This window comes from Zeugodacus cucurbitae, chromosome 3 (genome assembly GCF_028554725.1).
Source record: "Zeugodacus cucurbitae isolate PBARC_wt_2022May chromosome 3, idZeuCucr1.2, whole genome shotgun sequence".
NCBI classification, from domain to species: Eukaryota; Metazoa; Arthropoda; class Insecta; order Diptera; family Tephritidae; genus Zeugodacus; species Zeugodacus cucurbitae.
In genome coordinates this window covers 75,059,750-75,115,975 of record NC_071668.1, presented here as the reverse complement: position 1 = coordinate 75,115,975, position 56,226 = coordinate 75,059,750, and the positions used below count along the sequence as shown (strand labels likewise).

Genomic DNA, 56,226 nt, shown 5'->3' with positions numbered 1-56,226 from the left:
GCATTGTATTTGTATTGTGGCAAGCCTACGCACTTTGTGGCAAAGAAAACGCTAGCACACACACACACACAAACATAGATGGCTTGTCCACTTTCTGCTTAAGTATTAAGAATGCATTTGCAGATGCGCCTCAGCGATAGGCAACGAAAAATGTGCATATCTGTATATATATAATTATGTAAATAAAGTGTAGAAATTCAAAGGGCGAGGGATATAAATTGCCACATGAGCGACAATAAAGAAAATGTTGCATTTGTGTACGTACGATTGAGCCTACCGCACACACACATATGCATATCAGTAGCCCTCAAAAGTAGGCAACGCTCTTAAAAGGGTGGGTGTGTAGAGTTTTGCATATTACAACTGGAGACTACAACACTCAACAACTCGACGATCACCACACACACATGCATATGCTTGACTGCACTCATACTCTGCCTGCAATAGTAAGCCAAATAAGCGGCGCACCATTACCCGAACCCTTTCTTTATATGTATGTATGTACATAACTATATACAAATGATTGCTTGCATGTATGTGTGTGTGTGTTTGTGTGAGTTGGTTTTAAGCATCGATAGCCGCATATTTACTCAACTACGCACTGGACAATACGCGAAATTGACAGAAACCTCGCGAACTCTTCGTCTTAACGACAATCGCGCACTCAAACACACACACATACATATATGTATACATAAGTATATATGGAAATTTACTCAGGCTCTTCACTCCTCTCACTCCTCTGCAACTCCGCGTTTCGCGTGTAAACTGTCATGACAAATTATATAATACAACAATTTATATACACATGTATATAAACATGCAATTGCTTGTTCGCGCTTATTTACACATACATACATATGTAGATATGTATATGTAAGCACATAACTGTTTGTGCGCTGTCATATAATTATGTAAATATATTTGGGCTTATATATAGCGATTGTGTGCGTGTGTTTGCGTTAAGTATATAATTTTCGTTGGTATATAAGCGATAATTATATACTTTGGTAAAGTGCAACCCCCAAAAGTAGGCAATGCATTTGTGTAATTATGTATGCGTGAGTGTGTGTGTTGGTGCATGGTAGGTGCGAAAGCGCGCCTACAATAATACAGCTAGCTGTAATAATAACAAAAACAAAAACAATAACAATAACAAAAACAATAACACTAACAACAATTCCGAAAGTTACTGCAACAACAAATACACCAACAACTGCACATTGCAAATTTCGCGCGTTGCAACAACAACAACAAAAGCCTGCCAGCTTTGTAGTTTCAAAAGTAATAACAACAGAAAAGAACTCGAGCTGCAGTGTTAGCCCTGTAGAAACAGCTGGAAGTTGAATTTCGATCCGAGGCTTTAATTAGTTCATCATTATACCCACTTTAAGTGCAATTTTGTATTTTTCTTCAATGAGAACCTGTTTTTTTATTAGAGGTCTTATAGATATCTTACATTATTCAAAAATCAACATTATTTTTCAATTGAGAAAGCTTGAAAATTTAAATATTTGTAAATAAAATTCGGGATCCCGAATAATAAGTCCTGAGTCCAGAAATTACGATTTACATTTTTTGGTTATTTAAGGAAAGTCTCAAAGAAACTAGGATCCGTAATTTAAAATTCGAGATCTCGAGTTATAAAGTTCGGGATTTTTAGATACTAAATTCGGGATCCCGAGATTAAGTATTTATTATACCCAACTTTTGTGTTAATAAAATGGGTGAGGATCGAAATCCTTATACTGTAATGGAGTCGAAATGCTTTGGTAAGGTTTAATAGCATTTTTAGACAGGAGCTAATTGATCAATTAACCGTCCTCTGCTCGATTAAAATGCTTATTAAGATCGATTTATCTTACAAAATAAAAATCTACATTTATTTTTAATTGAATTTTAATCGACTTGAAAATGAAATGCAACTCTGCGACAAAGACGTACGATATGCGTACTTTGTCTGCGATTGGCTGAATTTGTTGATAAAAAAAAGCTTCGGTAGATGTCGCTACTAAGAATATGAATCAGCTGATGAAACATGCCAACTTCTTATGAAAAGCAAAAACAAAAATGTATAACAGCTGATCGGTTATCGAGTAGCCGGCAGTGTGAAAGGCAAAAAAGGGTTTCTCAATAAAATTTTAATTAATCAATTAATTTGGCTGTCTAAAAAGGCTACAAGGCTCTAATATTCAGTGTACATACAAATGGACTTGAAAAGGGTGTCTCAGGTTGTGTAAATGTTGTTGTTGCGGATATTATTAATTTTAAGCGGATTTCTGCAGAGTTATAAACTCTTTTTAAAGATGTTTACAGTAACAATTTTAAGCTGATATGAGCAGCCAATTCCTATAGGGTTGCTCATGTTACAACAAAAGGGTATGAGAGAAGGAAGGAAGTACGATTTTGGATACTTATTTTTTATAATTTGTAGTGCTGTGAGATCTAGAAACTATTTTTTATATAAATTTTAAGTTTCTCAAGGCTTTGCATATGCTTTTTTCAATGTGACATTCACACACCTTTTGCAATAATAACAAAGAAAACTCACAAGGAAGAGCAAATATATGAAATAAAATCAACAACAACAAAAAAAAGTTAATTTTATTTTTTTTTACAAAAATAAAACAACAAAAACAAAACTGTGACCGTTGTTGTTGTAACGTTGCCCCACACTATGCCTCTTAAACGCAACACAATAAAAGTATATAAAACCAAAAAAAAAAAACGATTGCAGCGAATGTCAGTAAAAGTAAATAAAAAAAACAACAACAACAAAAAATAAAAATAAAAGAAAAAGCATTGCCACCTCTTTTGTTGCTGTTAAACTCTTTTTACTCATTAAATTTTTGTTTTCTCCTACGCCACACTCCCCTTCCCACAACAACTACAGCAACAATGCACTCTTTCGTTTTTCTATAGTTATTGTATTTGTTGTTGTTGTTGTCGCAGCACATTTTCCGGTTGTTGTCGATTTTTTTAAATTAAAAATTTTTGCGGTTGTCAAACAGCTGGCACACACAATACCTACCACCCACCACTCCACTCTCATCGCTACTCCTTCGATAGCAGCTCTCATAGCATTGCAGTGCGTTGCATTATGCGTGCAACGCACATCCTTTATCGTTGGTTGTTGCTGTGCTGGTGGTGGTGGCGGTGATGGCTGATGCCTATCTTTAGGCGCTTTGGGCCGTTGCGCCACATATGGTGCGTGGGTTGGGCGGAGAAGGGGTGCGGAGTAAGTGGTGAGGGAAGTTGCGTTGATTTTGTGCACCATATTTTTTGTTGTCATAGTACCGCAGCGCGGCTGCATTTTATTTTTTGCTCATTTACATGCACACACTCACACACACGCACGCACACGATTGCTTCTTTTTTGCGCTTTTTGCTTTATTTCATTTTATTTCAATTCATTTCATTTATTTTCCAGCCGCCATATACTGGTAGCCGTATCATTATTGGTTTTGTTGTTGTTGCTGCTGCTGTCGCTGCAATTTTATTTATTGCTCGCATTGCACGCACTTTTCCCCGCCACGGATGCAACTCCCCTACGCGCATGCAAGTATGCAGCGCAGTTTTTGTTTTTGTTGGATTTTTTGCTTTTATTCGCAGCGACCTGCCCCTCCACGGCATTTACTGCGGCTTTTTTATGCTTTTATTATGGCCGATGCACGGGCAGAGTCGGCAGTTGCTGGACGCCAGCTGCAGCGGCCATTTTTGTTTGCTTTTTTTCGGCATTTGCATTGCAGGCAGTGTGTTTGCTGTTGTTGTTGCTCATTATTTCGGTTGTTGCTGCTGCTAGTGCGTGTGTGACATTACGCTGTGCTCGTTGTTGTTATTGTTGTGCGTTTATTTTTTCCCTGCTTATAGCGCTAGCTGTCAGTTACTAAAGCATTTAATGCTGCGTGTTTACTTGCTGCACAGCTGTTGTTGTTATTCTTGTTGTTGTTGTTGCATCATTTTATGCCCTGACAGCAACATAAAATTGGCTCTTTGTGCCTATTGTTGCTTATGTTGTTGCGATTCATTTGCTTTTTGCACTTAAAGCCGGTGTTGTTATCTGTTCTGTTGATATTTTTTTGCTTTCGGTTTTTTTGCCTGGCAATGAATGAGCTTTTTGTACGGACTAATTTTTCAAATGAGATTTTTTCCGATTTTCGCCATTAATGTGCATTGTTTTTGTTATTGTAATGCATTGTAAACACATTTTAATGACGCGCTTTGGCATAAGATTAGATTTTATTGTTGACATTTTCAAATTTTATATAACGACTTTTTTTTAATATTTAGCATACATTTAGGGGTTCGAACTAACAAATTTTTTTTTGTTAAAACACAGAAATTTAAAGTTCGTTGCTTTTAAAATATATATATTTTTTTTAATTTGGCTAGTTTTTAGTATATTCTTGAGGCCCCAAGCATTATCTTTAAAAACGATTGGAGAGTTATATATTCAGTAAACCGACACTCAGTTTGTTAGTCCTCCAATGAATGATGTAAAATATGATTTTGAAGTGGTGAAATTATTAGACACACAGCTTCTTATAGCTTGTGAAACAAAGTAAACTGATTTAACAAGGCTTACAGTAAAAAAGTATTTAAGGGTTGCTACCTGTTTTAAAATTTTAAATTCAAAATAATTTTTAAGACATCCAAATTATAATAAAAAGTAAGCTAAAGATGTTTTTTAAATAATTAAAGTTTAAATAATTTGTAAGAGCGTTGCCACCTGTTAAAAAAAATTAAATAAAGAAAAATTTTAAGATACAACTGTGGTAACAAATTAAATATTAGGTCTACTTTGCTTCCGCCGTTTTCCAATAGATGTCTCTAGGGTCAAGCACTGGTCGATTAAATCGTTTTATATCGATCTTGTACATTTGTGTCAACATTAACCCAACAAAATATTTGTTGAGATCTGTTTGCATCCCAAACTTATTCTCAACTGAAAATGCCATTTTTTGAGCCGAATTCTCGACATTTGCACGGAGTACGCATGCTGCCAGAATGATGGTCAAAAGTAGTAGCTAGCGACGGCCAATACTTTGATAACATTTTTATAACCGTTTATATACAAAAAAAGCCTTAAATTTACAAAAAAAAAGCGGCGGAAACAAAGTTACGCGTTTTTTTTTTTAAATTAAAGTCGAAATTATTTGTAGCAGGGTTGCCACTTATGTATTAAAAAAAATTTAATTAATAATAATTAAAAAATACAACTTTAGTATTAATTAAATATTTTTAAAAGATTTACGGTTAAAAATTTATGCGAAGACTTGCCACATTTTGAAATCTAATAAATAAATTTAATTTATTTTTTGAAATTTTGTTGTGACATAAACCGAAAACTCATCTCTATCTTTATAAAATTATTTTCTTGCGTCTAGAACAATTAATTCTATGGATCTTTGGATCCCTCTCAACACACAGACTTAACAATTTTCCCTATTTCATTACAGTTATTCAAAAGCAAATTTAAAGGCAGGTTAACTAGCCAAATTAAAATCAATCAAACTTCATTATTAACTACTCAGTCGCACACATCAGACATGCAAAGACATTATGGTTTTGCAAAACGTCACTTTTTCTTCTTTCACTCTACGCTGTACGTTTTCGAAAGGGTCAAACTGGAAATTAGCAATGAATTAAAAATTTAAACGGAGCATTTGGTGAACTCGAGGTTGTTAGCAACGATTTGATGGTCTTAGTTTTGTGCCAATCGATTGGCAATTAGGTAAACAGCGAGGTGATAGGAAATGGCAGATAAAGAGAGGAAAAAGTTTCGACACAAAATATATACAAAAAATATATGAGTAAATGAAACGACGAAAAGTTTTGTATTAAATTAACTAAATGAAAAGCCTGATGACCGTTTCATTGTTATTATTGAATAAATTTGTTGTTGTAAAAATAACAATAACAAGCAGCACTTCGGTGACCTTGTTTCTTATATTTTTGTAGAGCGGACAATATAAATAAGGTTATGCATTTGTAAATATTTTTATAATCATTTTTATTGACCCTAACCTCAGGCTTCTCGATGGCATGATAGTGGTAACAGGTATTGCTTAACTCAACAACTCTTGGAGTGATATTCTTACCTAATTGTTGTTGGTAGAAAAGCTGAGTGTCTGAAAGTCTCTTTAGTAGCAATTGTAAGTGAGATATTATGGGTAGTCCCTGATATAGACTTAGGTGCTTGTAAGTGCTTCCCTCTTATGCCTATTTTCCGAAAGCAGAACCTAAAATAACGACTTTTAATTCACATCATAGACTTTTTTTAATAAGTCGAACTTTGTTTCTGAGAAGACAGATGTCACTAAATGTAAAAATATAAACAGCAAGATCTTCGCAGTATTATAATCGAAGTATTTTGCTTAGTTGCAATCTAACATTCAACAGGTTCCTCTCCTGTGGTGGACTACCTGCCTTCACAAATAGAAGACTCATAAGAAAGGGAGCTACGAAGTTGCCAGGTATCCAAAGTGTAACCCATTGTCATTAGGTTAGAAGAGAAAATTTCATCTCAAAGACTAGCTACAAGGCTACTTATTTCAGATCTCCAAAAGCTCTTGGTTACCTTCTTGTCCTCATTTATACCGATATGAGCTCGATCTCGATCGAGGTGATACTAAGGCTCTTATTGAATTGGGCTCTGAGGAGACGCGAAAGTTCTGCCGACCCAATTCTGAAAATATCATGTTTCTTGTCTTATCAACAGAAGTCGATAATAAGCCTGATAAATTGTAAATTTACTCCTCTGGGAGTAAATTGTAAATCAGCTCAAAGCTTGAGATCAGCGATCTCTTACTGCATTATAAGTGTTTTTGTTATTGTTGTTGTTGTAGCGGTTACCCAGTCTTGCCTGAGATGACAAGTCTAGCCTAATTGCCATCGAAATAACGGGAGGCACAGGAAACAAGCCGTTTCGATGGGGTCGGACCAAAGGGAAAGGGGTGGTTAGTGTCATGTGGGGACTCTTTGAATACAGGACAGGGTCTAGTCTATAAGCTTATAGAGAGGCATTTGAGATGAAGGACCACTGATTTTGCTACTCAAGGAGACACACTTATTAAATATCACCTTAGCTAGCCTGACTAATATATCTATGAATCCATTGATCGGTTTTTTTAGTTGAGTGTACGTTTTTATTGAAAGAAAAACTACGATCAGTAAGGCCCATAGAATACTATGAGCGCGGAGAGTTCATTTGTTCGGCAAGAGATCCATAAAGAAATTGCTTTCAGTCTAATACCTATAAGGCGATCAGACCAGATAAGAGCTAATGTTCTGAATCTGTGAATATTTAACCATAAATTATGCGGAATCAAATATTTTCACAGAATTGAAAGTTTTATTTGGAGTCGGGATAATTAAAAGTTTTGGCATCTTAAACTTTTCGATATGTCAGTTTTCTGTTAATTAATAAAATTGTCAATGACTTCAACCCACACATATAGAGACGTATATAAGTATATATAGGGTTGCGAATATTCTCCCAGATTTAATAGTATCCATTAAATTTCAACTTTAATCAGTTCCGATTTCCGATGTATAAAAGTTGTGTAAGTCGAGTGCGGAGCGTAAGCGACAAGCGGATGCGGGTGCCAGCGCCGGTGAACGGACACGCCAGTACCACCAACAAGCACTCACACACACACACAAACACGCACATAAATGCGAACAAAGAGATGGACAAGGCGACGGAATACAAATGCATTGCTGGGCACATTTTAATGAGCTCGCAATGAGCTGAGACTGCACGCAGGTGTGGGGGGCGAGAGCAAATACGAGGCGCCGAGCAAGGGGTAAAGTAACGCTCGAGTGTCAGCTCGAGAGTGCTGAGGCGTGTACATTTAAAACAATGTGAGACGAACATAATTGTTAATGTTGCATGAAAATGCGTAGGGTGTGAGTGCGAGTGTGTGTATGTTTGAGCGCCGATTGCTGTCTTATTCATGCTGCTGCTGCGGCGTTGTGTGCGCTACCTAACTATCGAACACCGATTGGGGTATGCAAATGCGCCCGAGTATATGCGTGCGTGTGCGTTGGCTGTTACGCGTCACATTATCATCATCCATCATGGACATGTACAAGCGCTCACACCGCGCACATGCAATTACACCACACGACGCACTCTAGCTACACACAGCCACAAACGCGCTCACATACGTAGTGCTTAAAATGTAGCTTTAAAGCGCGCGCGTTTGTGTGTGTATTTGTATTCTTACATTGCTAATGCTTGGCGGCAATAGGGAACACCGCGGCCTGCCGCCGCGTAACGCACTCACGTCTGTTGCCGTCGCGCATATGCGGGCATGAGCGCACGCAATACGCGTTACCGCGTCAGCCAATCCGCTATAAATTTTATTTTATTTTGTATATACCCTACGCGTTGTTGTTATTGCAGTTAGCACTCCTTACATCCTCAAAAGCGCGAAACACAAAAAATACAGTAAATATATACAACGGTGCAGCGCCTCCATGCGAACGCCTTGCCAGTCACAAACAGCAACGGTGAAGCGGTGCCCTTACTGTCTGCTGCCTACAGATCACATTGTATTTTTTCAAGTCTCATCTTCTCGCACTTAATTTGCTTTTTGCACGCTCGCTCCACATACGACGCCGCGCATCTGCCACACATCAGCCGCGCGGCAATGTACACCAGCGCGCTTATTTATTTATTTATTTGCATGTGCTGGCAACCGAACGAAAATCAGCAGCTCATTTACTCAGCCTCGATGTTGCGCGCCTAAAAGTATATCTCATTCTTTTTATATTATTTACTGGGCTCCTATAGTGGCGCGCGCTGCTGTTGCCAATACAGCGGTGCCGCGGCACATATAGCCGGACCCAAGTGAACGCGTTGCGTTCCGCTGGCTGTTCAATGAAATTGCCTGCTGTTGTTGTTGTTATGGTTGTGTACGCTGCAATGTCCGCTGTTGCATGCGTATTTTCGTGCGTTTCGCACATGTGCATTTTTGTGTCCTGCCCTTCTCTTTTTTATCTTATTACAGCGCACACACCGCCTGGCGTTCAGCTTATGTGCTTTCGTTGTTTGTTTTTTTGAGCCGCGCTGCTTCTTTTTATTGTAATTTGCGCAATTTTTGTTGTATTCATTTTATTTCACGCTTTTTTTTTGCTGTACTATTTTTCGTTGCAGTTTTTTCGTGTAATTTTTATTGCATGCGTGAGTGAGTGAAAAAATAAAATGAAACGAAAAATCCCATTCGTCCAATACGATGCGAAAAATGGAAAATGTGAAAATGCAACGCGCTGCATGTGAGCGCATCTGTCTATATATAATTTGGTGAGGCGTGGCGCGGGCGGTGGGTGCGCGCGGTAAAAAGTGAGCAAAAGGAAAAAGAGATGCCCAAATTGTAAAAGCGCGTGGCAAAAGTAGTGTGGCAATAGCGCGCGCGGTAGCCACACGCATACGCTACGCTGGCCAGCAGGCAGGCGTAGTGACCGCGCCCCCGCGCCAGCTGACAAGCGCGCGACCTGCTGTGTACTGTGTTTGTATGCGGCGCAACCGCTTGTTGGCTGCTGTGCGCTCGAGTGCATTGGGCACCGTTCATTTTTTGCTTTACCATTTTTCCTCGACAAATTGGAAGCGGGCACGCTACTTGTGACGCTTCGTTCGACGTCCGGCAATGTGCCAACAATGGCCGCTAGGCGCTGCCGCATTCCATGCGCTTGCATGGCAATATGCGAGTGTTGTCTACGCGGCTGAGTGTTTGCGTGTGTGATCGAGCGGCGCGGTACATATGCGCTCTAGCGCGCCGCACACTTACGCGCGTATATACGCGTTTAACGGTTATGTAGCTTTTGTTCAATCGACAGTGGGCTTCCACTCCTCATATAAGTCTGCCCTCCATGTCCACTCTTGTTTTTGCTTGATCTCATATATAATAGAAGCTACACACTTCAAACTGCTGCTTAATTTTTTCCTTTATTCATAAGCGCATTAAAATAAATATTTTTTTCCACACAACAACTGTATTTAAAATTTAATTTTTTCGCACACTTTATTTTGCTGTTTGTTTGCATTAATGGCGCATATTTTTGTTTGATTTTTTTTTTTTTTAATTTTGTATACAGTATTATATTATTTTTTTTTTTATTATTTTGCGTCAATTTCTCACACTTCTGCTGTGCTTTCTTTTGTTCGCAACGAGCCAGTATAGAAATATTGCATTTATGCCAACTGCATAAGCTGGGCACTTGCCCCTAAAAGTATGCTGTATAAATATAATTTGTTAATTGGGTTAGTAATTGCAATTATTACATACAAAAATCGACGCTAACAAATGAGGTCGCCGAAAAAAATATGAAAATAAATAAAAAAAGACTATGTAAAGGCGTGAAAAAAATGAGCTTTCGAAGTTTGGCTGCTGCATTTGACAGCCTTAATGCTTGGACAATAAAAGCGCCGAACACTCGGAAATGTGTGTCGAGCTTTAAAATATATTTGGTAAGAGTTCTATTGTCTTTCTTTAAAAGTTTTGAAATAAAATTATAATAACTGGAAGAATCTAGTTTGATTTGATTTTGAGTTCCAGAGTTCCACTATCCAATGTAAACGTGGATCGGGTGCACGCAAATAAAATGGATCCCTTCTATTTTTCGACGATTTTTATGCTTAATTCTTAGGAGTTCTTAGAGTTCTCGGAGTGCTAATTATTTATCGTATATAATAATTTATAGTATCGGATTTTGCTTCATCAGTTCTCGCCCGATTTGTTTCAATTGGACGACAAATTCATAGCTTCTTTATATGTTCAAATTGTCAGATTTCTTGAATTCCGCACCTGATTACTACTACTCTTCCAATACCTTAAGAGGTAATACGTATACGTCTTGGTAAACTCTATATGTGTTGTAGCTATATTCCTGTAGCGGACAAGGTTAGAAACAAGTTTAGAGTTCGTAATTGAAGGTGTCCGAGCTGGAAAAGTGATTATCTGAATGGATCACTACTTTATTCTCGGTGTGGTTTAGTAAAGCGTCATAGGTTCGCTCAGTTTCTGGTACTTCCACCACGAGGATGCCAAATCGGTACACTTCGTTGCACATGCTCATATATACCGTCGGTATTCGCACAGGTTAAATTCTGATTGGTCTCAGCATCTCTTCTAGTGTATATATAAAGAAGTTTATGCATAGTAAGATGTAATATTTAGGTTTCAGAGTTCGTCGAAGGTTCGTATTCTCGCACTGATCATGTCGAAATATTACTGAACACAACTGTAAGACAAAATGGCTTCCAACTGGTTTCTTTCTACGGTCGTTCCATGAATTTTATAACCGATAATCGATTTCTGATATTGCTCGTAAAGCAATTTGATTTATACATTTTAAATCAAGTTATCACTCAGGAAGATGTCTTACTTATAGATCAGAAAATTTATGGGTTTACGGCAGCACTTTTAACGACTGAATTTGAAGTTAAGAGGTTTATTTATGAAGCATTTGGATTTCGAATATTGATTAGAAAAAGTCAAGAAGTTCCAAACTTTCGCCTTATATGCCTACTTTAGTAATCTCTAAAGAATAATAGCGCTCCGAAACTCCAAATGCGACGATGTAGTTTTGAGGTGCTCATTATAAACTTCATATTTTTATTTTGAGGTTATAAAATTTAGGAATGAAATCAATTGTTATTTTACAAAGGTACCAAATGATATAAGTGAGATCTTTTACTTCCAATTGAGGAAAGATCTAATTATATGAGGTATGCTTTGTAATTAATGAATGTCTTGTTCTATGCTGTTTTTTAAGCGACGGTTTTTTGACGTTCAAATTCTATTCTGAATAAAGCCAAGGGGGAAAAACAGCTTGATATAGAGAGAGAATTAACTTAACAAATCCGATAAGATGACGGGAAAACTTAACGGTCTGTATTTTAGATTCGACTCCCTAAATAACTAATCTGGTCTAGGAACGATAAATGGAACTGAAATTTAATCTGATCCGGGGTTTTTTGACAACAGCGTAGTTTATGATTTCACAACGGCAACAACCTAGATCCTTTTCAGTAATCACAAGAATTACAAGTATTAATCTTCAACTATTCAGTAACTTATAAATTTTTGTTTATATTTGAGGGTGGTAATTCATGTAATACAATGTCATGTAGAAATTATAATTTATGTTATGGTTCTTAAACATGTCATTTTTTATTGAATTTATCTGAAGATCTACATATATGCCAAGAAACATTTATATTTTAATGTCCAAATGTCAAATTTATTCAACAAGATGAGAAACAAGTCTTAGTAAATGCAAGAAGAAGTTGATGTAACTTCGAATGTCAAGAAACAAAAAAATTCTGCGCTCAGACTGGACAAGAGACTATCTCAAAAAAATTAACAAAAATCTCTAAAATGCAAATGATATTATTTACATACTAACGCAGACACATTGCATCATAACTCGCGAGATTTGAGTATACTTTTAACGTAATAAGAACAACACATTAAACAATCGCACACAAGATAATTGTAAACTACCCCTACTACAGCTAAAGCGTGATCGCAAAGACGCTATCTACTCTTCAAGCTACTGCGATACTGATGCGCTGACCCATTGACCAGCGTCTACAAGCAGATAACTGTGTAGATATGTCACCGCTGAGGAACAAGTTTACAATATTTCGGCAGTCGCCCAACAGCATCTACAGGGAGGGTTGATTGGGCGCCGAAGGATGCCGCAAGGATGTGTCAAAGTTCATCAGCGACCAGCGTAGAAGACAGCAGCATCAAAGCGAGTGATGCTGACCGTTGTCCAGTTTGTCAAACCGGCCAAGCAACCTATTTTTAATGCGGCGTCTGGAAAAGTGCTTGGTTTTGAGGCTAAAAATACGCGTTGAAATTTCATGTGAAAGTTCAGTATTTTGCAGCGCACCTTTTCAACGATTCCGAAGCAAGAAAAGGTATATAAAGCTATGCTAGATGGGATAGCCTGTTTGGTGATGCTGTGGCGTGAGAAAATCTTCTTTATTCACTGAAAATTATTTCCAGAAATCAAAACTGGCTTTTAGTGCTGGGAACTATGTTTGCTTTTTGGGAAGCTGTGATGAGTGAACTTTGAACTTGGCTGGGATGCTGAAGTTGTGGAAGGAAGTTTTGAATTAAATTCACTGCATTTTGGAATGACTAAATAGTTAATAAGTAATGGAATTTTCGTGTTTGATGGCTGCAATGGTGCATACATACGCGGATGACCGTTACGATTTAGACTTTTATTTCTGTCTCAAATGCGAAATGCGATTAGTTCCTTACAATTGAACTTAAATGTCGGACACTAATATTCATTGCTTTCATTTCTCACCGTTTCTCTATGATCACCATTAGGTGTCGTCATCGTTAGCTTAACATGGTTTTACGCTTATCTATCTGTCATCAAAAAATGTTATCTACTGGAAGACCTGCAATAATTTTTTACAGATTCCACTCAATGGTTCGACTGTCGAGTTAAGTTTCTTGGGATTTGTTAGCTCAAACTTTCTACTACGGAAGTACATCGAAGTAACTGTCCAAAGATTTTGGTAGTAATTCTCATCACCGCTGTGAGAGACACTTTCCGTATTCTTGAACTTGGTTTATAAAGGAACCGCATTATCCCGCTGTTTGCATCGCTCCTTAAAAGATTCCTTCCTCAAGATTTTCAATGAATTGGCACCATGTGAATATTTCTGTAGTTTACTATCGGAAAAATTGTTTTGCCAACTTTTTCAGAAAATCAAAAATCAATATTTTTCCACATATATTTTTGGTTACTGTATTGTATTTGCGTTCATTATCTCATTATAGGCGTGCGCTTTACTGTTTTATACTGCCTCCCATTGAGGGAAAAGGAATCATGACCTCTTTAGCATTAGCTTCAGGCTACATCGATATCCGACTTATTTGTGTACCCGGTCATAGCGGAATTTGCCGGAATCTGCTAAAGAGATCAGAGTTCCACACTGTCATTGGAACATCAGACACATTGGATTCGGAAAATGACGGTAGTCAATGTTCCATATGCGTTCCAACAACCAGCAATAGGAGTACTTGTGGTGAGAATAAAGATTTTGACAAGTGTAAGCCGCCAAAGCTTCCAATTTCCAAACTTCGCCAATCTTAGGTTGAGGCATCTCTGTAGTCGAACCTTTCGAAAACAGCGAACGGGTTGGACTTGTTATTAGCCGACTTAAAAATTTGTGAAAGACTGTGCTTGGTCGATACGTGGGGTTCATTTTGACCCACAAGACCATAATTTCTAGATGTGACCTCAAACGAAGGCATCAACTTGAAGAACGGTTGTAACACTGATATTGTGGAACTGCGATTGGACTCGTGTAGAACGGTATTATATTCCGACGGGAATAGAATGGGATTTTGTCTTTGGACCGAACTTTATAGCGATTTTGCAGAAAGTCATTACTAAGATGAAACTGAAACTCATAATTACAGTCTGAGAGAACTACGAACTAGGAGATTAATGTGAATTTCTGAGTATAAACTCAGAAAAACCACTTAACTAAGGAAACAAAAATTTTAAAACCAGTTCAAAGAAGAAATGACTAATAACTTATGCAATTACATTAATAATATACTAAAACGAAGTGACATTTAACCGTCAAAACGGACAAAAGTTACAACGGCAAACTTAATAGATGCTGCAAGACAACATGCCGACCAAAGGTGGACGACGGGCCTCAAATGGTTTGGCGCCGAAATAAGGTCAGTAAACACCAAATGCTTATACACAATACAAGTACACACATGGATGGATGTTGTTGTTATTGCAGTTAACGGACATTTTGAAAGTAATTTGCATAATAAAAGTAAAAAAATAAATAAAAATGTACCAAAAATTCGAGAAGAAAAGCGGCAGAAATCTTTGAAGAAAGAAGTCAAACAAAATGAACAGCAGAAGATCACAGCAGCAAGCAGCAAAGTTGCGCAAGCAGTTTGGACCGGACATATCCTGTTGACCATTGGGGTAAATTGCTATACACGAAAGGCGATACTACCAACGAAACAACGACGCACGCACACACATCGGGAAATGAGCAGTCACAATTGTCCCACCCTTAAGCGTTGAATGCCGAAAAATAGAATATACATATATGCACAACTAGCAGCAATAACAACAACACTGAGCACAAGTAAAACACACAGAGGCAGCAATAAATTTTGGCAGGATTCGTTGCAAGGATGATGTGGTAGGCCGACGACGACCAATCAAAATAATTATGAAACAACAAAAACTTAAGAAATGACAAAGGAGCTGGCAATGCCACCCCATTAGCGCCTAGCTGCACTTCTGGCCACCTAAATACAAATATACTGATAAGTATATACTCAAATGTGTATATAAATGTGCGTGTGTATAACCGAAATCTTAGAGCAACATTAGACGTCTGCTTCTATTCAAGACGATGTGTTATTTATATTCGAAATAAAATGACAATAACAACAAACTCTACTCTAAGTATTAAAATTCTTGGGGTGGTAGAAGGTCCGACTTCCATTCTAATGCCTCACACACATAACTTCAAGCATTTTTTGTGTGTGTTTTAGGGTGATGTGTGCCCTCGAACCTCTAACTTTCATTTGGGTGGCATTTGTCTAAGAGAGAGAGAGAGTGTATTCTAATATTATAAGTACATGTTGGAGAAGAAAATAGAAATTGGAAAAGAAATCAACTTCTAAGAGCGCATTAAGAGAGCGTTGACAGGCTTATGAATTGAGTAAGAGTGTGTTTGTTTATCTTTTGGTGAAGGAATGTGTAAATGCTTAGATAATCAGAATGATTTAATAAAAAAAAAATAAAAATTCATTTTTTTACACGATTTGCTATTTATTTTACGAGTTTAAATGATGGAGAGATAAAATTGTTATATGTCCAAATTTATGTTATTTGAATTAAAGGTCAACGTTAAAAAAATATCTCTTTTGGCATGTCTGTGTTAAGATTTGGAGTCTCACAGTGTTATGACTAATACCACCTTACTCATTATTGACTCTTAATATGATATAAAGCTCGAAATTGAGTCCAAAAATCGTGAAATTTAAATATTTAGAACTAATCGATTTCGCAAACTTAGTTTAGGCGTGTATGGATACATCCAAAAGCCTAATGGGTCACCTGTACCCCGAAAGGTTAATTATAGGCTAATCTATAGTCGGAAAAGTGTTTAAGCGCTTTTGAAGCGGGTCTCTAACCGGATGCGACTATTTACTTTACGGATTAAAGACAGAAGGCGCTGAATAGCAACCCTCGTAGAAAATGCTGTTTAAAATAATCATCGGTGCTTCTGAGTAAGATACTACATTTTTCTACGTTAAGCAAAACACCTACTGGGGGGATACAACTCTAAAATATCCAAATGTATAATAAACCTCCGAAGAAGTAAACTAATAATACTTGTGAGACATAAAACGGGCCACTGTAAGCTTAGAAAGCACTATACAATCTGGGCATGGTCTCATCAGAAACCTGGCGCTGTTGTGGCATGAAGGCTTGGTTGGTTAGTTGGTTGAAAACGGAGGCGAAGAGAGGCTGACCGCAAGCGGGCGCACTTAGGCCATCATTAGGCCCATTGTATTCCCCGAGGGTACCCCGATAAGCATCACGTGAACAACTGGGTCGATTCAACGAAGCTTCTGAGTTTTTTATATCACAGCTGTCCAATTGCTCTTAGATTTGAGTATTGGGAGCCATGGAAGGTATCTCTTCTTAACCGACAGATGGCAGGATATTCGCAAAGATAATGCTCTAGTGTCTCGTCATCTTCCGCGCACGCCATGCTACTATACCAAGCCTCTTAGAGTTAAAGGGAACTGCGTTCTCAACTGCCCTAAGCGGGCCAACTCATTCGCCTTATCATTTCCTTCTATACCTATATGACCGGGTACCCAGATAATTTTGACTTCCCTATTCTATTAATTGCCTCTTTGCATAATCTGACACAATGAGACTGACATGAAGGCTTAAACTCTTCTACACCTGTTGTTGGAATGTATAGCACCTCACAGGAGCAGGCGCAGAATATGGACCTTATTAACGCAAACAAGGAGCCCATCCACTTCTTTACTTCTGGCACTACTCTGGAATTTATCAGAGTGCGGGGACTAATGGAGTCGCTGTAGACATCGGAAGGGCATAATAGAGCAAACGTCGCAGTGCATACCTCAAAATTATTCTATTCTAAATTTTTATCATCAATGTGCCTCTTAATAATTTCAGATACATTTTTTTTCGTTGTTAATTGAATATCAAGAGAAATAACTTAAGAAAAAATCTTCATGAAACTGAGACACAATTTATATCCTAATTTTATTAATATATCCTAGATATTTTCCAATATCCTTACTTTAGTCTTCAATTAGTTTTTAATTTCATTTTCAAGTCTTTGGAGTAAGTATTATTGAATAGCTAATAGCCAGTACTCGACAATTGAAAATAACAATGAACTTATGCTAATGAAGATAATTAATTCAATAAGAGATATTTAAATAACTTATATTACTTTATTGAAACAACTTAGAACTGAGAACTGTCACTAAAGCAACATATGATATAAGTGGAGCCACTAGCTAGCTATTTATATTTATGCATCCTCTCCAACAGCTCCTCCTACCAAGCCAATATTTCTATAAAGCAAGTGCTTGAAAGTAACACGTGACACTAACACATATAAAAAGACAAAGAAATTCAAAGGACTAAGAAATATTAGCATACACACAGGCGTAACAAATAATATGCAACAGTTTGTTGTTTAAAGAGACAAACAAAGAATTGCGCTTTGTTAGGCGACGTGCTCTTGTTGTTGTTTACATTTTTGTACAATTTTTTTTTTTTTTCATTTAAGAGAGTGAAAATATAAAGAGTGACAAAAAGAATGTTTGCGTATACTTGGCAGGAAAGTGGAATGCTTAGAGCTGAGTAGAGGGTGGTGTACATTAGAAAAAAGGAAAAAGAAATTTGAACATGTGATTATAGTATGAGTAGTAAGTAGTTAATGATACACAGTTTTAAGAGAACATTTTCTGTTAAGAAAGTAAGAGTAAAATTGGAACGACAAATAAAAAACTAAAAAAATAATAAAAAAGTTATGAGTAACATAAGCTGTCTGTTTGTATATACATATGCAATAGCTTATAGTTCAAAATTTGTTGAGGTAGTCATATTGATTGTCGGACTTCATTGAACTGATTTCAACACTTTGTTTGTAAATGTGTGTGTGTAGAGGTGTAGGAACATTTTTTTCTACTTATAAATATACATTCCATTTTTATTTTGTGCTTAATTTTATTTTTTCTTAAGCCAATTCAAGTTCAACGGCGCGACGGTGAAACCAACTCCCGTCTCCAGCACCATACAACCACCCCGCTGCGGCAAATTCAAGTATATTAACCCAAGCCTCTATCTCAGTGCATAGAAACAGCTTCGTTTTGAGGTTGAAAGTTCATTTTTTCCTTCCGTCTGCACTTAATGTATATTTACCAGCACTTCCTTCTACCTTTGTGCACCTTTTCAGCACAAAACACATACATTTAAGTGTGTCTGTCTTCGTTGTGATCTTCACTGCTGCATCTTCCGTTTCATAAACCTGTTTGCTGTTGCTGTTCTTCTATGCTTGCACCTATCATTCTGCAACCCTTTCTTTGGTCAGTCCACCACCACCTTCCGTGTATCTGTGTTGTGCTGTCCAACTCAGCGCAGCTTCTTCGGTCCGGTCTTTGGTCAGCAGCATGATTTTCTTCAGGAAAACTCATATTTCGATCAGTCTTTGTTGATCTTTTAAAGCGTTCGCGTTCGCTCGCGTCGTGTTCGTAATCGTTGTCGTTTTTATTAAGTTTAATTTTGTTATAAGAATTTTCGCTTTGTGTTGTTGTTAATATTTTGTATTGAACTATTGATTGACTTTTGACTCTTAACACTTGATTTGTTGCATATTCTTATAACTGTTTTTTGACTTTGTTAATTGTGAAGTGTTTTTAATAAATATTGAATCGAATCGCTTACGTTTTTTTGAAAAAAAAAATTAAATGTCGAAGTGCTTCTTATACAATAATCGTTATTTTGAATGAATGATTTGTGAACTATGTTAAATACATCAAAACTCAAAATTTCGTGACAATTAAAGATTTGTGAGTAGTTTATACAAGAAATATATTTAAATAAAAAAGTTAAAACCACTGTGATACCGTTAAGAATTTGTGTATGGTGGTTTTTTTCAGTCCTAACTCTATCCTATCCATTCAAAGAGATCATTAGATTATACTAAATATTCTTTATTAGCGCTTCTCCGAATCCATTTAAAACTTTGTTTAAATTCTCTTCGTCTGAGTTCCTTCTAGTTTTTAAAATCGCTCCTTGGAAGGTCGATCACAACCTAGATAGTTCTATGAAAAGATCGTTTTTATATAGAAATCTCTGATATGCTCCGACATAGCGCGATATATGTAATTAATAATGACCGCTTGGAAATCTCAGTCAAGTGACCCGCATTTAAAATCAATCAAATATAAATAATTTACCAAGTGTTTACTTCTCCTAAAGTCGTAAGCTTCTCATTTCATTTAGAATTATCCAATTTATAGGAGAGTTGAGAGTTTACGGTGACCCGATGGATTTCCTTTTGGTTAATGGTTGAACATAATTTCGCCTCTTTAACTCCAAACGAGCTTCTTTATATTGACATAAGTTGGAAATAACGAAATAACAGAACAGATATATTATATAATCAGCCAAGAAATCGAGCATAAAAGCGTTGCAAAGTATTGAGATTAAGGTATTATAACATTATCTAGGACTTCAAGTGAAAAATATCCCGTTTTAATCACCGAATTCCGAAAGTACATACTGAGAACCTTGGCTCTTTGTTTTGTATAGAATATCAAATCTTCGGTAAAAAAAGACAAGGAAATTGTTACTACAAAGTTCAGATATTTTCATGAAATGTTTGGAAGTATCTATTTGAAGTTATCTCGAGCTTCTAAATGAACTATCGAGACCCAAAGTTCTAATATTTCAGCTCCTAGCAAGTTATTAGGTTGCTTCCAATTTGTTTCTTAACGAATAAACATAAACTTAAAGGATCTTTCCTATACATCTAACTGTCTTTTAATGAGTGTTCGAAGAGTTTGGCTGGCGAAAGGGTTTATTGTGATATTACACTGATCGATAACACACTTCGAAACTGATTAGCGATCTTTTTATGATCTTATTAAATGTAAAATTTTCTTAACAATTATTAATCGACCACTGAAGTTCATGTACCTATAGTTAATTCAGATAATAGTTCCTTAATATTAAATTCATAACAGAACCACATTTAATCTTTAGAGCTTTTGGCTAAAAAAGAAATAGTAGCCTTAGAACAAAATAATCTTCGAATCACATTTTCGATGAAAATTTTGCACTCTATTTCAATTCGAACTAATGATTCGAATGCAATAAATAGAGAGTTTACTTTGTACATTTTAAATATAATATTTTTATTTATTTTCAGATAATAAATGCTTCAAAAATAAACACATATTGAATACCAAATGATTACAAACATTCAATGACTAAAACTTTTTATACAAATTTGTTCTTAAAATTCTAAAATAATATTATAAAACAACAACACGTGAATCGAAAAATAATCAGAAAATTAAATATATTAAAATCTACTTGAAATTCCAATTTATAAAAAATATAAAATTATAAAACATGGATTCATCGCGAGAGCAATCGCCCGTCGGTGATGCTGGGGAAGAAAACGCTCACAGATATGGAAGGGCGGAGGAGGCGCTACTTGATGATGAACGGCAACAGTTGACCGAACAACCACAACAACATTTGCTAGATTTACAGCATGAGAAGCAGCAGCGGCAGCACTTGCCAGAGCAACGCCAATTCACCGAAGCAATAGTGCCACATTTTGCCGTCGAAGAAGAAACACAAGGTGTTGCTTCGGCTTCGGCTTCAGCCTCCGCTTCTGCTTCTGATGCTGCCTACGAGGCTGATGTCGATGATGTTGATATGCCAATGGTTGCCGGTAATCATAAGCATGGGCAGCAAGTGGCGCGCGAAGTTGCAAAAGTGCCGTACGCACCAGCTGAAATGACGTTGAGCGCACAGCAGCGACGTCACGCTGAACGCCAGCATATTTATGAGGTAAAGTTTCAAACCAAAAGAGTTTGGAAAAGTTTCTCACTATAGAGTGTGGAGTAATACAGTCGAGGTTTTGTTCTTTTACAGCTTTTTCAGCCCTGGGCATTGAAGAATTACGGCGATCAAGCCAAGACGAAAACCATAACGTTGCGTAAGAAAACACGCATTTTGAAGGCGTTGGAGGGTAAAGAGCATAGTCGACCGGATAGTTCGAAATTTCGTTTCTGGGTGAAAACCAAGGGTGAGTATTAGTTCTAAGAAAATATAAATTTTTAACACAATTAATGGAAGCATAAAAAAAGCTTAGTGAAAGCTCATATAAAAGCTAAGGCCAAACGCCATTCATTATTTAATTGATTTCATTTAAATTGAAAATTAAAAAATGTGTGAAAGCTTCGATGAAAGTTCAACTGAGAGCTTTTATTAAAGCTCAGTTTTTGCTTAATAATTGATAAGTGAAACACTAATCTGATTTGATATAATACTAAATTCTTTATAGCTTTCACAACCAAACGTCCAGTCGACTTTAAGGAAGCAGCTGGTGGTCATCGACAGCTCGAACCGCTCCCCTCGAACGCTGTGCTCTCGGATAATCCAAGCCAAGTAGACCTATTTGTAGCTTCAACCACAAAGGTAACCATTATTGAGTAATTTCTCTTGGATATAATAAAATAAATATATTCTTAAAGGACTTTGGTAAACGCACCTATCGAAAGGTGGCCGTTGTTGAAGAATTCTTTGACATTATCTACAATGTACACATGGAATTGGGTGGACGCAGTGGCATGCATGCTGGACAAAAGCGCACGTATCGCATCGTGAGTGTAAAATCAAAACAAGACTAACATTTAAAGCTTCAGACCATCCACAACATTCCCTAATATGCTATATATTATTTCATATCACATTCTAGATCACCGAAACATATGCTTTTTTACCGCGTGAAGCTGTCACACGTTTTCTATCCATTTGTCCAGAGTGTAAGAAGAATTTACGCGCCGCCTCACCAGCCACATCCATCAATCCACCGGAGGATTGTGGCAACGAAAGTTCATCGGAAGTTGAAGGACTCAATTACTCATCACATACAGAAAGCTCTGTCGAAGCAGGACCTACGAAATTAAGCAGCGCTGCCAGTCTAACAAAAGTAGCAACCGCCAGCACAAGCATTGCGCACACACTGGCGCCACTAAAACGTCGCTACTCGCAACTTGAGGAAGCTTCTGATAACATAAAATCAATGCCGTCATCGCAATCGATAGCACGTGCATTGCTGGCAGCACCTTCACGGCAACCTCTCGCAGCACCAGCCTCACTACCCCGATCCAGCTCAACAGATACAGCTGCAGCCACAGCGGCAGCAGTAGCACCCATCATTACCATCGATTTGGTATCCGAACGAACGGCGCCTTCAGCTAAGCCATCGCCAGCACCAATTGTCGGGCAACCGAAAATACGCATCAATCCACAATTACAGCGTCCGTTGACTCCGCCTCCTGTGCCGGTTTCAGTTTCGGTTTCGGCAACAGTCTCTTCAACATCGACATCGCCGTCACCGTCACCAGTGGTGGTGCGCGAACCGGTTACGCATGCGCCGCCTCCTTATCTCGGCTATCATCCCCTTTGTTTAGATATGAATTTCTTAAAGACACACGAGAGTTTCTTTCGTTACTACGAAATGATGCGTCGTTTCTACGCCGGCGGTTTCCCGCTGCCAATGCCACCAATGCCGGCTGAGTTTACCGGCGCAGTTGATTTGTTCGGCACTCAGCGTAACACCAACTCAGGTGTGGCTCGCAGTTCTGCCATAAACCCAGCCGTTAGCAATATAAAGCAGCCTTCTGGCACACAAGATCGCTCAGCAATACCTGAAAGTCCCACCATTCACACCAAACCAATTAACACCCAAGAACCATTAATAAAAAAATTCAAAAGCTCACCAGAAAGTGAGAAAATCTTGAGACGGCGCACTGACTCCACTGAGTCACAAGCACGTACCTCGACCGGTGCTGCTGCTGCTGCAGTGGCTGCGTCCACGGCTGCTGGGCTGGAAATGCTTACTGAGGCAATGGCGCCGCTGCCACCTCACTCCCCTCCCCCCACACAGCTCAGTGCAATTAATCTCTCAACAACTTCTACTTTCAGATCTACACGCTCGAATGGCACATCAACGTCACACTCGAAACCGCTCACAACTCTGTCACCCATCGTCATACCAAACACACCGCTAACATTATCATCGTCAACGCTCTCACAACTTGTCACCTCCACACCCACTGCACTCAAAAGCAATCTGTCATCGGCACTTTCATTCAAGTCCAACACTACAGAAGTGAAAGCTTCTTCGTCCAAGTGTGCGTCGTCAGTTGGCGCTGATAATCGGCCAGCATCTTCAATGACTACTCGCTATTCTTCACGCTTGCCGCCTTTGGATTTGGAGCGTTTGAAACCGATCACTTCAACTTACTTGCAATTGACCCGCAGCATGGGCTTAAGCGATGAGGACGCCTTGCGCTTTGACAACCTGGTGAGTAATGATTTCAATTTTACGCTATAAAAGGGAATCTTATATCTTAGAGCAAGACTATATTTTAATTTTTTTTTTATAAATTTGGTTAAGTTAAATTATTTTTGGAAGAATGTATGCTGTTCGTTGAAATATATGCTCTTCCAAACACGAATTGTTATGTTTTCGTTATTCGAAGACCCAATACATGTTTTCTATGGGAATTTTTACCCATCGTTGCTGTTCAAGTTTTTATTTTACAATTTTTGTTTGAAAAATTACTATATTTATATTTTTAATTGTAAGAGACTATGCCAAATTGTTTTCTCCATAATTGTTCTTAGGGTTTTCGTATATTATTTATATTATCTTAAACGGCGCTTACGATTCTCGATCTGTTGGAACCGATTTCATTGTAACATATTGATGATTTCTCTGTCAAACTATTAGTAACTACTTGGGAGTGTGTCTTTGATAGATATTATTCGACATTTTATTAAAAAAAAATCCGAAAACTAAATTTCCACGATCTCCTATCAGCTTCAATATGTCTTGAAGACCCTCAGCACAGTTTCATATCGAAGCAATCACATACTGTCAAATCTGTATGGCAGTGTGTCTTTGCTAAAGTTAAGTTTTTATTAAAATCTTAGAAAAAATTTCAAATTTCAGAATCACACCTTCAGTTTTTATAGTTTAACAAGCATCTTGGGACATATTTTGGCTTACCAAACAAATAGTTTTCCAAGATTGTGGATAAATATAACTTTAGGGTTTGAATAATGATTTAGGTCTGGACTTCAACGCACTAAATGTTATGACTGAACGCCTCAAAGCCGGCAATATATTTTTCATTTCAAAACTGCATAAAAATACCAACGCCTGAAAGTAGGCAATCAATATATACCACCAATATGACAATCATCAATATGACAATCGCCTAAAAGTAGGTAATGTATTTTTTTAAATGAGTAATGATTGATATCCAAATGTAGGCAATGAGTTATATATACATAAAATATAAAATCAGCGCCCAAAAGCAGGCAATCATTTTTTTTCAATAGACACAATAATATTTGTGAAAAAATATTGATATTAAAATTAAATATGCGCCCAAAAGTATGCTCATTAGGCGTTTTCACTAATGCGCACGTACATATTATCACAACACTTATAAACACACAAATTTTGATTATTTTTTCCATATATTTGTATTTACTGTTTATTTTTAGACAAACTTTAACGCTTTTTAACGCAATTTTTAACTAATCTAGTTCTTCTTTTCTATGTCATGCTTGGCTTGAAAACGTAACAAATGTATAAAAAACACACACACACAAAAAAAAACAAAAACAAAAAACAAATGCAACAACAACACTCACCTTGCATACAACTTTAACGAGGATAAAAATGTACAACAACTGCAACAACAATACAATATCCTGACGCTTGTGTGTAAACGCTACAACTGCACGGCTTCTGCTGCAACTGCAACTGCACGCGCTTATGCTACTGCTTGTGCTTCTGCCACCGCTGCGGCTGCTAATTGAACGCTTCGCTTGTTGAATTGCTTGAGTACTTGAATATATGCTTGCGCTAATTCTTATTGCCATTACGTAAGCGTAGCGTAGATACTGGAGTGCTGCAAATATACAAAATATTAAAAAAATGCAAAAACAAATCAGTCAAATCACCAACAACAAGCAATAGAAAATCATAAAAAAATCACTATAACAACAACAATAGTAAAAGCAATAACCAAACGTCAAGCTAGCACACCAAAAACGTAGAAAAAGTATTTTTTAGACTTAAAACATAAACCAAATGTGCACAGTGCAACAACAACAACTACAAACAGCTGCGTGTATTATACAGTAGATTTTTTTTAAATTTTTTTAATTTTAGTGCGATTTTTATTTACTTTAATTTATTTGAATTTTGCTTTATTTTATTTAAGCTTGATTTGTTGCGCGTTTTTCTTGCTTTATTGATCTCGTTCGCTTATTTTAGTATTTATTTTTGTATGTATGCATTTATTTTTTACGCATATGTACATATGTATGTGTACATGTGTGCTTGTTGTATGCTTTGTATTTAGCTGAATGCTTTTATAATAATTTTTCCGTTATGTACTCATTTACATTTTTTGTCTCTCTCTCTCCCTCTCGCTCTCTAATTTTTTTCTCTACACATTTTATTTATTTATTTACTTTTTTTTGCATTTTAGTTTCATTTGCAATTCGCTTGATTTTAATAAATCGCAGCTTGGTTTATAAAATAATAATATATAATAATAAAAAAAAAATATAAAAAAAACTAAAAAAAAATTGTATTTGCTATTTAGCTTGAAATATATGTATGGACACTGCCATTTTTTTATAATTCACATTTGCGCTTTTTATTTGTAGCTGTATGCATCTGTCGTTTTTGTTGCTGCGCAAAAGCAATTTTAAAATATGCAAAAATGTTAGTTGTAGAAAATAAATAAACCAAAAATAACAAGAACAACAAATATCTATGCTAGATTTTTCTGTATCTGACAAATGCGTAGCTGCGTGTTTCAATTATTTGGCCCAAAGCGACGCTGCCGCCATTAATTCCCGCTGCTGCTTTGTATTGCATGTGCAAGTAGTGTTTTTTTTTCAATGCATTTATTGAATAAAATTATGCAAAAAATATTAGCGAAAAAATTTTTGGAAAAAATTTATGGAAAAAATTACGAAAAAAATTGGCGAAAAAATTATGGAAAAAATATTTACGAAAAAATTCATGAAAAAATTACGAAAAAAGAATTTGGGCAAAAAATGCGAAAAAATTTAGAAATAACACGAAAGCTTACACACACACACTCACTCTAACAAGTGTGCAAAAAAGCGGTAAGTATTTTAAATTAAAGCAAAAATGTTTGTTTGTTGTTTTTTCATGCACAAAGCATAATATTTATGTGCAACGGATATTATATATAAAATTTTGATGGAAATGTGTTATAGAAAATTTATTGTTCAAGTGCTACTGATTGATTTTGTTGGCTAGCTAAATTAATAATTTTAGTTGCCTACATACACATACATACATATGTACAACTGAAGTTTTTATATATGACTAACAAGTATATATAGTCTATACCTAAGTATGATACTCAAGTGATGGATGTCACTTGCTATAGACTACGTTTTTTTAAACGTTTTTATTATGAAAATTCGAAATCTTTATCAATTCGCCGAATCATTTTTTATAAATAGTTTTCTTATAAAAAAATATTTCACAGATTATTCTGAATTAACTTGTAATCACTTACAAGCATTAGCTGAAGGTGTAGACTGATTTCAGCGAACTTTGACCCGTAGTATGCTAAAAAAACGGCATATATATATAAACAAACGATGCATATAATTCCATTCAGATTTAGATCCTCTAATATTAATCGACAAAATCAACCAATAATAAAATCAATAATAAAAATCAGTATCTTTGGAAATTGGGGATAGATCAAGGTTTAAGTTTTATTCAAGTTATGGTTGGGAAAATATTCCCTATGAGTTTCATTCATATATTGATTGATATCTACGATATAAGTTCAATCGGAAAGTCAAAAAACTCTATATAGGGTATATTGAGTTTAGAACTAAGGGGAAGATCTAAACTGTTAATATTTTTCCTTTTGATTTTGGACCAAAGTATGCTCGAGAACATGTTTCTATGCAATTTTATAAAAATAACTCATTATTTAAAAGATTTGTTCGACAAAAATTCACTACAATAACGAAACTTATGATAAGTACTATATGGGGACATTTCTACCGATTTCACTTCTGCATCAATATTCAATTCATTATAATATCATTTATATAGATTGATATATAAAGTTAGTCAGCATACCAAAAATCATATTAGTTGTATAAACTATGGAACGTACTGAACCGATACCATTTTTATCAGGAAAATTTTCTTCAACTAATTTCACGGAGATATATCTCAGATTGTCCCCATGTTTCTGGTATAAAGTCCATCATCCGAGGTCCTCCAATTTTGTATATGAAGTCTGGGAATGTTTGGCGGATTACAACTATTTGTGAATCGGGAGCATAATATAATACAAAATTTTGTTGCCATAACTCTATTAAGAACTGAGTTACATATATATTCTGAAGTAAAAAATGCCTATAAGATTCAAAAAACGACGTTGAGAAATGGTTGTGATTCTACCGCAATTTCTCCCATTTTACAAAATATTTTTCATGATCTTCTCATTATGAACCATACTTTTGTCTAATTGTCCAAGAATTAAACTAAAAGAATGCAGTGCTAAATCTTATTAAGTTTCAACATGAGAATCTTATCTTCCCTTAAAAGTATTAGTTAAATTTATAATATTTAAATTGGTTCTAATCTGTGTGAGTGGAACAATCGTATCTTAGTATTTTTCATGGCGAACAAAATTTTGACCGTTTACAATTGTACACCGGGAGACCACTGTTATACTGGGTGGAAACCCAATTTTGTGCTTCTTTATATAATTAATAGTATGTTTAGAGTCACCGATCATTACATCAGTGCGCTCGATATTTTAAAGTGAAATGACAAAGTGTCGCCTAGAGCCAAGTATCCGACACCGAATCAGCCATGGTGGCCTATAAACTTCTACAGTCGACCAGCCCCTTCGAGAACTCACTCCACATAAATGAAGCGATTGTGCCAAGTGCAGACTAAAATCAGACCTGCTTGTACGATTTGAGTAGTATATACTTACTTAATTTCAAAGTTTGGATACTCTAGATACCATAGTATTGACTAAATATCTCATTGAAGTGGCCAAAATTCATTTAATTTACTTAGATCAAATTTTGTTCAAGCAGATCGTTTTCAGGATCTCTCATAGTCAGAGTTTAGCAAACCATTCCAACAAAAATAATGAACTCTGAATTGAACCCATTAAGTTTTCAAATCTTCATTTTGGTATCAGCACTATATATATGTATATATTTTCCCCTAGTTTCATAGAAATTGACACAAATTCTGAAAACAAGTTTCTTCTAATTTTTTATATCGTAAAAATATTTTATTCAATCAAATAATATAGACTAATTTCTAACTACTATTTGAAAGAGTGAGCAATTTTACCAGTTAGCCTAAATCTAGCCGTTAGTACACTGCCATCCGGATCGACAATTGTTTTGACATATTCGCCTCTGTTGGCGTTCACATCAGCCACCGATAAACCAAATTTAGCCAAAAAATCCGCGATAGGACTTTTGGCACTGGCGGAAACGGCCGGTTGTACTGGATGTATGAGTAAAGGATTCAAAGTGGCAGCTACTTCATCGTCCTCAACTTGTGGCTCCAAAGGCTCACGGTCGCGTATCAATGGCCGCGCAGTGGTTGAGGTGGTGATGGTAGCTCCAACAGAGCCAGCAATAAAAGGCGAGAAATCGACGCCAAAATGGCTAGCGCTCTTATGATTACGTGAAGGCGGTATTTCAAATGTTCTACGCCAGTCTCTGGGTAAAAAGAAGGAAGAAGGTTCAGGATTTTGACCATGATTCGTTCGCTTTATGTGATATGTAGTCGTCACGATACGACCATCGGGTTCCGTACGGGTCTTGGTTATTGTTTGACCATCTGCTTTGGCAATGTCTTCCGGTTTTATACCAGCACGTTGTAACATATCCAACATTTTAGGATCTAAATCGGCAGCTGTTGGTATTTGATTACCAGTAATGGTTTTCGTAAGCGTCTGCACTTTGGTTCGTTCGTAGCGGTCCGTATCAGGCACCGAACTCGGTAGTATATTATCAACATGCAATGTTTTAATGGGTCTCTGATCAGCGGCGGCATTTGGAGTGAGTGGTTGTAGAAATTGTTCATGGACCGGCTTGTTGACATTGAGTACAGCTACAGGTGGTAAGTCCTCAATTTTGATAGTTTTTATGGTTCTGGGTGTTGTTGAAGTTGTCAAGCTGGGCACAGCAGACTCTGGTTTGCCCTTTGGGCTGGGATTGTATTGTTCTCTTAGAAAATCGTCTAAATCTGGTAAATTTGGTTCTGCATTGGGTCTAAATTGTTTGTTCGTCGATATTTTTACAGTTTTACGATTCCACTCATTTGGTGCGGTCATTAAGGTTGTACTCGTATAAACTTTATTGCCATCTTTGTCGGTGTTTGTTTTCGTAATAGTGTTTGTTTTCCCAACAGGTGTCGAGGCGGGCTTATCGTACGTATCCAAATCATCTTTATCATCGGCAAAATTGTTAAATACTGGCAATCCTGGTGGATTGAAAGGATCGTCTTCATCGGGTGCCGGCCATGCTGGCTGTAATCTTGTTGGTTTGTAAACATTTGGCTGCTGCTCTGCTGGTTGTCGTGATTGCGGTGGCGTCGGCACGCGATCGGACGCGGGCCATGCTGGCTCTAAACGTGTTGGTTTGTAAAAACTTGGTTGTTGCTCTGCTGGTTGTGGTGATTGCGGTGGCGTTGGCACATACGGTTGACCTGCGGGAAACGGCTGCAGCGGCGCTTTGAAAACACTTGGCGCGGGTTCATCATAGTCATCGGACCATTCCCAATCATTGAGTTTATTCGGTTGCTCTTTAGCTTGTTTTTCCCGTTGTTGTTTGAAAATATCTTCAAATCGCCGATCCACATCGGCCATATCAATATCTTCCACTATCTTGCATAAGATGCTGCCATCCGATTCCAGCGTGTATGTGCTCGTCTGCTTATGTCCATTTTCGAAGGTTGTACGCTTCACGGGATGTCGCGTATTTAGCAGCTGGCGCACAGCGAGTATATCCAGTTGTTTTGCTTGCCTGGCTTGCTCCAATAGTTGCTCAGGGCTGGCATTGTCACCACCAATTTGTATGGTCCTCGAATGAGGCTTTATGTGCAGTGTTACACCTTGTCGCGTGAATGTTTGGTAGCCATCGGCATCCACATTGTCACTTGTGCTGTGATCTGCTGGGTCTTCTGATCTCGTACCGTGTCTTGTAGTACCGGCAGCAACTAACTGGAAAGTGTTTATGCGGTTTTTGAATAAATTTAAACACTCAGCAATTTAATTCTTATAAATGTTTCTTCTTCCACTCCTTCCACATTACCTGTATCAGCAGCAAAGCCCAAATTATTTGAATACTCTTAGTTTTGCTCCACATCTCTATTGTGCTCACAACGAGCTCTAAACTGAAACTGTTCAATTCGCATCATAGATGTTGCAAAATACCCACTAGTAAATAGATTTGTTTACATTATATTTTAGCTAATTATAAACTGAAAGTTGCTATTCACTCATTATGGTTTATTCAGAAATGCGATAAGGTATTTACACATAAACCGTTATTCGTTTGAACCGTGGGTTATCACGTCTTGCGACCAACTAATCACTTCACTTTAGTAGCGGCATAGCTTAGATGTAAGACAGCTAGGGGGTGTGGGGCGTTAAGCATCGCTCTAGTTTTTGCAAAAGCTTTGGAAGCTTCTGGCTTGAACTGGACAATTTTACTAAAGCAACAATTGTGAGTTTTTCCAAAAAATATTTTATTATTTTCTTGTTTGCACTTCAACTCATTGTTTCCTATATGTCAATTCTAAAGATTTGGCAATTTTTCGACACCATATTTGCCTTTACATTTTAAACTGTTCTTATAAGAAGTTTACCGGATCACTGTCGCTAAATTTATTTTCTGCGTAGGCTTTATTGTGTTCTGAGTAGAGAATCCAGTTCAGAAGAATGCGTTTGATGACAAAACCGTTCGAACCCAATACGACTTTTACCTTGGTTTTCCTTGATTTATTATGTAATACATTATCTTACTGAGACAGCAAGTTCTTCTTTTCTTCAAGATTTCGTTCTACAAATCTTCCAATAACACCATAAAAGAGAGTCTATGTGATGATGAATTTTGGTTGGAATACTTTGATCTCAGCTGGCTGCCTCATCAATCTTTTCCTCCCTTTGTTGAGGTTGAAGTTCGAACTAAGTTCCATATATTAACAAAAGGCAAATAGCAAAAAGAGCATTGAGTTGAGCTTGAAAATTCATAAAACAATTCCAAAGAGTCCAGTTAGAGGACCAATCCAAACCCCTTTGCAAAAATCTAGAGCAATTCCATATAAAGAATTATATTAGAATCCTAAGTAAGTAACGGCTTTCTGGATCCAATTTTGTGTCGTATTACTGACTCGCCACTGTAATTATTAAGTGATACACAAATTGCCGGAAATCATGAATCTATGACTAACAAAAAATCCCCATAAATTTTTTCGCTCTTTGTTTTCATGCTCTTATTTGTTTATTTTCAATTCTGAAAGAAATATTATTTACCATATGAAAACATATATGTAAACTTTTTCGTGTTCCTTCTTCTACCAATGGTTCTTTATCTGCCGTCTATGAGCTCCGAGTTGTTTCTATTACGATTCTGAGAATAAACGATGAATGCTCATTATACAAATCCACTAGTGTAGATCTTAGGCAATCTAGGTTATTTCCAACACTCAGCTTAGTTATGAATTTCATAGAAATCGCACGGGAGAATATTTTCGAAGACTATTGCGAACATTAATGACCTTTTCAAATATGACTTTTGTCTAAACATATGTATTTAATGAGATCTTTATAAATGTCGGAAAATTTATAAATATGTACATTAGGGTGGTCCTTATTTTCCAAAGTATTCCGATGCTCGATCGCACCCCCTAGAAATATGCGAATAGCCCAAAAACTAGTATATACAAAGTTTTGGGTCAATCGAAAAATGTGTAGAGGTTGCGCAAGGAGCTTGAAATCCTGAAAAATTAAGAATTTTTGCCATTTTTATGTCTCCATATTTCAAAGCCACACTATCTGGTTTCCATACCGTAATAAGATCTGCATTTTATTACCTTTCCAAAATTATCACAATCTTAAAAATCGGTCGATTGATGATAGAGTTACAGAAATACAAATATGAAAGTAAATTTAATGTGGTACATTCTCAAGCGTCGCATGCTCATGATATACCGTTATAACGGTTTTAATGTTATTCTTATTATCTTATTACGGTATGGAAGACCAGTAAGGGATAGTGTGACTTTGAAATATGGAAGTCTGAGACATAAAAATGGCAAAAATTCTTATTTTTTCAGGATTTCAAGCTCCTTGCGCAACCTCTACACCTTTTTTGATTCTCCAACTAAGGGCCACCCTAATGTACATATGTATGTATGCCGAGAAAATATTAAATATCATTATTAAATCATTTATTGTAAACGTATACGCCGGCTACTCGCCACTTATCAGTTAAGGTGAATTAGAGGTCAACTAATTATGCGTTTATGGGTGATACAGTGCGTTCTGGCACCGTGTGGTTGGTTGAAGCGAGATTACGAGCTATTTTGTCTGGTATTGCGGAATTAATATGGTTCACAACTTTTATATATATGATTACTACATATTGTCTATATATGTATAGGCGGTAAACGCATCTAAATTGTTGTTGATTAAAAAAAAAACTATTGCTCTAGATTTGTGTATGAGTGAAAGAGAGAGAGAGAGAGAGAAATAGCACAACATAGGTATATTGTTGATAAATATTGGATTCATATACGATTTTTCAGTCTGTCGAATAAAGCCATATAAAAAATAAAAAAAATAAAAATAAAAAAATAATATTAGTAGTTTATTATTAAATAGGTCGATTTTTATCACTAACCGTCGCTGATTTGACATTTTTCTACTCGTTAAACAGTTTAATAATAAAGAGGAGCATGGAGTTATCCAATTCAATAGAAAAGAGAGTTTGTGAATATTACTATATCTAATCTACTTCCTTTATAAAAGCTGTGTGTTCAATTCGCCACTCTCTAAAGCTTGACATTTTTATAATCTCGCAACATTGTTACACTGAGTATTATAGTTTTGTTCACATAACGGTTGTTTGTGTCACCAAGAAATAAAAGAGTTAGATATGGGGTTATATATATAAATGATCAGGATGACGAGTGGAGTTGAAATCCGGATGTCTCTCCGTCCGCCCGTCTGTCCGTGCAAGCGATAACTTGAGTAAAAATTACGATATCTGTATGAAATTTGGAACACATATTCCTTGGCATCCTGAGGAGGTTGCTTTCGAAAATGGGCCAAATGGTCCATTACCACGCCCACAAAATGGCGAAAACCGAAAACCTATACAGTGTCATAACTAAGCCATAAATAAAGTTATGAAAATAAAATTTGGAACATAGGATCGCATTAGGGAGTGGCACATTTGGATGTAATTTTTTTTTTAAAGTGGGCGGGACCCCGCCCCAAAATAGGTTTAGGTATATAACTTGCAAACTAATAAAGCTATATAAACGCAGTCGTTTCTTTTAGCCATTTCCTTATACAGTCCAAAAATGAAAGAAATCGGATAATAACCACACCCACCTCCCATACAATGGTTATGTTGAAAATGACTAAAAGGGCGTTAACTCACTAACGAAAAACGTCAGAAACACGAAATTTTACAGAAGAAATAGCAGAAAGAAGCTGCACATAGATTTTTTTACAAAATGGAAAATGGGCGTGGCATCGCCCACTTATGTGTCAAAAACCATACCTCAGGAACTACTCGACAGATTTCAATGAAATTCGGTATATAATATTTTCTTGACACCCTGATGACACGTGTGAAAAATGGAAGAAATCGGTTAACAACCACAACTACCTACCATATAACTCAATTTTGAATTCCATCTGATTCCTTCACTTTATAAGATACACATGAAGAATCAATGAAGATAGCGAAATAAAAGTTTACATAAATACTGTATATGATCCGTGGAATCACTTGTCGAAATTGTCGAAATCGGACTATAACTTTTCAATGCCCCGGATATTGAATATGAAGAATTCATTGCCTTATGGTAATTTTTCACCGAAAATATCAGTAAATCTCTCAGATATCTTAATTTAATTCAGATGAAATCTTTTTCTTCTTATAGTCTGTCTCTCTATCAGAAATAGTTAAAATCAGGTCATAACTTCCACTAGCTCTCATATAGCTAAGTATAGGTAATATAAAATTAAATGACCGTATAGTCTTCGATATATTGTATCTTGGTGGTGAAAACGATTATGATATACGATTTATGATGATTTTGGATTTATGATGAACTTTATGCCGAATATATGGGTCGAATTGTGTTATCTTTATAAATTAAATTGCGAGAGCATTAAATGTTCGGTTGCACCCGAACTTAGTCTTTCCTTACTTGTTATGCTATCAAATTGTTATATTGTATGAACATGGGAAATGACACAATTGGGAGTTCCCAATTAAGGCATCATTACATAAAATGAAGAAAATTCAAGAATGTGAACTAGTTAAGTGGAAAAGTTAAGAAATGTGCAGTTTATCAAGAGTAAAAAATAAGTAAAAAAGAAAATTTTGAAACAAAAGTTATACTTGAGAAAGCTTAACTATTTTATAAATGATAATAAAAATTGGCTAGTTAATCTGCTCAGGAACGACAATTGAAAAGAAAACATTTTAATTGTGGATTTCACCACTGGTGCTTCAGTGCAGAAGAAAGGTGGTGGTCTTAAAGACTATTTAATTTCGGACTAAAGAGTTTAATACGACGTTTTCAAACCCCATTTCAATTTGACCACTAGCCTGAACGGCCTGGAGCCGCTGCCTAGACAATGGCGGACAAGCGCATAAGAGGTGCTCCATTGTTGCGCTTATACCTTGCTCATGACTTTTCCTGCAATCATCTCGATCCATCAGCCCCATATTGCAGGCGTGTGCCGCAACCAGACAGTGGACGGTATGAATTCCGTTCCGTACCGAGTAGAAATTTCTAGTCTACCGATATATTGCGAGTGGAAGTTCAGCACATTAAAAGTTCAGAAGCAATTTTCCTTTTGGTAATGTTATAGAGTTGATTTTTAAGTGACGAAGATTTTACTATATGAATCATATAATATGATATACAGTGTTGTATTTAGCAAAGTGGCGTAAGCTCACGTTCCAGAAAGTTTGAGATATAGTTCTTAATTTGTATATGTTTCTCATTTCTGTATGTATTGTGCTGATCTATATGCAAGAAATCAATCCATTAGAATTGAAGTAATATAGTAAACACTCCAATGCTATATTCTGCTTTAAAGCACTCCTCATAAAAATATCTATGTATGCGCTACAGAAATGTATTTTGAGCTTGGCGAACTCTTTAATTGATTTATGGTGAATATAAAGACAACTTTAGACACATTCTTTTCACTTCAGGTTTTGCTTGTAGTTAGGTTCTTCTTCTCTCAGTTATGTATATGTGTTAGTCTCTTACTAAGTGAAATATGATTTTACAGAATAGCTTCAGAGATAGACGTCTATATTTTATACTCGGTATATAAATATCTAACATTAAATTTTTAAGTCTTTCTGTGGCATATTTTTTATACTCGTTCTCTATATCACTATAAAGCTCACAATTTACATAAAGCTTTAGCAATTCAGTGCCAATTAAAATATTCGTCTACTACGCATTTACGCTGGGCTCAATAGTCGCATTTTTATTGAATTTTTTTTTACTTTTTTCTGTTGCAGAAACTGCTAATAAAGCTACTGTGCGCTGGCACATCAAACACAAATTTGCTACCGATATAATATATTTTTTTCTAATTTAATAAATTTAAATTGGCAATTTCATATTATTTCAGTTCTTAGTACAGTTACCAAAAGCCGTCAGACACACATTTATTCCACCGGCACTATTTACAAATACATATATATATATTTTTATATACAATATATATTACATATATATATTTACACACACCTGAACTTGTGTTGCGATTAATTTTTTCCGTGACCCACACCCATCATTGCGTTTCTAATGGATATTTCTAAAATTTTTTAACTATTATTTCATAATTTATACCGTTGTGAAAAAAACTGCACCGACTGCTGGCCTTTGACATGCACTAACACACAAACACACGCGTACACACTTCGAAAGACAACTCGATTGAAATGTAATTTCTATTTTATTTGTATATTTTAGGGCGTTCGTTTTGGTTATTGTTTTTTATATAAAATACATTTATTTTTTTCGTAACGACTTTGTTGACGCTTGTGCTTTGTGCCAGTTCGTTTGGTTTTCGGCTTCCAACGACCAACCATACACACGCCGCCTTGCTTCTCGCACTTGCACGCCTAACCCTCGCCTCCACTAGTTGGGGATTTTTTCTGACCTTGTTGTTTTTGTTGTATTTTGGGTTTGATACCCAAAAAATAGAGAGAAATTCACTGCCTTTTCGGAACCCCGCACAAAATGAAGGAAAACGACAATGTAAAACAAAGTTTATTTGGGACCATGGTAACGGCCACAAAACAAAAATTAGAGGAATAAGCTGAATTTTATTTTATATAAAAATCCTTGAAAAACGTAGCAACAAAAACAAGTTAGTGAAATTGCGAATTACAAAAGCTGGCGCGCGCTGGAGGTGGCGCAGGGCATCAAAAGGGATGCAGGAAGTTGACGGGTAGCCAGAAAAGTGTGTGAGTGTGTGTATGTTTAGCGGGGGGCGGTAGCACATATTTAGTTGTATTTGGATCCATATATGCTTGTATGTGTATGTGTGAGGGCCACGTTTTTTTTACACAGCGCCCGCTTGCGTACGGGAGCGGCTGGTTAAAACCGTCAAAGGTATGCTCGACCAAGTTAGTAGACGCCACGTGGGGTAGGGCAGTGAGATAAACTACAAGCGGGGCGAAAAGTTGCATGCGAGAAGACTCGTCGTAGCGCTATGAAGGTCTACCCGGCTACGGTCAGCGCGGAGTTGGTGGTATGTCGGTTACCCGGACGCTATCTTCACAGACATTCGTTCCCTTCATTTTCTACTTTTTCGCAAGTTTTTTTTTTCAGCTCATAATAATTTCCATAAAAATGTGCAAAGGCGCGCCAAAGCAGCGAGCCAAGTGTGCAAACTAAAAAGGGAGCACCAGCAAGCGGTGTAGAAAGGGTTGCGGGGAGGCGAAAAAAGGTCTCAGCAGTTATCATACGCTTTTATCGTCAAGGAAAAGTGGGTATTGGAGCGCGGAGAGAGGGGAGTGCTGTGCGGTGCGGCAAAGGAAATAAGAGGCGTGAGTTCTAAGTATTTTTTGTGTTTTTTTGGTTAGAAGTGGAATAGTATGAGTGCCTTGGAAGGAACTGCGACGCCAGTATGAACATACCCTCTGTGTGTGCTGGGCGTAACGCATCATGGGTAGGTGGAGAGGAGGGATGAGCGTTGCGAAATGAAAAAGGCAGCGCCACTTTGGCTTGGGCTCAGACAGACAGACATTGGGATATGTAACTGTCTGTTATCTCACAAAAAGGATGCCAAGCGCCCGTTGCGGGTGTGAGTAACTTTAGAGGTCGGTGTGTGTGGGTGTGTGAAGTGAAGAAAAAGGATTCAAAAATTTGTTTGTTACCGTTCCATTTTCATTTAATTTTTTTTTTCATAATATTTTTTATGCCGTTTTATATCTTTCGCCAACACCATAGCTGATCCGCAAAAAGGTTGCTTGTGTGAAATACTTGTACTTTGCCAGCAAAGATGCTTTGCTTTGTTGGCGGCGTGTAGCCGCGCTCTAACCTCGCTAGGCAACGCACATTCGTGGCGTTGGTGTGGTGGTGGTATGTACTAACCTCGCATTTTTGTTGTATGTTGGAAAATAAAATAATTAAAAAGGCGTTACAAGCGTTGGTGGTGGAGCGCCACAAAATTGAAATTCATTAGAATATGAGATTAACAACCTGCAATTGTTGGTGTTGGTTTGAGCACTGAAGACACAGTGTACGTCTGAGTTGCTACTCTTGGTATACAAAAAAAAATGTTTTTGTTGTAAGGAAGTTTCATATTAACGGCAGATATCGCAGGTTTATATTATTACTGAGTACTAGGAAGCTTCGGTGTACAGCTGTTCCCCGAAAACATGATCGTCATTGGCAAACCCATGCATTGTCTGTACAATGATATAGACAAATGTATGATGGAGAGAATCAAAGCGCGATGGAAGAATTTACCGGGTTGCAATACCGCAAAGGTCATGTGCTAAGCGGTGGATCAGAAATATACAAGTTTCCTACTAGCACTGTGCAGAAAGGACTCTAGAACCGTGGTTAGCTTACTTACTGGTCAGAGTCTAGTAGCACGCCTATAAGATGAGACTTTCAGATCGGAAGAAATGCAGGAAATGTCAAGAGCAAAGCACCAAAGAAACAGTAGAGCATCTCGTTTGTCCTGCACTATCAAGACAACGCTTCAGGTATCTAGGGTCCACACAGTATGATAAGTTGGAGGAGATATCATTACTGACGCTTCATCATCTCTTAAAATTCACAAATTCACGTCAAGTGCTAGCATCCTATCAGATCACAGTCTACTCAGGGCATACTTGACGGGACTCCATTTGGTATCGCTAACGACCATTACTTGTCTATGCGGAGCCACAGTCTTTTGGCCCACCAGACTGTCCTAACCTAAACTAATTAGGAAGATCTTTCTCTCTCATTTCTTTCTCTTTCTCCTTTTTCAGTACTTGGATTCTTTTTCTCTCTCTAACTACTTGATCGAAATGAATACACTGCCTTTTTACTGGTGAGTTTCTTTCGAATTGCGTCGATTAATGCATTTGGTACATAATATGGAATTTGAAAACTTGGAGCAATTTCTTGAAATTCCTCACCCTCAGCGCTATTCTGCTTATCAGGGGTAAGTGGATTGTGGTAATCTCTGCCATAGGACAGAGTTCCCTCTTTACTGAGAGTTGAGAACAAAATCTGTCTACCATCTAGACTTTCCTAAAATAAAATGTGTATAGTTGGGGTTAGATCTGAGATGTTGCTTTAAGCATGCACCTTTTTAAACCTTTGAATCCACTCTCAGTGTTTCTAACTGACCGAGCATCTTGACTTCAAAATTAAAAACTCTAAATAAATAGTAGTAAATATTAACAAATAATAAACACTCAGTTATGAAGCACACTTCGAATTAACTTTCGACACTAAATGAAGTTACATGTCTCATAGTTAGGTGTGTTCCCCCACACCCACTCTCTCACATAGTGTACGACCTGCCTATCGCATAAAACTACTTAAACGTTGCCGCCGTCGCTGCAGCCGCTAATTGAAATGGCCGCAAATAACAATGGTTGCAGCAGTAGATTGTGAGAAAAAACGTGCTTGCAACAATCTGCCGCATGCGTGTGAGGGGGAAGAGAAGAGTAACAAAATAGCCAAACAAAAGCGGAGTGTGGTGGAGGAGATGACTGTTGAACGATAAAAAAACCACACAACTTGGCAGAGCAATCAAACTAAAAGCCACAACTATGCGCCAGTGCGTCAAACGCAAGGGGCGGAGCATACTTGCATATGCAGGCAGAAAAACTTTCTACGGTACATACATACAGATATACAGGGTTTCATATGTGCTGTTGTATGTTTGCGGGGTTGTCAGTTAGAATGCAATTTAACTGCAATAAAGTCGTGCCACTGAGGCGTCATACATACGTCGTGGCAAATCATGTTAAGGATGAAAGCTCGGCTTTGGTGGCAGAAGCGACGGGATGAACGTGCGGCTATAAAGGCGCGCTTTTGTCAAGTCGTTGTCAGCTTTACTTCTTGTAGGCATGTTCTTTTGTTCACTTAAGCGATTTGAAATGTTATTTTTGGTTTCCAAGTTGAGTTTAATGAGAAGCTTCTGACTTCTGAAACCGTTTCTTTCATCACTTTCCGAGCCATAAGATAACTTAATTGTTCACGGAATGTCTTTCATCGGATATTTGTCGTTGGGAAATGACTCTAAAATGTTCTATAAATACCTCTCCTCTTACACGTCCCGATCTCTACTTTGGATATATTCATTGAGCTTATTAATAGAGAGGCCTTTAGTTTTCAGTATATACAGCGCTTTTAGTTTTAGTCTTCTTATTAAAATTTAATTCTCTTTACATCCGGAAAATAAAATACTAATTTTATCTTCCATAATATTGATATTTTGGTGTCTCATCCTCCGCTTAAACTACATAGCTATCTATGTTTCGCAGGGCTGAAAAATCTCCGAATTATAAATTGTGCATGATGTACATTTAGTCCCAAGAGGGACTAGAGAGAAGATTCGTTTTGCCAAACTATTAAAGATTTCTATAAACGGCCAAACTTCTTGAAATTATTTCCAGGAACTCAGTCTATCTTCATGCATTTGAACAAGTTCTGTATGCTCCTATAAGGACCTCTATGTTCGACTAATTTTTTACCTTGGAAGTCATTAAGAGATCGCGTGTCTCTTCATTATCATACAAAGTCTCGTCATCTCGTTCTTTCATGTTCTCTACATCTTATATTATACAGTATCTTCCGTAGACTGTTTCCGGAAGTTTGCTTGTGAAATCCCAACTTTCCGAGTTCAAAGATACCTTCATCCCAACCCTAACTTTAAAACTATGAAATACGATGTTCGCGTCGAGACTTCCTGGACGCTTAAGTACATTGCGCATACTCGGAGAACCTATTATTAGTGTATTTTCCTATATTAATTTTCTACCACTTGTCATGACTGAGGACTCAGCTTACGATTTCCAATTACTTTTTTATGTCCACAAGTTTTGAGGCAAATACCGTATAACAAATTGGTTATCCTTTCAGAAGCATATTACGTCCACGTAGGTGGTGCACACCTTCATTAATTTTGAAGCCGCTAGAATTTCGACAGCGGATACCAAAAGTTCGGAGAGTAGCGAGTAAACAAGCCAAGTGACCAAAATGTAGGTATGAGGGAAGCTTGTTGGAATTGATAAAAGCAAAAGACCGCAAGGTACGCTCCCACACTAATATATACTCGACAAATACTCGTTAAAGGGTTAAACAATTTTTCCGTACGTACAAATGCTGATAACTATGTGCGCTTTTGAGCCAAATTAAAAGTTTGCTGTTAGACAATCCAGCACGCCGGGTGAGTGTGAGTTCGCAGGGTTACGACAATCGTGCCGTGCCGGGCCGTCTTTCAGTCGTCGAAGCTTTCGGGTTGCTAGTAAGTAAGGCGCTGTGCTGCATAAACCCTTCCCAACTAACTACCGCCAGCACTACCTTGGCACTAATGCTTATGCGCTACATTGTCAGCGCCATGGCGTTGTTGCGGGTGTGCGCGCTCGTTTCGAACCCTCAGCACAATGAGTCGGGTAGCTGGCAAAAAGGACAAAGTTTTTATTTCTTCGCATTTTTTTTCCACATTTTTCGCAACTATGTATTTTTCTCATTATTATAACGGTCGAGCTTGTGTGCCAAAAGGAGTGAAAGCGGGTGTGAGTAGCGTGCGGATGATGGTTGAGGGGTGCAGCAATGGGAAAAAGGTACAATTTTGTAACCGCCTCTTCTCAAACAGCGTTTGCCCCTGCCGCTAGCGCGCATACTGAGTACTTAGTCTGCTTCCAACGAACTTTTTTTACTGCTCTGCATTCTATAATGGGGTACCATTTACTTTGGCCAGCAAAACCGTTTTATGCACAGTTGTTTTTTACTTTTTAATGGACACTGCCAAAGATAACTAGAATATCCACGTTCTTCTACAACGCCACCACGGAGCTTAGCCAGCGCGCGTGGGTAGCGAGCGGCGGAAAGCCAAGTACATATAGAGTACAATTGCTGCCGTCGATTGAAGGATCTGCTGTTAGGGACGAATAACTGTGAGCAGCAGTAGCTGTCGGTGGACAGCTGCAAGTGCGGGAAGGGAGTGCGGAGAAAATCATTCTGATGTCAGGATATTGCAAGGCAGCTAGTCGGCGTTTGGCATGCCAACGTAAGCGTCGGGGTACTCCCCTGGCAGCCAACGGAAGTGGCAGTAAAAAATTCAGCAATTTTTCCGCAAACGACAGAGAAATAAAAAGTATAAAACGGGGAAAGAAGCTTAGAAGGAAAGCAAGATGCAGAACATTAAAAATTGGTAGTAACTTTACATTACAAAATTACAACAACAAGGCATTAAGCTTTGCAGCAGCAGTGTGCGGTAGTAAGAGCGCGGCGAATTAAAGACAGCCGGCTTCGAAGATGTTTTGACATAATGCAGGGGGTATGCATCAGCGTGTAAGACGGTTCTGGCATACCTTTACGCTCCGAAAATAAGTCATAAAGAAGAGCCGTAAAAGTTCCTGCGAAACAATTAGTACCTGAGCGACTGGCGGCTTAAATTGTATGGGTTGGTTGGGGTAGCAGACTATGAGTGTCTAAGCCCAAATACCCTTTCCGCTGAAAGTTCCGTGAAAAAAAAAAGAAATTGTAAATGTGCGCCCCCATCTCGTAACTTTTGTGGAATTCATCGCAGTTTCTCGTATTTCTCTTGTTTACGTTTCTATTTTGCATTACTGCTGCGACGATCGCATTTCACTTTCTCGCTGTGATTTCTCATTAATTTTTCGTCTGCTAGTTGCTTGTTTTGCCAGGATATTGGCCAAATGGCAGTTCCATGGCTTTACTCCCTCATTTTATTTGCGACGTTCTGTTGTTAATGTGTTGTTGTAGTGCATGAGTCCTTTGGTTAAATCATAATCATAATTATTTTCGTACTTTAGTGCGAATTGTAATTTTAGTGTCTGAACATTCATCAGTCATTATTGTTGCAATTGAAATAGCAGCAAGGAATAGAGGGAATTGTGGAGTGAGGGATGTTGTAGAAGGACCAATTAAATTAGATGGAAATAAAATTCTTGCACGAAATGGCACACTACATATATGATCTAGATGTTATCGATTATCAAACATTTTCGATAAATAATCGATAAACCGATGTACATATATCGAAATAAACTTTTTAACATGCTAAGAATTGCATTGGCTCTTGTATAGCAATTCCTCATCCACAACATAAAATAACTAATCGATATTTTTTTAATATAAAAGAAAATAAATCGATTTATTTAAATGCCATGTTTGTTTGATGCATTTTGCATTTGTCTATTTGAATATCTTTCTAATAGAATGTTCACGGAATTAGTAGACCTCTTCACTCTAGTATAAATATCTTTAAATAAGATCTAATATCAATAAAATATTGATTTCGTTGTGTTAATTCTTTTCGTTTTTGTTTATTTTATAATTAATCGATAGCCACACTCTTCTTTTTCGATGCATATGACCATTTATATTCATAGAAAAATTTTTGGTTATCGGTTTTTATTCTGAAAGTTCGATAACAATCGATTATTAATTTTTGTCTTTCTATTTTAATTTAAAAAATAACAATAAATATAGAAACATAAATATTTGCGTATTGATTTTTATTCTATGATTTCGATAACAATCGATTAATAATTTTTGATTTTTTATATTAATTTTCATAAAAAATATCTCTCCTTATAAACTTGTGTGTGAACCGTGTTCTAGTTTTCAACTGGGATATTGAGGTAGAAAATCGATAAATCTGAAAAGGCTATTGCCACATCAAGCGCGACATTTCACGAAAAATAATTTAAATATTTATTTACATCAAAATACTTATATGTATTATATGAGCTTCTTCTTTATCTTTCTGGGTCAAACTCTTCTCATAAGCCCAATAATTTATTTTTTCAGTTGGAATCTTTTTTTCTAAAAAGTACTTACATCAAATGACTGGTTTTCGGGGTTATGTGAGATTTTTATGTAAATATGTATGTATATTAAATTCTTTTTTTTTGGAAAAATACAAAACAACTCGAAATCATCAAACACGTTGCAATAATGCACTCAGGCATAAGTATGGTATATCCGCTAGTATTTGGTAACACTCAATAATCCACTGTGTATTAACAATCAACGAAATCAATACAAATAATAACAAAATATCCACATTAATCCGAATCAAAAACAGAACAACATGCAAAGAGAAACAGTTTTGAAAGAAAAAAACATGTACATAGATATATGTAAGTGTTCAGATGAGAATTATTGGATTAGATAACTTCAATACATGCCATACTGTTCGCAGACTGAGTTCAAATACAGGAAGAGGAAGAAAAAAATGAAGGGACTGAAAAAATTCCGTAAAGTATAAAGTGATACAGTGAAATATGCTAAATACTTCCAAAATTTGCTTATTTGTTGCCTACATTTTGGCGATATGTTAACAATACACCAATTCTGTGGCCTACATTTTGGCGCCATTACAATGAGGCCTACTAAGGGTCATAAAAAATAGTACGAGGAAGAAGTACAATAAAACTATCAAAAATTAACTCTCTTAAATGAAGATCTTCACTTAAAAACAATTAGTAATCCATGTTCATTCGTACAAATACGGCTTGTATTAACCAAGCTTGGGTAAATATGTACTAAAGAATATTTAAGATAAGTATAATTACGTATTTATGTGGAGCAAACAGAACAGCTGACTCATTTCGCCAGCTGATGGCAAGCAAAATCACAACAACACAAATACTTACATAGCATATAAGTATCAAGAAATGTATAACTGTAAAAAATCCAAACAGAGCAAATTCATATATATTATTTATGTATGTACATGAAAATAAATAATGAGCAATAAAATGCAAAGAACGCATGACAAAGCCATCAGCAAAGCAACAGCAGCAAAAAAATTACAAAGAATCAGCCAAACCTGTTACGCCGCGGAAACAGCTGATTGAAGATTGACAAAACTAATAATAATAAAAACGGCGAAATATGTATGCAACCCACATAAGAGTACACATAATACTAAAAGAAGCAATAAACTGAACGAACAACAGTACATACATACACACAACAACAAAAGCAAAAACATAAAATAAAATAAAAACTAAAAAGTCTGAACACAAGTAAATTTGCATCTTCGTGTGGCAATCACGAATTTCACGCTTTATTTAGTCGCTTTTGAATGCCAGCGCGCAGCAACAATAACAACAACAGCGTCGATATAAGCCAAACAAGGCAAAACAAAACAAAGTGGCAACTAAAAAACGAAAAATATAACGGTTGTAGTATGTATGACAGCAACGCGCTAATAAAAAGCATAAAAATCCTGCGCAGCAATGACATCAGCGAGTGGAATGGCACAAATAAAATAATAATAAACACAAAACAATGAGCGGAGAGTTGAAGAGAGAAGAAATCGCAAAAAAAGACAAAAAAATCATAAACAAATAACTGAAGTTTGTTTACATGCCGCGCGCCGGCGACTTTTCAGGCAACATGCCGTCGAAAGTCGTCGCAAATGCCGAGCGCTTCGCTGTTGTTGCTTTGCACATCGTACACTTTGCGCGCCAACTTTGTCGTGTGTGGAAGACGATGGGCGCCACGACGCTGCGGACGCAAGAAACGAAAGCCAAACGCTTCGCCAATGTGCCGTCGTGCAAGGACGACTTTCTTGCCGAACACGACGTCGACAAGTTGAGAGCATGTCGCTCGTCAACGGACGACGAGTCACTTGTGAGCGCTTACGGAGCGAGCGTGCGCTTGTATATATCTATTTATGTGGGTGCGCTCAGTGGGCGTTTGCGCCCTACGCGCCCCGTGGTTTGTGAATGGAGTCGTAAAAGTGTCGTACATATGCTTGTGTAACTAGCTATTTTCCTACTTCACACGCTGTTTCGTAAATTGAATGAGCGTTTTGTGTTCGTTTAACTTTTTTTGAAAATCTTTTATTCCTTTTAAGTCTTTTATACTTTTATTTTTGATGCGTATTTTGTTGTTGCTTTTTTTGGAGTTTACTCCTTCCATGTTTTTGTTTTTGTTGTCTGCACCACATTGGCATTTTCAGGTGTTGGTTGTTTTGCATTATTTTAGCCGAAAAGTAGGCAATGGAAATTGAGAGTCACATAAATATATATGTATATCTACATAGCTTTAAGTAAAAGGTAAGGGCTCAATCATATAAGAGCAGATGAGGAAGGCTTCTAGAATATGTAACAATAAAAATCGCCAATTTATAAATAAATAAATCATAGGTTCTTGGTTCACTCACCAACTGCAGAACTTCAAATAACTAACTTTATAATGAAAGTTTTTACTAATGAACCTAACAAATGAAAGCTTTCTGTGAAGAAGAAACAAATTTTGTATTCAAAGAGACACTTAATATATTTCAGAAGTCAGTACATTCATTTTTTGTGGAGTAATAAGCTTTAAAATTATAAAATCCTTACACAGAGTGAAATTCATGTGGCGGTGAAAGCTTTTACAGATTGGACGAATTAACGATTTGATTTTAGTAAAGCGAAAGAAATCATAAAACACTTGTTTCCTAATTTCAAATATTGAAAAACTGTTGAATTTTAGTGAAAGCTTCCAATATATTCCAATGAAAGCTCCTTTGGTAAGCTTTCACTTAAAAAATAGATTCAGAAAACCCTTCGCCGAAAAGTCGGTATACAATCGACACGAAATTCCATATTAGCTATATAGCAAAAGCTCTACTGGCGATACTTTTCCTCTATACAATTTTAATTATATCATATACAGTTATTAATTCACTGCCTCTGTTTTGTGAATACGATGAAAGAATTTTTGCAACATTGACTATATACCAAAGTGGTGCAAACCGAAAACAAAAGTAGTCAAAATGTTCCTTTCATGTGAAATATAAAAGAAATCATAAAAAAGCCCCCCTTTTCAGTAAAGAGAAAACTTCATATTTATATGAAATTGCCGAAAAGTGGCGAAAAATTGTAAACAAAGCTGTTGAAAATAGCAACAGTGTGTGTAACAGTATTGGAGACTACCTGAGCACCATGAATAGCATAGGTAGCATCACGTATACGGTGCCCCACTCGTTAGCATTTGTCGGCCTTTTGACGAATATGTGAAGTGGTTTTGGAGGTGCGATTAAGTGCTCGACACTTTCAGAGACAATGAAAGATGAACGAACAAAGCCGCATTGTCGAAAAATGAATTATTTTTGGAAGTTCTGTGAAGTTTACGTAGAATTGTTTTGGTTGAAGGGAAGCGAAGTGCTATAATTAAGGAATAAAGAGTATTTGAATAACAGAGAAATTAGTTCGGATAATGGTTAAGGCAGAAAAAATAATAATTTTGGAATTAACATTTTTTTAAATAAAATTATTTTTTATTAATTAATTATAAAATGTAGTATTTCTTTGAAAAAATCCGGGAATATATTGATTGTTTGGAAAAAATACTTAGTAAATATTCATACTCCATATGTGTGTACCTATATACATATCTACATAAATACTCTCATCACCTGATATCAAGTCAAAATAAACCAACAACAACCACTGTAATCATAAGCTGATGAAACTTTGTTAGTTCACAAACCACCCTCCCCCTCATAGTTCACCTATAAAGTGCTACCAGTTCAACAGGTGTCCGATATGCGCGCAATTTATGACCAAGATACAAGTCGATGCTATATTTGGATACATATCTACCTAGGTATATGCATAAATAAGTCGCGTGTAGCACACATACACACGCACAAAGTTTGTTAGAAACACTTACAAGTTGTTAGTTTAGCTCCTGTTGTTGCTGCTGTTATATGAGTCATGTTGCATGCCACTGATTTGCATTTGGCGAAACATCGCTCACTGTTGGCGAGTGTTGAATTGGCACTGAGTTGGGTGGCTTGTTTTCATAACTAATAAATGACATAGTGAATTTCACTGAAGCTTTCACTATTTTGGGTGGCTTTCGTGGTGTCTGTTGAGCTTAAGAGCTAAATAAAAATTTCATTAATTGATAATGATATACTCATCGGTAGTATTTTTTTTAATTGATGCGAAATTAAGTTATGCCGGATTGATTTATAGTCGTTCATATTGAAAAGAACTCGGTATAAAGCCCATCACAAACTGGCGAAATCGTATATATTTTATTAAAAAAAAAAAAATTTATATTTACAAAATTTATTTTAAAATTATTTCTTTAAAAATCTGGAATTTAAATGAAATTTTTTTTAGCAATTTATAAGATTATTAAAAAATTCTTTAATTTTTGTAAACAATTTAGCTAAAATAAATGTTTCTATGCAACTTAAAATAATTTTCCATAATTCCTTTAGATATTAATTTACTTTTACAATTTTTTTTTTTAATATTAATTAGTACATATATATTTTTTAACAATATTTATACAAATTACCAATATTTTAACAAATTACTTAAATATTTTATATGTAAAATACCATTTGGTTTTTCTTTCAAAAATAAAAGTGAAAATAAATTTTGATCACAATTCTTTAGCCTATTTATTTAAAATTAAAAAAAAATAATAATTTTAGAATTTTCGAAAATATTTTTTCAAAAGCTTCTCTCTAATCTTTTTATTTTCAAAACATACAATGTTTTGATTGTAAAGAAGAAAATATTTACCTTTCTGCTAAAATGTATGCCAAACAATTTGAAATCTAGATTTCGTTGCATTTTCACGGTCAAAGTAATATAAAATAATTGTAAAATCGTGAATATTTTCGAAATTAACTGTTCAATGATTTTTATGCAAAAACACATGCAAAAAAAAATTAACAGCCTAAAGGTATGCAATAAAGTTTTGAAATATCATATGCTACTTACTTTCACCATTCAGCCTACAAGTATGCTAACATTTTTTTAAACCTGTATGTTATAGAGGCAAACCGCACTTAACAGTGTCCTCAACACCACTATAATTGTACAACAACAACCCCCTACAACACTCGAAACACCACTTCAAACCCACAAACAGCGTTGTCCTTGCCGGCGGCGCCTACCGACTTCATCGACTTCGTTTTACCAATTTTTGCTTTCATATTACTTTTATTTGGCAATTTTGTATCTCCTTTTATTTAACACTTTTTTACTTCGATTTATTTGCCAACTTTTTGTGTCTCAATTTCTGCTACATATGTTAAGTAGACAGACGGATTTTCTTTTGTTTTCCAAAAATTTCCTCGCACTTGCATATCGTATCTTGCGTCGTCGTCGTCGTCGTCGCTGCTAGTGTTTCTGCTACGCATTGAATTTCTTTTATTGTCTCGTAATTTTATTTCATTTTGCACTTTTATGCCGTAGATCACGTCAAGGACGTTCGCTTTTTGGCTTTTATTTTCTGGAAAAAAGTGCCAGAGAAGTGCGCATGCGCGTAGTATTTTATTTTATTTTCTGTTTCTCGCTTCCTTCGTGCGTGTGCTGGCCGCCGTCGTTTTCGCTTCGCTTGTAGATGTGCACAGCAGCAACACTTTTATTTTTTTTTCGTCTTCACACTTTTATTTATTTATTTATTCTTTTACACGGTGGTTCTCTCTCTTGCTCGATTGAGGTGTCTTGTGCTCAATTCTTTGTTGTTGTTGTTGGTTTTTTATTATTACTTATTTTTTTGGTTTTATTGTATTTTTTTGGAGTTGCTCTCACGTTTGTTTGGCATATTTTCAGTTTGATTGTTTTGCTTATGATGAGGGAGGGGCTCATATATATTAAGTTGTTGTTGTACATATGTATGTATGCGCATTTAATATGCAAAAATTAAAATAAATAAAGTACTTCATAGACCTCGTGACACATTAAATGTATTGTTAACGTACGCTGCTTCAGAATCGACTTAAGAGGCTTACTCCTCACACTTCCTTTTCTCAAATTCTTACCAGATGTAAATACTATTTGTAGAGCTTTGAGTTGTTGCATCGGAAAAAAAAAGATTTTTGAAAGATTTTTCTTAGTTATAGCTTATTTACCATATATCTTTAGCTCCTTTAGCTCAAGACCTCTTAAAGTCCTATATATATATGTAAGCATATGAAAAGCTATCACATACGATTTGTATTGCCGTGAACGTATTGAGACACTATGTTCTCATTTATTTAGACCGAGTCATTGAGTTCAAATGCTTAGCTGACACAATTATACCGCATTGTCTAACTGAACAACAGTGTAATATACGGGTAGATATAACCAAAAATGTTTTTAAAATGGTGCTCAAACTCACATTCAATATTTTCCATGGAAGAATTAACTTACATAACCTCAAAGGAGTGCTCCAAAAACAATTTATCCAAGTACCGGAACCTTTTCGTTATCTAAACAGTTTACAACCGAATCTTAATGGTCCTAGTCGATTAATGTCAAAGTTTTCCAATTTGAGTAGATTGTTCGAGCAACGGTATATTCAAAAAAAATGTAAGGTCTCGATAACCCTTCCTTAGCACCCGTAGTGTTTTGTAAGAGCTACATATAACCAATAATCCATTTATTGAGGCTTCTAAAAGCTGAAAATAAGAACTGAAAAGCCAGTTTTAACCTGTCAGTCTGTTTAGATCATATGTAGCGCTAAGTCCAGATGGATTTCGCGCTTTATATAAAGATTTCTGTGTACCTCAGAGTGTTAGAGATGAAGCTATATAAATACAGTTTTTAGATCTGTCCAAAATAAAAAATCCCGATATTTCCTTCAGTGTGTAGCGTCTATAAACATACTCTTGAGAAAGTTTTGCTGTAAGCAGTAAGCAAGGGTAGACGATGAGAGAAACCTTGTGACTATCGATTAACCCCAAAAATTCTGCTTGTCGAAAATGCTTTAGGAATTCTCCTAAATACTTCGGTTCACTTCTCAGTAAGAGTAGTAGTATATATCAAAAAAGTTTGCTTTCTTCAACTTCGAAATGTTTACTTCATACAAAGAGATCTCTATCGCAACAACAACAAAAATAGCATTTTCCCCTTAATAAAAATTGAAAAATGTAGTCTTGCCACTATTGGCACATCAAAGAAATGTCTAGTGTGCACTCAATTGATATTGCAAAAGATATGTAAATGGTGAATTCAAAGATGAAATCTTAGTAATTACTTTTAATTTGAGTAAATGTAGAAGACAATTCTTTGATATGCAAATGGGCGTGTAAATATATGCGCTCCAACCAAACCCCAGCTCCTTTGACCTCTAAGAAAATTAAGAAAACTAACTGCAACATCAACAACAAATAGACACACAATGCCGCTTCGACGGATGGGCCAAGTGAGTGTGGTCACTATTTGTCAAGCACTTGAGATATCCTTTTACTAATTTATACGCCATTGACAGCATATCTAACAGGGAGTGTATATATGTATAGACACACACACATACGTATGTGATTTTAATTGTGCTTTTCAGTGTGTGTGTTACTTAATGTTGTTGCACCTTACGGTTCCACTACAAATATATCGCTTGCTTTCGATGAGCAGTTCATTGGTATAGTCATCTACAGTTATCGTTATATACTTATAAAAATATAAGTACATACATGTGTGTGTGCATGCACGAAGGGAGTAATTTTAAAATGACAGTATACAGTTTTCTTAGATCCGCACACATACACACTCAATCAAGTACCACACACTCACACTAAGCATGTGTGTATCCTTTCGTAGGAAAATTGCATTTGAAGAAAGTGCACATAAGAAAACAAAATATTCTTGCTTTGCTCTCCTTGGCTTGTCTTTCCTTTTCTTGCTGCTCGTCCAAGCTCTGCTCCTGCTCCTGAGCTGTGGTGGCACATTCTGCTTCGTTTAATTGCTGTTCGGCTGGTGGGAATCTTGCTGGAAACTTTGGCAATATGGTCATTACTGTCTGCCAGTGTGTAGAGTTGTATTTGCTTTTCTGAGAATATGTTTGACTTAAATGTTGAGATTTCACTTCGTTGCAGTGAAGACATACAGTGTCTCAGTATTACCAGAGACATTTTTCAAATTAGGTATTTACATTCTTATCATTGAATAACTACTGGGTTTGAATACAGAATCAAAGGTAGATGCCTCATTTTGTTCCATATTCCATAGATAGACTAGAACAAGAAAAAAATTGGGCTTTTTGTAAACAATCTTATATCAATCCTGCTCTTTGGAACCTTAACATCCTCATCGGATTCCTATATTTGTCGAACCGATAATCCGATCGATCTTCAAACTTTGGTCCAAAAAAGAAACCAAGGAACTTAACCTCTAAACCAAGTGCTGTTATAAGATCCGACGAGAAAAGATTCGATTTCCAAGTCCAAAAGGAACTTTGTATGTCATCGCTTTTAAGATTATTTTATCAAGGTTTGGGATTACTTTCAGAGCAGAACAGAGTTTCTACTCCTGATGGATTAGAAGCACTCACATTCGGTCGGAATACCATTATCAGCAGGGTTCTCGAAAAAAAGCCGCAGGTGACAGCTTAGATTTTTCGAAAAACGAGAGTGACAACGACAACTCTCGAATGAATTCAGCACGTTGCTTCAATCAAACTAAGCTCAAACCGTTCTCGCAACAGACTGTGTTCTGATTGTAATGGAACCGAATCTTGAGTTGCCAAAAGACCATCAACTTAATGGTATTCCAAATATTTCTGGGAATGTTTACGTCAATATAAAAGCAAAAACAACAAGTCCCCAATCATAAGATCTCCAGTACTTCAGATATATGCGTCGTGTTTAAAGGTTTCTACCGTGCTATGGCAATCAAAAGTTCCAGTTTCAGATTACTTACTCACTTCATTCCTTTATTTGATAGCATATACTAGATTTGTATATAGAGATACTCCGATATATTGAGTGAATATTCTCCGAGGTGTCATCGTCTCAAGAAATATTTTTCCATAAAAAAATTGTCTCACTTTGTCACATTGTACCCGCTTCGGTCCTTGCTGACCAACACTCGTCTAAGACGAAATTTTAATGCAATTTTCTTGCATAGCCTCTTGCTTATTTACATTTTTCGACAGAAACCGAAATAACAAGACTGGGGAAAAGCACTATTCCTTTCCGCACCCGAGTGGAATGAGAGTATGAAGGGAAGAACACACAACCAAAACACAAACCAACGGAGGAGGGGCGGAAGTTGCCGAAGAAAATCATTTTCATTTAATTGTGAATACAATTTTGTTGGTGTGTGTGTATGAATGCATGCATCCGTGTGTGTGTGTGTGTGAAGGAAGAAGAAATTTGCTATTCATCTTTTGGCATAACTAAGACACACAGACACACTCATGCTTTTAGCAATATGTGCTGGTATGAATGGAAGGAAAGACGTGTATGTATGTGTCTGGCTTTATATGCATGCGATTGCAGATGTATTTGTGTGTGTGCATTTCAAGAAACTGACCAAGGAAATTAAAGTTTTCGACCGAAAATTCTCTACACCGATCACTCAAACTCATGTCAGCAGACAATTGTTGTGGGCGGAGTGAGAGGGTTGCTGCAAATCGAAAAGTAACCGCATAAAACACAGACACACACGCACTCGCATACTACGGTACATAGAAATTCTTAAGTCTGTGTATGGATTTAGAAAACAGAGTAACTGCTCCACCTTCGCCTTTGGGCCTACGTCCGCAACCTTCAAGTCAAATACAAAATGTGAACGCACATTTCAACAACAACAACAATGCGTAGGTATGTGTGTGTGTTGCACGAAATGTGCGTTACAACTAATTTTGTGCGTAGCTGTGCGTGTTGCCTGCTGACGACGGTGCGTATGAGTAACCCCCTTTTGTGGGTATGCACTCCCAACTAAGCGCTACACATTCGATAATCAAGCATTAAGCAGACACACACAGAGCTGCTGTTGCTTGTATTTGTGTGTTTATATGTACTTGCCACTTATGTATGTATTGTTGCAACATAATGCAGGCACATCTCAAGAAGCCACATTAAAGATGCCGCCTATGACTTGACATTTTACAACAACAGGCAAACTAAAACAAATAACTTACAACAAATATATTTCATACTTTACTTCACCTACATACATACATCTTGTTGTGTAAAAATTATTACGATGTGGCAACATTGCACATACAAACATTTGCAGGTTATGCGGAGGAGTTTGAGTTTAAGTGTAGTTGTTGACGGAAAATATGGTATGCCTGGCAAAAAACGTTTTTAATACCCATTAAGGGTTGCATCTAATGGCACTGAGTGGTCACTAGAATTAGTAGTGTTGCGTAAGGTGGCGTGCGTGCAGCTTTTGAAGTTGCGAAATTTTGTGTGTGAGTTTCTTGGAAATCTGTCTTCATTTATATATAGTTGGTGTATTTAATATATGCTAACGAAATTTTTGTGTATGATAGTGTGAGTGTACGCTTGAAAGGGTTGCATTAAAAATTTAAATATGTACTTTACATATACATACATATAAATAATAACTGGTAGTTTTATGGCGGTAAATATGTGTGTATACATATATTTTATAATTTTGTTGTTGTTTTAAGGCTTAGAAAGTTGAGCTAATCACATCTGCAGTATATTCAATATAAAAGCGTATTATTAAAAAGATGTGTATAAATGAAGCTTGTAAGAATAATGAGCAGTCAAACCAGATTTTTACTTTGATCGGCCTTGGGTTTAATATAAACGCTACTATTTGAAATATTGTTAAGACTTTTAAACTTTTCAACATGCTTCTTAATTAAAGAATAATTGGTCGTCATATAGTTAATTTTAATCCTCGGGATATCACAAAGTAATGCTAGCATAGAGTTTATAGGTCGCTTGATTGGAATAGCTTCCAATATTAACCGATAACTAAACTATGTATAGAAAATTAATATTTTTTTTCTAATTATAAACAATTACGAATTATTCACTTAATTTTAAAAAATGCTTAAGCTTTTTTGAAATCGGGTATTTCCTTGAAGAATCAAGTTTGAGTGAGACTTCTATCATTGCTACTAGTAAAGGATATCACTGCCGCCGGGTCTTGACCAATGCCTAAGTAATTTATAGCCTTTTAATTCGTTTTTACAGTTGAATTACTTTTCAGTAGTAATAATTTTGGAGATCTCATTTTTATAACAATAGATCCTCAAAACTTTTATTCCATTTCGAATACAATATTTATTTATTTCCCTTTTAACTTATTTTCACATTTAATATAAAGGGGTTTTCAATAAGAGCGGTACACATTTTTTTTTAATAAAACAAGAACTGTGTGGGATTTCAATATTTTTTTTTATTCCTGTGAAAGTACATTCGATGCCATTACATATGGAACTCGATTTCTTTTGCATGACCACCACAGGCATGCTTACAGGAATCCATATGCTGAAATCAATTCTCGACGGTTTTAAAGCATAAATCGCCTGAAGTTCATCAATCGTCGCTGGCTTGTTGGTATAGATCATTGACTTGACGTAGCCTAACAGGAAATAGTCTAACGGCGTCAAATCGCACGACCAAGGCGGCCAATTGACTGGGCCATTTCGTGAGATAACACGTTCACGAAATTTGGGTTTCAATAAATCGATTTTGACATTCGCGTGTGGCTTCTGACGCCGTCCTATTGGAACCACATATTCTCAAAGTTCATATCATCATATTCGTTTATTATTGATTATCACGGAATGACGTCGCTGGCCCATAAACTGAATATTAAGCCATTCTGCCAGAAATAAGCTTAATCGCCGAAGATAATTTTTCGATGAAAATCCGGATCATTTTCAGCCCAATTCAAGAAAATACTACGATTTTCCACTCCAATATTTCCACTAGACGCTCAATTGTTGTTCTGACAGGACGAATATGACGACCATGAATTGGACGTAGCGCTCTTAAAGTTGAGGCCATTGACTCCGAATTTTTTAATAATTTTCACTCGTTGGATCGTATTTCTTTCCATGGCAAACCTTACTGCAGAGAA

At 36.5% G+C, this 56,226-nt stretch overlaps 2 protein-coding genes across 3 annotated transcripts; one reads left to right on the top strand and one right to left on the bottom strand.

Annotated features, from left to right (window-relative positions):
- Positions 1–20,579: 20,579 nt before the first annotated feature.
- Positions 20,580–25,882, top strand: LOC105212096 (mucin-5AC). Of its 2 annotated transcripts, XM_054226991.1 has the most exons (6): positions 20,580–21,165; positions 21,250–21,403; positions 21,662–21,795; positions 21,852–21,980; positions 22,076–23,689; positions 24,943–25,882. In XM_054226991.1, the coding sequence occupies exons 1-6, from the start codon at positions 20,719–20,721 to the stop codon at positions 24,970–24,972; spliced, it is 2,508 nt and encodes an 835-aa protein (XP_054082966.1). In that variant the 5' UTR covers positions 20,580–20,718; the 3' UTR covers positions 24,973–25,882. The 2 variants fall into 2 exon arrangements, with proteins under 2 accessions (XP_054082966.1, XP_028895910.2); XM_029040077.2 differs by lacking the exon at positions 24,943–25,882 and having other exon boundaries at positions 22,076–23,733.
- Positions 25,883–28,695: 2,813 nt separating this feature from the next.
- On the bottom strand, positions 28,696–30,906 carry LOC105212043 (uncharacterized). The gene is made up of 2 exons (XM_011183792.3): positions 30,763–30,906; positions 28,696–30,671 (listed from the first exon to the last, which is right to left on the bottom strand). Exons 1-2 carry the CDS (start codon positions 30,814–30,816, stop codon positions 28,764–28,766), a joined length of 1,962 nt encoding a protein of 653 aa, XP_011182094.1. The 5' UTR covers positions 30,817–30,906; the 3' UTR covers positions 28,696–28,763.
- Positions 30,907–56,226: the final 25,320 nt, after the last annotated feature.

Excerpts from the sequence above, each read along its gene's own strand:
- LOC105212096 (XM_054226991.1), top strand. The coding sequence starts at position 20,719 with ATGGATTCATCGCGAGAGCAATCGCCCGTCGGTGATGCTGGGGAAGAA. Across the intron at positions 21,981-22,075 it reads AAAAGCGCACGTATCGCATC|ATCACCGAAACATATGCTTT; the intron begins GTGAGTGTAAAA and ends ATCACATTCTAG. Across the intron at positions 23,690-24,942 it reads CCTTGCGCTTTGACAACCTG|TTCTTCTTTTCTATGTCATG; the intron begins GTGAGTAATGAT and ends TAACTAATCTAG.
- LOC105212043 (XM_011183792.3), bottom strand. The coding sequence starts at position 30,816 with ATGTGGAGCAAAACTAAGAGTATTCAAATAATTTGGGCTTTGCTGCTG. Across the intron at positions 30,672-30,762 it reads GGGCTTTGCTGCTGATACAG|TTAGTTGCTGCCGGTACTAC; the intron begins GTAATGTGGAAG and ends AACACTTTCCAG.